Genomic DNA, 72,089 nt, shown 5'->3' on the forward strand with positions numbered 1-72,089 from the left:
AAGATAGTGTAAACTATGAATAGATATTTAAGAATGTCACATGACAACATAAACTCAAAACATTTTTCCAACTATATGCCTCTAGCCATGAATATGGGCAGGGACTAAGACATGTCCCTAGCTCACACTCAGTATGTAACATAGCAAAAGTCTGTGAAAATAATAACTAACTCAATAATTAGTCCCCGATAAATGAGGACTCACCACAAACACCGCTGGATAGGAAAACTTAACTATCCACATAGATGAGTATGATCTTGAACCTTAACTCCTACATTATGAGACAATGTAGGAAAAAAGTATGCATTAGTACATTGGAATGTGCTAAGTATGAGGGCATGACATACATCGTAAATTATGGAATGCAATGGTCAAGTAAAATACATGATAAAATGAGGTAAGTAAAGTCGTGAGAAAATCATATTGACCAAAGCATTTAAAAAGTATAATTTAAAATCATAGAATACATAAGATATCATACATATGCGGGAGAGGAATCATAACCGACAATAATACCATATGAGCTATAACATAGAATACTTTTTTCTCCCCATACAATAAAGAAAAAGGGGAATCTATTTGTCAAGGTAGACTCTACATGCCTAAGTGGATCCACTAAATGGTTATGTGAACTGGGTACTCACCCCTAGTTCTTAGACTCGGGTACTCACCTTCAAGCCTGATATTTCGAGTACTCACTTATTAGAGATTTGGGTAATCACCTCTAATATCTTTGTTTCTATGGGGGCACATAGTTCAAGAGACATGAGGTTGCTACTACGGCTTTTAGTAGGGCCCCCACCTGAAGTCCACTCAGTGCTAAGTCAAATCCTAAAAAATAAATATGTAGCATTGAAATCATAAATGACATGTATCATAGTCATGATCATATGTTTGAAATTATAGAGTAACTCATTTTTATAACATACTTGTAATGTGAGAATTGTCCTTTCAACATTACAATCATATTTGCATAATTCATATCGTTAGGTCTTAGGTCACCACATAGGGACCTAAGCCACCTTACTTCAGAACTTGCATGAAATTCATACCTTGAACTTAGAGTAGAACTCAATTGCATAATTACTTAACTTTGAAAATCATGTAATTGACTTGAAAACATGCATGATCATAACCTCTATATCAGCCCATACATAATTCATATAGATAATATCCCTTGGAAGTATAATTTAAAATACTCTTAATTTACATCAGGAACCCTAGAGATCAAAATAGGAGAATTCATGAAAAAAACTCTTAAATTTAATGCAATAACCATCAATTTATCTCAAAATAGACTCATAATCTTACTTTGAATAATAATTCAAGCAATAGGAATAAAGATCATAAAATATCATACTTTAATTTGATAGAAAACCTTGAAAAATTGATTGGTCTTCATGGATGAAAGAATCCATGAATCAATACCCACATACCTTAAGTGAGAACACCAAATCATTTAGAAGAACTTGAGAGTTTTGATGGAGAGCTTGAGTGAATTTATTTGAAGTCTTCAATGGAGCCCTTGAGAGTCTTTTGTAGAAAGAGAAATATTTGAGTAGGTGAATTGTAGAAGAATGAATAGGCTTAGAGGTTTAGGTCAATTTTCAGAGTTGAATTAGGTCTTAAAAATGTCTAGGTTCATTACCCAATATTTATGGAAAAGTCTAAACTAACCTTGCTAAACACTAAATTCTGCCAGAAAACCCTCGCCAGGTCCATGACGTGGAGGCAAGCAAGTCTGTGATGCGGGCTTGTCGTGCACCTTACTGATTTGCGCAGTTTCTTTAAGAAATCTATCTTTGAATCTACGGGTCTTAAAAATCCACTGAGACTATTTTTTATAGGTTTTGACCCCCTAATCGATATTCTAAACTCGGATTTTCCAAAAAGATTAAGGATAATGCATTACATGAGTAGCTTATTCCCAAGGCATTCTTAAGGCACTTATGAGCATTTTGAGGGATATTATAATACCTCCCCCTTGGAAACATTCGCCCTCGAATAAGATCTAACTAATATAAGATGTACATGGAAAAAGGACTTAGAAACCCAACATGGACAAGAGGACACTTTGAAAAATGCATAGAACATGTAAACTTCATATATAATATAAGACATACTCCTTGAGAAAAATCATTTTCATAAATCATGCATGCATATGAATGACATATGGAACTGCAACGTAGGAGTTTAATCGATATAATCATGAATAACTTAGTACCTTTAGGCTTGAGTAAAAGGAAAGAGATACAGATAACGCCTCATCATATCTGATTATGCTTCCCATGTAGCACTCTCTACTTGTTGATTCCTCCATGAGACTTTGATGGATGCAAAGTCTTTATTTCTTAACCTCTTCACTTGGTGGTCTAAAATCTCAATCAGGACATCCTCATAAGTAAAATTCTCTTCAATACTTACATTCTCCACTGACACAATAGAATTTCGATCACCTACAAACTTTCTCAACATTGAGACATAAAATATCGGATGAACCAAAGACAACTCAAGTGGCCAGTCTAAGTCATATTCCATTTCTTCAATGTAACTTAGGATCCTACACCTCTATAGGAAAAATTATCCCAAGAGTACTACTCCTTACTACCATATTCAACAAACCTCGAGACCTAATAAAGAAACACCCAATACATCGTACATTCACCCCTATGTCCAACACTATATTCAAGCCTGGTTCTATAACCACTCTAATACAATCACTTGAAACCCTTAAGAAGAAGTCATCAATAGCCTATTAGAATCACTCACATATCTACAACAACACATTCAAGCCTACCATTCTAACCACTTTATGGCTCCTTTGAAGTCAACATCACTTAGTAATTGTTGTGTATACCTTAGCATCTCTATATCCTCATTGGTATTCACTCCTACCAAACATCACACCAATAAACTCTTACCTATCTATTGCACACAACGAGGTCTCATCTAGCTCTTTCTCTATGTCTATAACCTTAAATGAATCAAGCATACCACAATTATCATAATATGGAACACCTACTCTTCCCCTAATCTTCCCTAACTCATCCATTGAGAGCTATGAACTTTACTCACTATCATTTCTATTAGGCCATCTACATTGGGACACACAACCAACCTTGGTAATAAAATACTCCATCTCCCCTTTATGAGAGAACCTCGATCTTCTCATCAACCATCAATTTCTCATGAACTACCAATCATAATTTCAGACCATTTCAAACAAAATACCACACTCATTAGAATCACTCAATCTTACCCCCCCAAACAAGTCAATTGGTGAACATCTTTAACAAACTCTTTCTTGTCATCTTCCCCATGAACAACACTACAAACATGTCAAAATATGGCTTGAAAATATAATTTATCAAATCCATGAATATAGCGGGAGCATTAGTCAAACCAAACAACATTACTAAAAATTAAAAATGATCATACCTGATTCAAAAAGCCGTTTTGGGAATATCACACTCCCTTACCCGAAATTGATGATAACTGGAATGGAGCTCAATCTTAGAAAAATAGCTTACTCCTTGTAATTAATCAAACAGGTCATCTATCCTTGGAATTGGATATTTGTTCTTTATGGTGACCTTATTCAATTGCTGGTAGGCTATACACATTCGAAGTGACCCATCTTTCTTCCTAACAAATAACACGGGATCACCCTATGGTGAAATACCTGGTCTTATAAAACCCTTATCCAACAAATTCTTCAATTGTTCTTTCAACTCCTTATGTTCCGCCAGAGCCATACGGTAAGGAGAAATAAAAATAGGTTGGGTATCGGGAAGGAGATCTATGCCAAAGTAAATATCTTTTTCGGGAGAAATACCAGGAAAATCATTGGGAAACACATCGAAGAGCTCATTAACAATAGGAACCAACTCAAGAATAGGAGTTTTGGAATCGATGCCTCTAACTCGCACAATATGATAAATGCACCCTTTGGAAATGGTTGTCTTCTTGGAGACATCTTTCTGAAAATCGTAAAGAAAGACCTTTAGGGAAAGGATGTCTTACAGTAAACTCTATAGCACGACATACATCATGATAGAAGTGAGAATTCCTAAAATTCCTCAAAGCCTCCTACTTATAAGTATGGCGTGCTTCACATACATGAATAAGACTCTACTAGATGTGGTATGTTGGACACCCTAGGACACTTGAAAAATCTTGATCTCTGATACCAATTTTTTCATGAACCGACCTAGGGCCTAGTCATAACACGATGATTGAAACTTCGAAGGTCTCAAACCAAGCCTCTTGTATATATCATAAGAATATATAAGGTAAGCAAAGGTGGAAACATCATACGAGAGTGTAAATTAGGAATATAAATTTAAGAATATCATAATATGGGCGGGGGCTAAGACATGTCCCTAGCTCACCCTCAATATGGATGGGGGCTAAGACATATCCCTAGCTCATCCTCAATATGAAACATAGCAAAAGTCTGTGAAAATAATAATTAACTCGGTAACTGGTCCCTGATAAATGAGGACTCATCACAAACACCGCTGGATAGAAAAGCTTAATTAGCCACGTAGATGAGTATGATCTTCAACCTCAACCCCTACATTATGAGAAAATATAGGCAAAATGTATGCATTAGTACGTTGGAATATAGTAAGTATGAGGGCGTGACATGCAACGTAAATCATTGAATGCAATGGTCAAGTAAAACACATGATAAGATGAGGTAAGTAAAGTTATGAGAAAATCATATTGACCAAAGTATTTAAAAAGCATAATTTAAAATAATAGCATATATAAAAGATCATACATATGTGGGATAAGAACCATAACCGACAATAAGACCATGCGAGCTATAATATGGAATCCCGTTGTCTCCTAATATAACAATAAAAAGGGGGAATCTACTTGCCAAGGTAGACTCTACATGCCTAAGTAGATCCACTAAGCGGTTATGTGAACTGGGTACTCACCCCTAGTTTTTAGATTTGGGAACTTACCTTCAAGCCTTGATATTTCGGGTACTCACCTCTTATAGATTTAGGTATTCATCTGTAATCCCTTCATTCTTACGGTGGAACGTAGTTCAAGAGATATGAGGTTGCTATAAGGCTTTTGGTAGGGAACCACCTTAAGTCCACTCGGTGCTAAGTCAAATCACAGGGAATACATATATAGCATAAAAATCATCAATGACATATATCATAGTCATGATCATAGGTTTGAAATCAGTAGAGTAGCTCATTTTCATAACATACTTGTAATGTGAGAATTATCCTTTGATCATTACAATCATATTTGCATAACTCATATTGTTAGGTCTTAGATCACCACATAGGGCCCTAAGTCACCTTACTTCATAACTTGTATAAAATTCATACCTTGAACTTAGAGTAGAACTCAATTGCATAATCAATTAACTTTGAAAATCATGTAATTTACTTGAAAACATGCATGATCATAAGCTTTATATCAATCCATACATAATTCATATAGATAATATCCCTTGAAAGTATAATTTAAAATACTCATAATTTACATCATGAATTCTAAATATCAAAATAGAAGAATTCATGGAAAAATACTTCAATTTAATGCAATAACCATCAATTTATATCAAAATATAGACTCATGATCATACTTTGAATCATAATTCATGCAATACGAATAGAGATTATAAAACTCATAAATTACCATACTTTAATTTGATATAAAACTTTGAGAGATTGATTGGGCTTCATGGATGAAAGAATCTATGAAACAATACCCACATACCTTAAGTGAGAACACCAGATAATTTGGAAGAACTTGAGAGTTTTAATGGAGAGCTTGAGTGAATTTACTTGAAATCTTCAATTGAGCCCTTGAGAGTCTTTTGTAGAGAGAGAAATATTTGAGTAGGTGAATTATAAAAGAATGAATAGAGTTAGAGGTTTATGTCAATTTATAAAGTTGAATTAGATCCTAAAAATGTCTAGGTTCATTAGCCAACAATTATGGAAGAGTCTAAAGTGCCCTTGCTAAAAACTAAATTTAGCCTGAAAACCCTCGCCAGGTCCGCGATGCGGAGGAAAGAAAGTCCGCAACGCCGACTTGTCGCGCACCTTACTAGTTTGTGCAGTTTTTTTGAGAAATCTATCTTTCAATCTATAGGACCTAAAAATCCACCAAGACTATTTTCCGTAGGTTTTGACCTCCTGATCAATATTCCAATCTCGGATTTTCCAAAAAGATTAAGGATAATGCATTACATGAGCGATCTATTCTCAAGGCATTCTTAAGGAACTTATGGTCATTGTAAGGGATATTACAGTAGCTCCCACTCAGGAGCTATCAGGATAGGGGCTTTAATCAGCTTCTTCTTCAGGAGTTCAAAGGCCTGCTAATATTTATCATCAAAAATAAATTTTACCTCCTTTTCTAACAAGCTGCACATGGGTCTAGCGATCTTTGAAAAATCTTTAATGAATCACTGATAGAATCCTGCATGACCTAGAAAACTATGGACACCTTTCACTGAAAACGGTGGTGAAAGCTTCTCAATCACTTCAATTTGAACTTTGTCTACCTCCAAACCATCATTCGAAACCTTGTGTCCCAACACAATACCCTCATTTATCAAGAAAAGACATTTCTCTAAATTTAAGATGAGATTTGTTTCTTCACACCTTTCTAGTACTTTTTCTAGATTTTTCAAGCAAAGATCAAAAGACTCTCCAAAGACTGAAAAGTCATCTATAAAAGTATCTACAAACTCTTCCACCATATCGTGAAATTTAGCAATCATGCACCTCTAAAAAGTGGCAAGAGCATTGCAAAGACCAAATGGAATACGCTTAAATACATATGTCCTAGACGGGCATATGAATATTGTCTTTTCCTGGTCCTCCGGAACAATGGTAATCTGGTTGTAACCCAAATACCCTTCCAAGAAACAATAGTACTCTTGGCTTACTAGCCTTTCAAGCATTTGGTCAATAAATGGTATAGGGTAGTGATCTTTCCTTGTGGCATCATTTAATTTTTGTAGTCAATGCATATATGCCAACCAATTAGTGTTTTTATAGGGATTAACTCATTCTTCTCATTAGTCACTACAGTCATTCCCCCCTTCTTTGGTACATACTGAACTGGTCTTACCCACTTACTATCAGAGATTGGGTATATTATGCCTGCATCTAGCCTCTTAATTATCTCTTTCTTCACCACCTCTTTCATAATAGGGTTCAACCGGCATTGTGGTTGAGCACTAGCCTTATTTCCTTTTTGTATGAAAATTCTATGCATGCACAAAGTAAGGCTGATACCATGTAGATCAGGCATTTTCCATCCAATTTCTTTCTTGTGCCTTTTTAATACCTCAAGTGCTGTTGTGACCTGCATCTCAGACAAAGTAGATAAAAGAATTACAGGTCAGGTATTATTCACTCCAAGAAAAGAATACCTGAGATGTGCTGGAAATTACTTCAGCTCCAAGTTAGGATCCTCTTCGAGAGATGGCTTGGGTGAAGGACCCGATTCTCTATTTAGAGGTTCCACATGCTGACATTTGGCATATCAATCACACTAGCTAACTCTTTAGCTTCCATGTCCTTTTTAATATCTTGACCCACCACGTCTCTTTCCAAAGGATCTTTTACTAAGATGCATTAAGCTGAGACTTCCTCATCGATGATAGTTATAGCAGACTGCTCTTCATAGACTGCAGGCAACTTTAGTGCTTGATAAACAATGAACACCTCCACTTTGTCATGTGCTTTCATAGTCAGTCTACCTACAACCACATTAATAAGTACACCACCTGTAGCTAATAAAGGATGCCCCAAGATAAAAAAAACATTTGGGTCAGGCTCAAAATCTAATACAACAAAATAAATAGGAAAGATGAGGGATCCCACTTGAACAAATGCATCCTCAATAATACCTTCAGGTCTAGCTACAGAACGATCAGCTAACTATAGCAAAATAGTGGTTGCTTTGAGTTCTCCCAGACCTGATTTTTTAAGCATAGATCTAGGCATCAAGTTTATACTAGCACTTAGATCACAGACACCTCTTTCATTACTGTACTTACTTATAGTTACCTTTACCGTTAAACTATATGGATCTTTTTGTTTAGATGGAAGTTTAATTTTTGTTCAAGATTCTTGAACTATACTCTTCATTGAGTGTCACTATTTCAAAATCAGCTAACTTTCTCTTGTTGGCCACAATATCTTTGACAAACTTGGCATATTTTGGAATGCCCTGCAACACATCAATCAAAGGTAAGTAAATTTGTACCTGTTTAAGAATGTCTATGAATTTTTCAAAACATTCATCTTTTTTCTTCTTTTTAAATTTGTGGAAATGGGGGAGGTGGTTTTATTTTCTACTCTTTCTGCATCTGTGGTCGGCTAGATTCACGAGCTTCAATCTCCACAGCTTTACCTTTGCCTTCCTACCTTTGCTCTGTTGTGCTAGCTCAACTAATGCTTGTCCACTTCGTGTGCTCACAGTTTGTACCTACTTGGAGTTTGGATCAGTGTTACCTGGTAAACCACCTTGCGGCTAAGAATTTTGAGCACTTACTAGCTGTCCCACCTGTTTTTCTAAATTTTGAGTAGTGATTTGGTATTGACGAACATCTGCAGCTAGCTTAGAATAATCATTCATGAGTTTTTTATGCATGTCTTCCACACTCATGTTTCATGCACTACTTGATTATAGGTTACTCTGGTCTTACTGGTTATAGTGTTGGCCTCCTCTTTGTAGTCTATATGGGTCATGGCCTTAATTGTTGTGCTGTCGGCCACTTTCTTATGGTCTGAATTATGTTTTCCCTTGGTGTTGGTTTTGCTTATTTCCACCCCATGGGAAATTCGGATAGTTACACCAATTTGGGTTGTAAGTATTTCCATAGTTCTGATTACCTCCAGCCTTAGGTGCATTACCCATAAAATTCACAGACTCAAGATTTGCTCCATAGTATTCTGCCACATGTTCACTACTACCACACACCTCACACCACATGTGTTGTTACTGAACCATATTTACCAAAGCTTATTGGTTTCCTTTTGCTAAAGTGCTGAAATACGTTATCATCATGTTTTGTATTGCTGCAATTTGTGCAGTCAATGCTGTCACCGCATCAACTTCCAACATGCCTGCTTGTTTTTGAACCAAAAGTTTTAAATTTTTGCTGTTCCATTCAAGATTTCCCTGAGATATGTGATTAAGCAATGTATATAGCTCATTATAGTTTTTCTTCAATGCCTGTCCACCTGCTACAGAGTCAAGAAAAATTTTCTTGTTGGGTTCCAACCTTTCTATGAAGAAATGGACCAACACCTCATTAGCTTTATGATGGTATGGCCAACTAATGAGTAGAGATTCAAATCTATCCCAAGATTGGTACAAATTTTCTCTAGATTTTTTTTAAAGCTTAAAATTTCAGCCCTCAACTTACCCGTCTTCCCCCAAAGGGAAGAACCTGATAAGAAACTTGCAAGCAAAATCATTCCATGAAGTATTTGAATTTGGTGGGTCAGACTTCAACCACCTCTTAGCTTCCCCCAACAAAGAAAAGGGAAATAATGTTAACCTCATATAGTTAGGAGATATCCCATTAGGCGTATCAGTGTCACCCATCAGAATGCAACAACTGCACCATGTTCTATTTCAGTTCAAATCTTCCTATAATAGGTGGTTTTTGAATGCTAGAGGTGACATTCACTGTGAGTGGAACTGCCACACCACGTACTGTTCTGGATGCCATCTCCACCAGGATATCTACATGAATTTCATTAGTATCACCCAGATTTACTTGTAGTATGAGGTATAGAGTATCTGCTCTCCTTCTTTGCTGATGCAGATATATTTCAGGCTCGGCTAGTGGCTCTACAATGTTCTCACTTCTGCCTAGAGTACCTTTTTGAGTTTATCTGCCAGAAATAAAGGCTAAGAACAAACTGTTAACACCAACACAAATATTAAAGAAACTTGGCAAAGAAAACTATTGTTAAATTAGACAATGTCCTAGGCAACATCATCAAAATATTGTTGCGTACAAATGCACACGCAAGTGTACGTGGTCTCAAAAGTAATATAGTGACTCTTTTTAAGAGCCGGATATCGAACCCACAAGGAAATGCAATTAGGTGTTAGTTAGATTTTTAATAAATCAAATTATTCATGTGTGTTTTTAAAGAGTTGAGTTCATTTATATCTACAAAATAATTATACAAAAATGATATGAGAAGCTGATTTAATGATATTAGAGAAATTTTATCAAATTAAAGAAGAGTCCCAAGGTTGTAGCATTTATAGATTTCCAGTTTAACATCCTTTACTTTAGTATCCAATGGATTTTCGATTACTGATTTATAGAGTTGATTTTATAATTATGATCTTCCGACCTCTAATTGCTTACTCTTATTGACAGCTTAACTACATCGTTGAGTGGGGATAAATATGAACCAACAAAAATGCATTTATCCTATCATCCTGTTTAGTAACCAAACATGGTGTATAGATATGTGTCACGGTCATTCTATATACGAATTATTCTTGACAATTCTAGGACAAACATGCTCCGTATATTCTAGTATTCTATCCCCTTTCCGTCTTTCGAATTCCTGGTGGACAACAAATTTATTCTAATGATGATCAAGAATTAAAACAATCAAAACAACAACATAAGAGTAATAACATGCAAAACTCATTTTCAACCAAAGCAAACAAGATTTAAACCTTCATCTTATGAATACAACCCAAGAACAAGGGAATTTAGCCATTCATAGTGTCTAACATATTTACATAAATCATTAATAACATAAAAACTTGAATTCAAATGAGAGGAAAGAAGAAAATATCACCAAAAGTAGCTCTTCCTTCATCTTCTTCAACTCCTAATCGGATAATTTGATCTACGTTTTTAATAAATTATGTAAAGGTGCTATTTATAGCATAAAAATGCAGAATTAAAGTAGGCACACTAAAGTCCACGATGCAGACTTGGTTCATTTTAGTGTAGTTTTTCATTTTCTATGTCAGTACAAATTTTTGCTATCCAAAACCAGGTCCTCGACGCGGACCTGGCGCGCACCATAATGTAAAGTCAAATAAATTCCACATGTTGAAATTTAATCACTGAAGCTCAAGTTCGCGATCCGGACATACTTCATTATAGTGCATTTTTTCATAGTTTGCTCCCAACTTCTCCTTTGAGCTCCACTTTCAATCCAATCATCCTTTGAATTTCCATTCTTTCTCAATTAACCCTGAAAGTGTCAAATCATGTTGGTTGGTTACAATAATACACAAATATGCAAAAATATGAACTAAACTCTAGGAATTTTCTCTCAACTTAACTAATGAATTATGGGTTTTATGTGCTATTGGCACATAAAGTACCCAATATCACTTGTACACTTCTTGTTTTATTATTAGAACTTTCACTACTTTTGTTCAAATTCTTGAACTTTAGATCAAGCTGAACATTGTTACATATCAGGACCATGATTTGCTCTTTTAGATCTGTCATTTGAGATACTAGAGCAAGTTTTTCATTTTGAAAAATATCAATAGTGTTATTCATCCTGTCCTTCTCACTTATCAACTCGGTGACTGAGTCAATCAACATTGTTGCTAAGCTTCTTAATTTTTTAGCAGAGTAAATGTGAAAATATTATCTAAGATCAACAAGTGTTACTCATGTTTCATCATCAGCATCACTTTCTTCATCATCTGAATATGCCATAAATGCAAATAATGAGTCAAAGATTTGTTCATCATCTTTTAAGGCCACCATGGAGGCATCTTCTCGATGAGTGGACTCCTCAGAGTTGCTTGAGGAGTTTCCCCAAATAGCAAGAGCCCTTTTTATGACTTAATCACCTTCAACCTTCATTCTTTTCTTATCAGGTATCAGGTCCCTTCTTTTTTCAGCTCCATTATTGATATATTCCTTGTAGTCTACCTTATATATTGGACAATCTCTGATGAAGTGTCCTGGCTTGCCACATTTATGACACAGGTATGTGGCATTGGCATGTCAACTGGAATTACCTTTCTTGAAGAAACCTCCATTCCTTCTTACAATCTTATGAAATTCCATAGTCAAATATGTCATTTCTTCATCCTCAGCTGAGATTTTGTTTGAAGCAACTTTAAAGAAAGATTTTTCTCCTACTTTGTCTCCTTCTTCAGACCATCCTGAGCTCAATTTAGTTCATGTGTTTGGATACTTCCAATCAATGCATCCATTGTAAGAACCTTCAGGCCCTTTGCTTCAGTTATTGCATCTACCTTACCAGCTCATGACTTTGAAAGAATCCTCAAAATCTTCCTCACTTGTTTGCTAGGATGAACAGGCTCACCAAGACTTCGAATCTCATTGGTGATGGAAGAGAACCCAGTGTGCATATCATAGATATACTCTCCTTCTTTCATTGTGAAATTTTCATATTAAGTAGTCTGAATATCCACTTTTGATTCTTTCACCTACTCAGTTCCCTCATGAATAGTCGTGAAACAGACCCAGATCTCTTTTGTGGACTCACACATAGAGATTATGTTATACTCTTCAGCTTCAATGCCATATACCAGCCATTTTTTAGCCTTATAGTTCTTCGCAATCTTCTCCCTATCAGCCTCAGTATACTACCTACGAGTTTTAGGAATGATCCTTGTAACTTCTCCTTCTTTCTCTTCAATAGTGGGAACATAGGTACCATCAAGAAAAATATTCCAAAGCTCACTGTCTTCAGGCATGACAAAGTCATGCATACGAGTTTTCCACCAGTTGTAGAATTGACCATTGAATCAAAAAGGTTTGGTTGACGACTGACCTTCTTCCAAATTTAGTGGAGAAGTCATTCTTACAGGAACTTCTCTTGGTGTTAACCAGATAGAGAAAACCTACTCTGATACCAATTGTTAGAATGAATGCTTCCACCAGAATAATAAGGACAGGGTCCCTTATGATAAATTAGTGTAGTGTAACATTCCTCAAAATGCTCAAAAGTGCCTTAAGAATTCCTTCGAAATAGGCCGCTCATGTAATGCATTATTCTTAATATTTTTGGCAAATCCAAGTCTAAAATATCAATTAGGAGGTTAAAACCTGCATGAAAATAATGTCAGTGGATTTTTAAGACAGTATATCGAAAGACAGATTTTTCAAGAATGTATGTGACACAAACTTGCTCCCGTTTAGTGCAAATTTTTTTATGCGTCAAAATCTTGCCAAAAAAAACTCATTCGCTCAAAATTTGCATATCAGGGAACACCTCCGCGTCACAGACCTGGGCGACGGTTTTATTCGAATTTAGTTTTTTAGTAAAGGCACTTTAGACTTTTCTCCAATTGTTAGTTAATGAACCTAGATATTTTTAAGAACTAATTAAGTTTTATAAAATAATCTAAACTTCTAATTCTATTCATTTTTCTACAATTTACCTACTCAAATATTTCTCTCTCTATAAAAGACTCTCAAGGACTCTATTGAAGACTTCAAGTAAATTCACTCAAAACTCTTAAGGTCTTCCAAATTATTTGTTTTTCTCACTTAAGATGTGGGTATTGATTCATAGATTCTTTCATCCATGAAGTCCAATCAATTTCTCAAGTTTTTTTATCAAATTAAAGTATGGTATTTTATGGGTATTATGATCTCTAGTCTAATTGCATGAATTATGATTCAAATTATGATTATGAGTCTATTTTGATATAAATTGATGGTTATTTTATTGAATTGAAGAGTTTTTCCATGAATTCTCCTATATTGATCTCTAGGGTTCATGATGTAAATTATGGGTATTTTCAATTATACTTCCTAAGGATATCATCTTTATGAATTATGTATGGGATGATAGAAAGTATATGATTATGCATGTTTCCAAGTAAATTTCATAATTTCCAAGTCAATTGATTATGCAATTGAGTTTTACTCTAAGTTCAAAGTATGAATTTCATGCAAGTTATGAAGCAAAGTGACTTAGGGTCCTATGTGGTGACCTAGGACCTAACTATATGAATTATGCAAATATGATTGTAATGATGAAAGGAAAATTCTCATATTATAAGTATGTTATGAAAATGAGCTACTCTATGATTTCAAACCTTTGATCATGACTATGATATTTGTAATTATGATTTCTATGCTATGTATGTATTCCATGGGATTTAATTTTGCACCAAGTGGACTTGAGGCGGGGGCCCTACCAAAAGCCGTAGTAGCAACCTCATGTCTCTTAAACTATGTGCCATCATAGGTTGCATTCATGTTCTAGCTATTTGATCCACATACAACATATGTATGCCACTCCTAGCGGGTTAGAGTCTACCTTGGCAAATAGATTCTCCTTTTCTTCATTGTATCCCTTGATTTATGTTGCATGTCATGCCCTCATACTTAGTACACTCCAACATACTAATGCATATTTTTTCCTACATTGTCTCATAATGTAAAGGCTGAGATTGAAGATCATATTGGTCCATGTGGCTAGTTAAGTTTTTGTATCCAGTGGTGTTTGTTGTGAGTCTTTATTTGTTGGGGACTAGTCATATAGTTGGTTATTCTTTTTAAGGAATTTTGTTATTTTACATATTAAGGGTGATCTAGGGACATTTCTTATCCCCCTCACATGCTTATGAGTAGAGGCATCTGATTGGACAAATATTTCAATTCTATGTTGTCATGTGATATTCTTCATTTACTATTCATGGTTTAGACTCTCTTATGATGTTTCTGCTTTTACTTTACCTTATGTATATTTATGATATGTGCAAGAGGCTTGGTTGAAGCCCCTTTGGGGTTTCGATCACCGTATTATGACTAGGCCCTAGGTCAGGTCATGACAAACTTGGTATTAGAGCACAAGGTTCAAGTATCCTAGGAAGTCCAATATGCCACGTCAAGTAGAGTCTTATTCATGTTTGTGAATCGCGTCACATCTATGAATAAGAGGCTATGAGATGTTTTAGGAATTCTCACTTATTTTATGATCTATGTCATGCTATAGAGTTTACCATAAGATATTTTTTCCATAATGGTTTTTCTTTGAAATTTTTAGAAGAATGGCTCCAAGAAGACCACTATTTCCAAGAGGAAATAATTCTAATGATGCCAAAGCTCCCCGACTCTTCAAGCCAATCCTCTTCTACTGGACCAAGTGATTAATATGGAGTTCTGAACTGTCATTACCATGCTAGGCCAAGTGGTGACCAACCAAGGAATTGTGGCTCCTTTTAATGTTCCTACTCTGGCCTCAAGAGTGAGGGACTTTTCATGAATAAATCCTCTGGAGTTTCATGGCTCAAAAGTTGATGAGGATCCTCAAAAGTTCATTGATGAGGTCTACAAGATAGTGAGAATTATGGGGTGACTTTGGAAGAAAAAGCGGAGTTGGCGACTTACCAACTTAAAGGTGTTTCCTAAGTTTGGTACACTCAATGGAAGTTGGAGAGGGTGGATGAAAGTCCTATTAAATGGGAAGCTTTCAAAATTTCTTCCTTGATCACTTTTTCCCTATTGATTAAGGGAGGCTAAAGTATTAGAGTTCATGAATCTTCAACAAGGGAATATGGGGATAAGGGACTATACCCTCAAGTTTACTAAGCTATCCAAGTATGCTCCTTCATTGGTTTCTGACCCACGTGCCTGAATGAGTCAATTCATATCGGGGTGTCTGACTTGGTTGCTAACGAATGTTGTACCACTATGCTTGTTAAGAAGATGGATATATCTTGGCTCATGACTTTTGTGAAAGTGGGTTCTCTAATGCTAGGAACAGTGGTAGTAGTGGACGCTCTTAACAAGGCCAAAGCTTGGGAAAGAAGTTTGCTAAGGATAGGATGCCATACCCTAAAGCTCAAGGAAGAGGATATGTGAATGCTAGTAACCCTTCTTTTCCTAAGTGTGCAAAGTATGGAAAGAATCATGGAGGAAGGTGTTTGATAGGAACGGATGCTTGTTATGAATATGGCAAAATGGGCCATAAGAAATCTGAGTGCCCTCATATTGCCAACAATGGTGTAGAAGGTCATCCTCTAAGAGGCCAAGAGCAACAAGGAGCCCAAGCTCAACCCAAAGATGGCCAACGTAACAACCGATTCTATGCTATTCAATCTAGGCAAGATATTGATGAGACTCCCGATGTGGTCGCAGGTATGTTACGAATCTTTAACTTTGATCTTTATGTATTGCTTGATCCAGGTACCAACTTGTCTTTTGTTACTACTTACATTGCTATGAGATTTGATGTGAGCCTCAAAGTGTTAATAGAACTTTTTTTGATTTATACTCCCGTTGGTGATTCAGTATTAGCCAAGAGAGCTTATAGAAATTATCCCATATGGGTCTTGCACATAGTTATTCCATGTGATCTTGTTGAAATTGACATGAATGACTTTGATATCATTCTTGGTATGGATTGATTACATGCCTTTTATGCATCTATATGTTGTAGGACTTGTGTGGTTAAGTTTTACTTTCTTAATTAGCATATTCTTGAATGGAAGGGTAATAATTCTATGGTTAAGGGTCGATTCATCTCATGTATTAATGCCCAAAAAATGATTTCCAAGAGGTGCATTCATCATATTGTGCGATCTAGGGAAATGGATTCCAAAACTCCTACTCTTGAGTCGGTCCCTATAGTTAATGAGTTTTTTGATGCGTTTCCCAATGATTTGCTCGATATTCCTCCCGAAAGGGTAGATCTCCTTTCCAATACCCAACTTATTTCTATTCCTCCTTACCATATGGCTCCACCGGAACTTAAGGAGTTAAAAGAACAATTGAAGGATTTATTGGATAAGGGTTTTATAAGATCGAGTATTTCACCATGAAGTGCTCCCGTGATATTTATTAGGAAAAAAAGATAGGTCATTCTGAATGTGTATAGACTACTGGAAATTGAATAAGGTCACCATAAAAAACAAGTATTCAATTCCAAGAATAGATGACTTGTTTGATCAATTACAAGGATTAGGCTACTTCTCTAAGATATACCTCTATTTTGGTTACTATCAATTGAGGGTAAGGGAGGGCCATATTCTCAAAATGGCTTTTCAGACAAGGAATGGTCATTTTGAATTTGTAGTAATGTCAATTGGTTTGACTAAATCTCCCATTATATTCATGGAATTGATGAATTATATTTTCAAGCCATACTTGGACATGTTTGTAGTGGTGTTCATTGATGACATCTTGATTTATTCTCGAAATGAGGAAGATCATTTGGGTCACTTGAGGATTGTTTTGCAAATATTGAGAGAGAAGAAATTATTTGCTAAATTTAATAAATGCATGTTTTATCTAAGAGAAGTTGCATTTCTTTGCCATGCAGTGTCCGATGATGGGATTAAAGTAGACCTAAAGAAAATAGAGGCGGTTAAGAATTGACCTAGACCATTATCTCCTTTGGATATTAAAAGTTTTTTGTGCTTAGCCGGATATTACAGAAGGTTTTTTGAATGGTTTTCATCTACAGCATTGCCTTTAACTAAGTTGACACAAAAGAAGGCAAAATTTCAATGGTCGGATGAATGTGAGAAAAGTTTTCAAATATTAAAGGATCGTCTCACATCGGCTCCTATTTTGACATTGCCCAAAGTTTGGATGGGTTTGTTGTTTATTGTGAATCTTCATGTGTTGGTCTAGGTTGTGTCTTGATACAACATTGTAAGATTATAGCCTATGCCTCTAGGCAACTTAAAGTGCATAAAAGGAACTATTCAACCCATGATCTTGAACTTGTGGCGTTTGTGTTTGCTTTGAAAATTTGGCGCCATTATCTTTATGGGGTTCATGTTGATGTGTTCACCAACCACAAAAGCTTGCAATATGTGTTTAACCAAAGGAACTTGAACCTTATACAAAGGAGGTGTCTTGAACTCTTAAAAGACTATGATATGAGCGTATTATACCACTCGGGTGAGGCAAATATTGTAGCTGATGCTCTTAGTCAGTTATCTGTGGATAGTGTTGCACATGTTGAGGAACATAAGAGGGAATTGGTTAAAGAGGTCCATAGATTGGAATATTTAGGTGTGCATTTGGTTGATTCCAATGATGAAGGCGTTCTTATACATAATGGTTCAGAATCATCTCTTATGGCGGATGTCAAGGTCAAACAAGACAATGATTCGATTTTTGTTGAATTAAAGAAGTAGGTTGTCGAAAAATCCATTGAGGCTTTCTCCCTAGGGGGAGATGGGATACTACGTTACCTAGGTCATTTGTACATTCCAAATATTGATGGATTAAGAGAGTTGATATTGAATGAGGCCTATAGTTCTCGGTATGCAATTCATCTGGGATCCACCAAGATGTATTGTGATTTGAGGGAAGTGTAATGGTGGAATGGCATGAAGAAGGACATATCGAAGTTCATGGCTAAGTGTCCAAATCGTCAACAAGTGAAAGTTGAACATCAAAGGCCGGGAGGTCTAGCTCAAGAAATCAGAATCCCTACTTAGAATTGGGAAGATGTGAAGTTGGACTATGTCATGGGTTTGCCTCGTACTAGAAGACAACATGATTCTATTTGGGTCATTATAGAACGGATGACCAAATCGGCATATTTTCTACTGCTCAAAGACATCTTATGGTGCCGAAGATTATGCTAAGCTGTACATTCGAGAAATTATAAAACTTTATGGTGTTCCTTTGTCGATTATATTGGATAGAGGTACCCAATTCACTTCACATTTTTGGAAGTCATTTCAGAAAGTTCTTAGTACTAGAGTCAAGCTAAGTACCGCTTTCCATCCACAAACTGATGGAAAAGCCGAAAGAACAATTAAAACCTTGGAGGATATGTTAAGAGAATGTGTTATTGATCTTAAAGGAAGTTTGGATGAGCATTTTCCATTGATTGAGTTTTCCTACAATAATAGTTATCACTCTAGCATCCAAATGGCTCCTTTTGAAGCCTTGTATGGGAGAAGATGTAGGTCCACGGTGGGGTGGTTTGAAGTGGGTGAGATGGCATTGATTGGTCTATATTTGGTATTTGATGCAATGGAGAAAATAAGTCTCATAAGAGAAAGATTGAAAATGGCTCAAAGTCATCAAAAGTCCTATTCGGACACTAGTAGGAGAGAGATTTAATTTGATGTGGATGATATGGTATATTTAAAAATTTCACCTATGAAAGGGGTAATGCAGTTTGATAAGAAAGTGAAGTTGAGTCCTAGATATGTAGGACCCTATAGAATATTGAAGCGCATTGGCAAATTGGCATATGAGTTAGACTTGCCACTTAAGTTAGCTTTGCTTCATCCGGTATTTCATGTGTGAATATTGAGGAAGTTTGTGGGTGATCCAAATTTTTTTGTGTCAATGGATAATGTGAGTATTGAATAGAATTTGAGTTATAAGGAGGTGAAAATTGAGATTTTAGACCGGCAAGTGAAGAGGTTAAGAAATAAAGACGTTGCGTCCGTCAAAGTGCTATAGAGGAATCAACAAGTATATAGGGATACGTGGGAAGCAGAATCGAACATGATGAAGCATTATCTGTATCTCTTTCCTTCCACAGAATCCTAAAGGTACTAAGTTGTTCATGATCAAATTGATTAAACTCCTATGTTTTAGTTCCATATGTCATTCATATGCATGCATGATTCATGAAAATGATTTTCTCTCAAAGACTATGTCTTATGTTAAGTATGAAGTTTACATGCTCTATGCATTTTTCAAAGTGTCTTCATGTTCATGTTGGGTTGCTAGTCCTTTTTCCATATCCTCCATATATTAGTTAAATCTCATTTGAGGACGAATGTTCTCAAGCGTGAGATATTATAACATTCCTCAAAATGCTCACAAGTGCATTAAGAATGCCTTGGGAATAGGCCGCTCACTAATGCATTATCCTTAATCTTTTTGGTAAAATTCGAGTCTGAAATATCGATCAGGGTGTCAAAACTTGCAGAAAAATATTTTTAGTGGATTTTTAGAACCCGTATATCAAAAGATAGATTTTTCCAGAAACTGCATAAAATAGTAAAGTGTGCGGCAAGTCCGCATCGCATAATTTCTCCTGTTTAGTGTAATTTTTTTGAGTCAAAATTTGGCCAAAATCTCATTTACTAAAAATTTCCTATCAGGGAACACCTTCGCATCGCAGACCTGGGCGATAGTTTTTGTCTGAATTTAGTTTTTTAGTAAGGGCATTTTAGACTTTTTCCAAATTATTAGCTAATGAACCTAGATGTTTTTAGGACCTAATTCAACTCTAAAAATTAACCTAAACCTCTAATTCTATTTATTCTTCTACAATTCACATACTCAAATATTTCTCTCTCTACAAAAGACTCCCAAGTTCTCCATTGAAGAGTTCAAGTAAATTCACTCAAAACTCTCAAGTTTTTCTAATTTATTTTATTTTCTCACTTAAGGTATATGGTTATTGATTCATGGATTCTTTCATCCATGAATCCCAATCAATTTCCCAAGTTTTCTATCAAATTAAAGTATGGTATTTTCTGGGTATTATGATATCTAGTCCAATTGCATGAATTATGATTCAAATTATGATTATGAATCTATTTTGATATAAATTGATGTTTATTGCACTGAATTGAAGAGTTTTTTTTCTTGAATTATCCTATATTGATCTTTAGGGTTCATGATGTAAATTATGGGTATTTTCAATTATACTTCCCAATGGTATCATCTTTATGAATTATATATGGGCTGATAGAAAGTATAAGATCATGCACGTTTCCAAGTGAATTTTATGATTTCCAAATCAATTGATTATACAATTGAGTTTTACTTTATGTTCAAGGTATGCATTTTATTCAAGTTATGAAGTAAGGTAACTTAGGCCCTTATGTGGTGACCTAGGACTTAACTATATGAATTATGCTAATATGATTGTAATGTTGAAAGGACAATTCTCACATTACAAGTATGTTATAAAAATGAGCTACTCTATGATTTCAAACCTATGATCATGACTATGATATATATATATAATTATAATTTATGTGCTATTATGTATTCCGTGGGATTTAATTTAGCACCGAGTGAACTTGAGGTGGGGGCCCTACCAAAATCCCTAGTAGCAACATCATGTCTCTTAAACTACGTACCACCGTAGGTTGCCTTCATGGACTAGCTATTGGATATTCATATGGCGTATGTATGACCCGCCTAGCGGAGTAGAGTCTACCTTAGCAAAGTAGATTCTGTCATGATCCGACCTAGGACCTAGTCATAACATGGCGATTGAGACCCCGAAGGTCTCCAACCAAGACTCTTGTACATATCATAAGCATTCATAAGGTAAAGCAAAAGCAGAAATATCATAAGAGAGTCTAAACCATGATTAGTAAATGAAGAATGTCACATGACAACATAGACTCGAAACATTTGTCCAACTAGATGCCTCTACTCATGAATATGGGCGGGGGATAAGACATGTACCTAGCTCACCCTGAATATAAAACATAGCAAAAGTCTTTGAAAACAATAACTAACTCGATAACTAGTCTCCGATAAATGAGAACTCACCACAACCGCTGGATAAAAAAGCTTAACTAGCCACATAGATGAGTATGATCATCAACCTCAACCCCTACATTATGATACAATATACGCAAAAAGTATGCATTAGTATATTGGAATGTACTAAGTATGTGGGCATGAAATGCAATGTAAATTATGAAATGCAATGGTCAAGCAAATCACATAGTAAGATGAGGTAAGTAAAGGCATGAAAAAATCATATTGACCAAAGTATTTAAAAAGAAAAATTTAAAATCATAGAATACCTAAGAGATCATACATATGTGGGATAGGAACCACAACCGACAATAAGACCATGCAAGCTATAAAATGGAATCCCGTTGTATCCCCATATAAGGAAGAAAAAGGAGAATCTACTTTCCAAGGTAGACTCTACCCCGCTAAGTGGGTCATGCATATGCTATATGTGGCTCCACTCGTAAGGCCATGAAGGAAATCCTATGGTGGCACGTAGTTATGAGACAAAAGACTTTATATAAGGACCTCGTATTTCGAGCCCCCACCTCAAGTCCACATTCGATGTTAAGATAAATCCCACATAATACATACATTTCATAAAAATCACAATTTCATTCATAGTTATTATCATAGGTTTGAAATCATGGAGTAGCTCATTTTCATAACATACTTGTAATGTGAGAATTTTCCTTTCATCATTACAATCATATTTGCATAATTCATATCATTTGGCCTTAGGTCACCACATAGGGCTCTAAGCCACCTTACTTCATAACTTGCATGAAAATCATCCATCAAAACATACTTATAATCCATGATCATAATTGAAATACATAATTATAATTCATACTTGGAAATTCATGATCATAGCTTATACTTGAAATTTAGGTAAGGCATGAATGCATGATCAATTGATTTGAAAATTATGTAATTGACTTGAAAACATGCATGATCATAAACTTTATATCAGCCCATACATAATTCATATAGATAATATCATTAGGAAATATAATTGAAAATACTCATAATTTTCATCATGAACCCTAGAGATCAAAATAGGAGAATTCACGGAAAAACTATTCAATTTAATGCAATAACCATCAATTTTATCAAAATAGACTCATGATCATACTTTGAATCAAAATTCATGCAATAGGAATAGAGATCATAAAACCCATAAAATACCAAACTTTAATTTGATAGAAAAACCTTAAAAAATTGATTAGACTTCATGGATGAAAGAATCCATGAATCAATACCCACATACCTTAAGTGAGAGCACCAAATAATTTGGAAGAACTTGAGAGTTTTGATAGAGAGCTTGAGTGAATTTACTTGAAGTCTTCAATGGAGTCCTTGAGAGTCTTTTGTAGGGAGAGAAATATTTTAGTAGGTGAATTGTAGAAGAATGAATAGAATTAGAGGTTTAGGTTAATTTTTAGAGTTGAATTAGGTCCTAAAAATGTCTAGGTTCATTAGCTAATAATTTGGAAAAAGTCTAAAATGCCCTTACTAAAAATACAACTCAGCCAAAAAACCCTTGCCAGGTCCGCGACATGAACTTGTCGTGGACCTTTCTATTTTGTGCAGTTTCTTGAAAAATCTATCTTTCGATCTACGGGTTCTAAAAATCCACTGAAACTATTTACCTGCAGGTTTTGACTCCCTGATCGATATTCCGTACTCAAATTTTTCAAAAAGATTAAGGATAAGGTGTTACATGAGCTTTCTAATCTCAAGGCATTCTTAAGGCACTTGTGAGCATTTTTGAGGGATGTTACAGATTCCCCTTTTCTTCATTGTATGGGGAGACAACGGGATTCCATTTTATAGCTCGCATGGTCTTATTGTCGGTTATGGTTCCTATCCCATATATGTATGATCTCTTATGTATGTCATGATTTAAATTATGCTTTTTAATTTCTTGGTTCATTATGATTTTCTCATGACCTTACTTATCTTATCTTATCATGTGTTTTACTTGACCATTGCATCCTATGATTTACATTTTATGTCATGCCCCCATACTTACTACATTCTAATGTACTAATACAGACTCTTTTCTACATTGTCTAATAATGTAGTGGCTGCGATTGAAGATCATATTCGTCTACATGGCTAGTTAGGCTTTCCTATCCGGCGGTGTTTGTGGTGAGTCCTCATTTATCGGGGACTCATTATTAAGTTGGTTATTGTTTTCAAGGACTTTTGTTATATTTCATATTAAGGGTGATCTAGGGACATGTCTTAGCCCCCGCCCATGCTCATGAGTAGAGGCATCTAGTTGGATAAATGTTTCGAGTCTATGTTGTCATGTGACATTCTACATTTACTATTCATGATTTAGACTCCCTTATGATGTTTCTGCTTTTACTTTACCTTATGTATGCTTATGATATATACAAGAGGCTTCGTTGGAGCCCCTTTGGGGTTTCGATCATCGTATTATGACTAGGCCCTAGGTTGATTTGTGAAAACTCCTTGCTCAATGGAGAAAAATCACGACCTGTTTCACGGGATTTTAGCTCAAATCTTCACTAGAACAACTAAGATAAAGATTCAGATTATAAGCTATTGTAATCTAGGAATTTTACTCACAATCCTTCTCCACTCCTTGTAACAACTCTGTTACAGACTTTTAAATAATAACTCTATTGTTTCCTAAATCACTATCCTCTTAGATGATTTAGAGTTCAGGTGGTCTCCATAACTAGCTCCAGTTATTTCGACAAAATGAATAAAGGAAATAACAAATGAGAACTGATTCCTTTGCATATTAGAAAGTAGACCTTACAAGATTACGAACAAGAAATTACAACTCTAAAATAACAACAAAACACTGATAACTCTAACTGATCCATGGTATTTTTCAAGAGCAAATTTTCAATATTTGAGAGCATGAGCTTTAATGGATATTCATTTTTTTGATTTTGAAAGAAAAATGAGAAAATGTTGTAAAGAATGTATATATCACTGATATACCATGTGTTGAACGATTTTTATTGATTAGATAACTGTCATGACCCAACCCCGTAGGCCGCGACTGGGGTCCAACTTGGACCTCCATATACATATCTATCAGTTGTGGTCAAGTCGAACTATAAACAACATAATACTATGCATCAGAACCCAATTGGGTGATAACATTTTCATAAACCTATAGCATCTTTCATTTGTATCACATCATGAAAGGGCATGAAAGCCGACAAGGCTTCCATAACATAATAATACATACCATATATCATATAAACCCAGCTAGACAACTGACATACACAATCCACACATACATAACTGCTGACCTCTAAAAATATTAACAACAACATATGGCGGGACAAGGCCTCCGCCGTAACCCTGGATATAAAAAAAAAATTATATACATCAGTGGCCAGTGCCAAAAACTAGGCTCCGATAAAATAGATCTTCTTCCAGTTGAGCTGAACGGAATCCTAAGCTGACAAACTCCCAAAACCTATATCTGTACCTACGGGCATAAAACGCAGCCCCTCGAAGAAAGGGGGTCAGTATGACATATGTACTGAGTATGTAAAACATAACATAATACAACTGGAAGCATATCTAAAATAAAGAAGCAGGGGATAAAATATCAAATCAGAAACTTGTACCTATACCCTGTGAATCATAAAAGCATGCATGCTCAAATTATACAATATAGCCGACCCTATCAGGAATTCGATGAATCATATCTGTAGGACCATCATAGGCCTGGTGCCATCACCACCTTTTTACAACACATCATCACATATATGCATACATACTCGGCCCTCTAGTAAGGGACTCTCTTACCCGTTGAACTTATTACTTTCCTCTTTTCAGTCTGAAATTCAGATTGTGACTGATTTTTTCATGTCATTGCATTATTATATCCTTGTATAGCGTACCCAGCCCTTTAGTAAGGGACTCGGTGGATAATGCATTGAACTGCGCATGTTTACGTACCCAGCCTAGGACTCAGTGATAGAAGGGTTACAATATGCACGAGTAGAGTAGTGAGTAACCATATGCAATTTAAAACATTATCAGAGACTTGACTGTATAAGAAGATTAAACTTTCATCTGAGGACCCGAGTAGTAGTGTAGTCATCTCGAGTGCCCTATAAATGCCATTAGGGGATATGCCCACTGTACTCTCGGGGACCCTATGCATGTACTAAATTAAGGCCAAATCACTTATGGGACCAGAAACTCTTGTTGTCATATAGTCTTTACAACTTGGATCCTGTATCTTTGTTACCTCTTTAACATATTGAAGTTTCCAGGGAAATAGTTCACTACTATAGGATATCGATATTCAGAAGTAAACAGGAGATCCTTAAGAATGAAATCACCCCAGAGCTCATATCATATTTAACTTACAACTAAGACATGCCAAAAGAAGAAAGAGAATAAGCTCTATATAATTTGTACCTCCCTTCATGTGGTCATCATATATATATTCCGTACCTGGCCCATCATGGGGATTGGTGAAAATCCATGACATCATAACCTCATTTTTATGCCAAATACATCTCAGGGGAAAGGAAAGGTAGCTTCCCATCCACTACTTTTTAACACGTAGAAGCCTTGATAGGCAATACTCAATTCTTGCAGGGGTTCCAATATCAAGCAGTGGATAGGGATTATGAGGCATACTTGGAGTTCTGGGAATGGAATTATCCCCCACATTTCACACGCAATTCACTTAAGGCTAAGACATGCCAAAAGTAAAGAGAGATAGCTTTACATACTTATGCCAAAAATATGCCAAGAGAAAGCTTCACATACCTCTTACGGGTTACTCTTTATCATGTTTGATTCGTAGTCCTTTGAATCTATTCAACATGGAAGCAATATAAATATCAACAACCCTTGACTTTTCAGCATCTTAAGTTGCACCCAAGTATTCATAGAACTTATTTACTTGCTCGTCTTCTTGACTAGTTCTTTAGTTAGTTAAGGCGTTACCGGAAATCGGGAAGCACCTCCTCTATAACATGCCCTATCCGAATTTCCAATTACATCCCTAATCACAACAGAAAATCAACAACAACATACTGCATCTCATATACACATTAAACATGGCAACATTACACAACGCAAGTTCCAAACAACTTGCTTAAAATTACGATACCAAAATAGGGTCGTTAATCTTTATTTCGTAAAACCTTTATCTATACAAAATGGGGGGTCGTGTGGCTGTGACCAGAAGAAACCACGCCATATTTAGACCATGTTTCATCCCTGCAACACCCTACCACACACCTGCAGCCGCGCACCACAAGCACAATAACTTACTTCAACTACAATTTAACTATAACGACTCCAATTTAAATTTCTTCTAACGTCAAGCATATTTATGGAATTTTCATATTTCCATCCACCTACACGACGTGTAATAACTTAATAACAATATCATAAACTCCAAGTTGAAAGAAAAGACCTTACCTTACCCAAAATTGGCCAAAACTCACCAAAACCCACTACGAAAACCTCTTGATGTGCTGAAATGGAGCGAACTATTTATGTCACTTCTTCGCTGCCCTAAATAGTGATTTTATGCTATTAAACACTATTATTTAACCATGTAATACTTTAAATAATTAATTCACGGAATGAAAGTCGGAGGCTTACCTTTTTGGGACCAAACCCGTAGCCCTCCTCTTTTTGTTCCTAGCGTTTTTCTCTTCCAGTTTCTAAGTGTAGGGCTGAAGAAATGACTCCTTAGTAATCATAATATATATATATACCTCCACTTTATCTATGAATACTTTAGATAATTAATTCACAGAGAAAAATTAAAACTCACCTTGGATTCTTGGATGTAGTAGATACTCTTTTTTTCTCTATCAAATTTTTCTAAGTTTTTCCTTGGCTAATGTTTAAGACTAGCTGAAAATGAGGCTTAGTAACTAATATATACACATATACACCTCCTTAGGAGGTGAAATGTGTCATCCCCTAAGGGTGACACGTGTCTAGCCCTTATTGGGCCACGTATCCATGCCATGCCTTCTAGCCTGCCACGTGACCTTGGTGGAGCCCACCCCCAAAAAGGTAGGTCACCTACTTGACCCCAAGCAGGTGGGTCACCTACTTCCATATGTCACTTTCCCAAGATGCCACGTGGCACCTCCTCTTGCTGCCACGTGTTGCTCGTCTCCCTCTTTGTGGGTTTGTAATCTCATCTTACTTTAAGAAACTGTGTACTCCTTGATACTTAATATAGACTTGCATTCAAGTAGCTTAACTTTGTAAAACTTCCGAGTTGATAGCTTCCGTAAGTAAGTCGAGTCCTACGACTCATTTCTTGGCTTCCAACTCCCTCAAATTCTTATAACCTATTTTCAACCTTCCCTACCATGGGGTATCACATTCTCCCTTCCATAGAGTTGTGTAATAGTGTAGTAGATTATCCGAATCACTTGATAACTTCTAAGAATCTTAAGAGACATTCCGAGCTCAAGAGTGTGGGGTGTAACAATAACTGGCCTTCTGCATAAGGACTCAGTCGTGTACACACAGACCTGCATATTTGTCAGGATCTGTTATGTACTATTTGTCTATTGTCACTATCAGTAAGAAGTCCTCAAAGGAATCAGGTCCTCTACCTGTTCCCTGAGTTTGTTAAATCATCAAAAACAACTTCAAGAGAATTATGAAATAAAGAACACAGAATAAAATATTGGTATCTTGGGCTAATATGTGTTCACCAAAATGACAAGGATGTTTAGGATTTATATATTTATTGATTTTAAACTTTATTTGATAAGCTTTTGTGGGTTTTAGAATCAGAAAGTTCTTATGTATTAACTATATGTAGAATAAATATTGTAAAATATATATTGCACATATAGTAGAATTGAAAGAAGGTTATCAATTATGAAAGATGATGTTAGAAGCAAGGGACAATGTTAATTAGGAAATTTGATGGGAACAAGATATGAGCATTCAAATGATTGGTTTGATAACAGGCCATCACAAAATCAAGGGCCCTGTATTATGTTTCCCCTCTGTAGTTTGCAGTTGACAAATCTATAGAAGATATTAAAGATCTTATGTTGCAAGGAAGATGAAATAATACAAAGCTATGACAAGGTATGCATGCAGATATTGTGGACCGAATTAAGCAGAAATTTATCAGTACAAAAGAGATAGAGGAGGGGGTTAAACCTTGGTGGATATTTACAAGTTCAACATATATTTTACAGTTAGCAGTCCTTTGGAGGTTCTAAGACAAGCTCAAGACAACATTATATTTCAAAACATGTGAATTAAATTATTCCCTTCTAATATTTCCTTATTTTTTGTAGGCTATGGATATAAAGACTTCTCAAAGATGAAGCACTAGAAAGAATAAGTTTTTGTAAGGTTTTCTAATGACCCTCTTCGTCATTTTCTCTTTATTGAATTATTTTTTGCATTTAGAGTTTTCCTATAGATACCCCAAGTTATTTATGACTTGTTAGAACTGACAGTTATTACGTCACCTGGTCGTTTGCTTGAGTTTTATGCGATTTTTCATATTTTGGAGCTTTTAAAACTTAAATGGTTGACTTCGATCAAAACTTCAGATAAACAGCCTCAGAATATTTTGATGGTTCAGTTAGCTTCAAAATACTAAGTTTGGTCTAGCAGGACCTTGGTTTTGGTCTCGAGATTTTCAGAGTCATTTTGAGAAACTTTGTGGTTTATGACAAAAATGGAGCCTTGGGACCCACTTTTTGCCGAGACAAACTCAGTTGATTTCAGAATGTCTAATTTGGTGGGTTAGCATAGTTTGTTTGTATGCACAGGATTCCCAACCAATCTCGAGCCTCCCTTAAGGCATTTTTCCAAATTCAACTTAAGCTGGTACAACCTTTGCTGGTGCCCCATACTTTTTTTCTCTGTGTTTACAAACCTTGAGACATGGTCGCAGAGACAAATGGATTTAGTCATTGCATTAGAGTGCCTTGAGCCAAATTCGCGAATGTCAATAATGTTGACCCTTCACATTCGTGTGTTGGCTCTACATTTGTGTAGAGTTGGGACCCTAACCCTTTGCATTCGTAGATGGGCTCCCGCATTCATGAAGAAGCACCAGGGTTGACCCGACTCCATTGGCCATTGCATTCGCTGATAGGGTCCCACATTCATGAAGGTTATTTAACTAGTATTTTAATTAAAAACCAGTCCTAGAAATTAGTTCATTTCCTAAATTACTGAATCAATAATTTGGTCTTTAAAGCTCTAATGAGCTTATTTTCATTATGTTGTGTCGGGTATTGTTGGAGCTATATGTTGGGATAATAGACACTATGTGGGGGACTCATTTTACAGGTAAATTCTCATCCCAAATGCCTTTTGTTCTCTCCTTAATGGTGAATTGTATTTCTTAATTTTGCATTAACTATTTTGGCTTGTTTCTGAGCTTGAATTGTGCCCTTTTTTGAGACACAAATTCCTTCAGCTTTTTGGAACCTTTTGATAGAGTCAATTTTGGAATTTTCGACGCAAGTTCCACAATATTATTTTTGACTCATTTTTGGATCCATCATCAATTATTATGATTTGGTTGTCAAAACATCCATTTTGATATTTTGATTAATTATTTGATAGAGTGGTAGTGATTGGAGGGGTTCAGAAGGGAAAAGATTCAGTATAGTTATTTTTGGAATGTGCATGATCAGCTATAAAGTAGTCTACAACTTACTGATCGTTAGACTGAGCTTGTGTTGGTGAATTCATGTTTATTTGATAGAATGCATACCTTAACCTAATTTTGAGTAGTGTTCCAAAAATTGAGCATGACTGTTTTGGTTGTGTTGATTGTATGTTTGTATTGATATTGGTAGCTTGTTCTTGGACATAGCCTAGGCGTAGGCTAGTGATTGCCTTATACTTTCAATTTGAAGTCGTTTTGCCTTAGAAATTCTCTAACGTCGCTTCAAATGGCTTAGTTTCCTGTTGACTGATATAGTAGAATTAGGTCTGATAGGTGAATCCTTATCTAGGCAAAAACTCAGCTCTTGTAACCTTTCATTCATAACTCCCCTTATGTTTTTGTCGTGGTATGCTTCTTTTGCAATTTCAAGTCTTGTTGGTTATATTAGATTGGGTTTTGGGTTTTGAGATGGAGTGGGTCACTGGCAACTCTGAAGGTGGTTATGCTCTATGGTACATTCCCACATGAAGATAAGCATATGATATGGAGACACTCGGAGTCTGTTAACTATAGTTTGAGGCTTTTTCACCTTTTTTAGCCACTATTTGAGCCCTGGCGCATTTATATTAGCCATGGTTCAAGGCCCAGGCATATTTATACTAACCACAATTTGAGGCCCTGACATACTTCCATCAGCCCCGATTTGAATTTGGGTATGCTTCTACTTCATTTGGTGCGAGTACTGGCGTGGTGGTTCTACTTGTTTCTTTGGGATGCCTATGCCATGGTTCAAGTATGGATCGGCTGCTGCAGTTTTGGAATACTTTGGTCCTAGCTAGCATATCTTTAGCTTTTCTGTGTACCCATTAGGTTTATAGGGATCCATTTGGGTTATTCACTGTCCAATTATGCATTAGTGTACCTTATGGGCTTGTAGGGATCCTGTTAGGTTGTAGATAGTTGCTTTACGTTATTGATTTGATTTTGTAAACTCTTAATCTAAATAGTTAGACTTTCCATTATTGCTTCATTTATCTAACCTCTACTTGTCGTTACTTACTCATTTTTCACATTGTATTTACTTTTCAAATCCTGACCTATGACACCTATTGAGTACCCATTATTTTGGTAACCATGGTACACTTTGCATCTATTTTCTTAATGTAGACTTGATCACCAACCGAAAGTGGTGGTTCAAGCCTCCTTAATGGATATCTTTAGAGATAGAAGGTGAGATGATGACATCATAGTTCGATTTATCTCCATCTGTATATATTTTTGACTTATCTTTTGTACTCGAGACAAGTCTATACTTTTTGGTCCAATTTTAGGAAATTTACTCTTATAGTATTTTTGTACTCTATTTATGTATATATTGATGTTATGTCTCATTTCCACTATGTTTATATATATTGCTCTTATTATTTCCATTGATTGTTGATTTTACCCAACATGCCCATTACTTGTCATTCAGAGATATGGGTTGGCTTACCTACTGGTGGGTTAAGGTAGGTGACATCATGTCTCAAATATTTGGATCATGAAAAAGTTGGTATCAGAGCCTCAGGTTCACCGATGTCGTTGATACAAAACTAATGTCTAATAGAGTCTTGTGGATCGATGTGGAGATGTATGTATCCTATCTTCGAGAGGCTATAAGATATCTTTATAAAGATTCCTTCTTTTTTCTTTATCATGTATTGATTGTCTTATTTCATTTCTTAAAAAAATACTTATTTCACTCTTTCGCAAAATGGCTCACACGCACAACTCAGCAGTCGGGGTGATGCTCCTACGCTAGCAGATAGAGTCCCATCTAGGGTAGAGCATGACTTTAAATCATGTGAGAGCTACAACGCATGATCAAGGTCAGGGCAGAGAGTCCACTCTCAATCCAGTAGTAGTACCTCCACCATCTCATATTCCTCCACAATCGATTGGGCACGGACCAGCCCAGCCATTACCTAGGCCAGCTATAGAACCAGATTTGCAGGCCACTATCGTGCAACTATTGGTAGTTCTAGGGGTATGTAGTAGGTCCCAACTCCAACTATATTGGTACAATAGGTTTTGCCGACGATAGCAAATCCTTAGGTTGAGGTGCCACTAGTACCCCTCGCTTCTTAGTCAGTCATCACAGTGAGAGCTATACCATTGGAGGAGCATAAGATGCCCGAGGGTTTTTTCTAGATTTACTCCCCCAAGGTTTTTTGGGGCTGTAGAGTAGGATGTCCACGAGTTTTTGATGACTTACAAAGAGAGCTTGAACACTTTGGGTTTGGTAGAGACAAGGGGAGAAGACTTTACTATATATAAGCTCGACAATTTAGCCAGATAGTGGTAGTGTTATTACATAGAGTATCGACCAACTGGGTCATCTCTCGTATCTTGGGTGGAGTTTTCAGAGGTTTTCTTTGCCAGGTTTATACCTAGGAATGTCAGAGATCGACTTCGAGATCAATTTGCAAGGTTAGAGCAGGGCTCCATGATTGTTTAAGTCTTTTTAAAATTAAATTAAAAAGGTTTCTTCATTTTTCCTTTAAAATTAAGATCCAGCTCCTTTCAAAAGTTGGTTTTTTCTTTAAAGTTGAAAAATATTTTTAAAACATCTTTTTTGACATAAAACACACACAACATTGCTTCTCATTTTGTCAATCAATCTCCCTCATCATTGATTGAATTTAAGACTCTGAATAAGGTATGTTAGGTGAACCCTCTAACTATTCTTACTTGTGAATATTTCGGTGGACAACTTATTATCTTGTTAATGAAGGAAAGTTTGAACCAATACTTAAGAAGGCCATATTCCTAGGGTATGCAATGGAGTAAATGGATACAAGTTTTGGTGTGTTTTATTTACTCAAATTTGTCGTTAGAAGAAACGTTACCTTTGATGAATCCTCTATCTTGATCCTTGTAAAGTTTTTGTAAAGTTATCAAGAAATAAAAATAGTGAGCAGATGGAGCTACCGATGGAACTTACCAAGGAAAAGGATCAAGAGACTCAAGTTGATGAGTCAAATGATGCAGATCTTGAAGAACTTGCCATCAATGAACCATACACAATTGCGAAGGGAAGAGACAAAAGGTATATACTAAAACCAAAACATTTTATAGAGAAAGGAAATATGATTGCATATGCGTTCATAACTGTAGAAGAAGAGATTAAGAATCTCGAGCCCTCCTCGTATGCTAAAGCAACTTCTTGCAAAAATGCTACACAATGATGGTTAGCCATGATGAAAGAGATAGTCTCTTCACAAAAATGAGATCTGGGTCTTAGTTGAAAGGCTAAAGGGAAAAAGGACAGTTGAATGCAAATGGATCTACATGAAGAAAGAGAGTATTCCAAAAGTGGAAAATGTTAGGTTCAAGGAGAGATTGATTGCAAAGGGTTTTAGCCAGAAAGAGGAAATTGACTATAATTAGATATTCTCTTAAGTATTAAAATATACCTCAATCGTGTTCTACAAGCATTGGTTGCATAATTTGATTTGGAGATTCAATAGCTTGATGTCACCGCCTTCGTATATGGTGATCTAGAAGAGGCAATCTATATGGATCAGTCTGAAGGTTTCCTGGCTGAGGGAAAAGAAGATCATCTATGTCAATCAAAAAAGTATTTATCTAGTTTGAAGCAATCCCCTAGACTGTGGTACAAGAGATTTAATGCATTCATGACTACACATGGATTCTTGAGGAATGCATTTGATAGTTGTGTGTATCACAAGAGGATGTCTAGGAACTTTATGCTTTATTTATTATTATATGTTGATGATATGTTTATTATTGATAACACCATTACAGAGATAAATATTTTGAAGAGATTAAGAATCTCGAGCCCTCCTCTTATGTTGAAGCAACTTCTTGCAAGAATGTTGCACAATAATGGAAGAGATTGAGACTCTTCACAAAAATAAGATATGGGTTTTAGTTAAAAGTCTAAAGGGAAAAAGGACATTTGGATGCAAATGGATCTACACAAAGAAAGAGAGTATTCCAAAAGTGGAAAATGTTAGGTTCAAGGCAAGATTGATTGCTAAAGGTTTTAGCCAGAAAGAGGAAATTGACTACAATGAGATCAATCATGTGCTACTAGCATTGGTTACACAATTTCATTTGAAGCTTTAACAGCTTGATGTCACTACTTTCATACATGGTGATCTAGAAGAGGCAATCTATATGGATCAGTCTGAAGGTTTCTTAGTTGAGGGAAAAGAAGATCATGTATATCAACTGAAAAAGTCTTTGTATAGTTTGAACCAATCCCCTAGACAGTGGTACAAGAGGTTTAATGCATTCATGACTACACATGGATTCTTGAGGAATGCATTTGATAGTTGTGTGAATCACAAAAGGATGTATGGTAACTCTATGCTTTATTTATTATTGTATGTTGATGATACGCTTAGTGTTAATAACAACATCATAGAGATAAATATTTTAAAGAAATTGTTGAGCAATGAATTTGACATGAAGAATTTGGAAGATGCAAAAAAATCCTTATAGTGGAAATTTCAAGAGAAGAGGGTGTTGTACATCTTTCTCAGAAGAGGTACTTCAAAAAGGTTCTTGATAGCTTCAATATGAGTATGAGCAAGCCTATAAGTACACCAATAGCTTCTCATTTTAAGCTTTCAGAGTTACAAATATCACAGTCTAAGGATGGGGTGGAGCATATGTCAAATATTCCTTATGCTAGCGCAGTTTCTAGCATTATTATATGCTGGTGTGCACATGTCAATATATTGCTCAATTTGAAACTGTGTTAAGCAGGTACATGGCCAATTTAGGAAAAAATGGATATTGAGATATCTAAAAGGAGCTTCGTAAGTTGTCCTAACCTTTCGAAAAAGTGAAGGTATTTCATCTCTCAGTTAAATGAATTCTGACGACCAGAGGATCTTAATAGAAGGAGCTCCACAACTAGATACATCTTTACTTTTGTTGGCAGTGCCATTAGTTGGAAATCGATTTCACAGTCGATTGTCTCTTTGTCTACAACAGAGGCAAAATATATGGCAACAATGAAGCCAGGGAACATAACTATCTTATTGAAAGATTTGATTGCAGAATTGAGTTTGCTTCATCTAGAATCAACTCTAAGATGTGATAGTCAAAGTGATATTCATTTGATTAAAAATCAAAGATTTTATGAGCGCACCAAATACGTTGATGTCAGATTCCATTTCATTTGAGATTTCATTGAAGAGGAAGATATCAAGGTCGAGAAGGTTATCACCGACGACAACGCTACAGACACATTCCAAGATAGTCCCGCTTGCCAAGTTTTTACACCGTAAAGACTAGATGGGAGTATGCATCAACTGATGCAAGTCTGGGTGAACAACTCCAAGGTGGAGCTAGTGTGTTCAACAAATACTTGATTCTTCTTGTTTCTTAGAATGGAGATTTCCAGTAAGCATAAAAATTTTGGTTGGAATCATTCATACGCATGCTTGGAATGAAACAAAGGTGGAGATTGAAGAGTTGGTTTGATCTTTGTGGGGTCAAATCCAATGAAAGAAAATTCCATGTGTCAATTTACTTGTCTAGGAATTGAATTTGGAGAGTAAGCTAAAATTTGGGGAGGACAAATTTTGTACTTCTTTTTCCTTTTTTTCATTTTGTGCTTGGAGCCCAAGTTTGGCCACCTATAAAAGGATGACCATTCTTTATTACTGAAATCATCAATAAACTCGTAGTAAAATACATTTGAAGAGTAAAGAGTTGAAAGAGCAATTATCTTAGATGTATTTGGGATCTCTCCCCTTTCTCTATTACTATAAAAACAGTTGTTCTCTAATGGATATAGGATCATTCTAATTCGAACCATGTTAAATATTATTTTTCTTCCTTGTTATTTATTTTCATGGTTCTGTTAACAATCGTACCACTGTCATGATAAGAAATCAACTTCTTCAACACAAAGTAACTTTCAAATTCTCACATTTATTTGAAGGATATTTAGCTTGGAGTGATGGTAGCTGACATCAATGATTAACATTATTGGTTAGTGGTGACAACTAACAATTGTGATAAAAAAAATGATGGTGATGGCGACTAAAAGCAACAATGATTATTATAATAGTGCCCAATACTGAATACAACTAATAATTGTGATGATTGATGTTGATAGTAGTCGATAGTGATTAGCGGCATAACTCAGGGTAAAATTAAGTGGATGGAGTGGTAGTTAAATTAAGGCTGTTAAGTGGGCCGGATCGGGTCAGACCGGCCCACTAAAGAAAAGGGACACCAGGTTATCGAATTGGGCTGGGCAGGTACTATCCTTAATGGGTCGGGCCCAACAGTCAAAAAGGGGGAACAGCCTAGCCTATGACCCATTAAGGGTACAATGACAGGGCCTGCCAAGTCGAGTTTCGACCTGTTTTTCTTTTTTTTTTATCGACATTTATTTGTTCGAAATTTTGAGTCAATCGTCAATAGATTGTATCGTTATCTATTTAATTTAGAAGTAATTATAACAATTTATATATTTAAAATATTTAATAATATACTTACATCATATTATATATACTTACGAAGTATACCAAATATTCTCACAATATACTATCTATTATAACATTATACTTACATTATATTATATATGCTTAAAAGTATATCAAATATACTCACATATACTATCTATTAGAATAATATATTTATATTATATTATATCTTCTTGCAATATGTACCAAATATACTCACAATATACTATGTATTATAATAGACTCACAATATACTATTTATTGTACTAATATACATACATTATATCATATATACGTATAATATATGCCAAATATACTCACAACTTACTATTTATTATAATAATATACTTACAATATATACCAAATATACTCACAATATACTTTTTATTATAATAATAAACTTACATTATATTGAATATTGTATATACTTAAAATATATATCAAATATATTCACAATATACTGTCTATTATAATAATATACTTCCATTATATTAAATATTGTATATACTTACAAAGTATACCAAATATACTCACATTATACTCTCTATTATAATAATATACTTATATTATATTATATATACTTACAATATATGCCAAATATACTCACAACTTACTATCTATTATAATAATATACTTACATTATATTATATATATTTATAAAGTATATCAAATATACTCACAATATACTATCTATTATAGTGATATAGTTACATTATATACCAAATATACTCACAATATACTATCTATTATAGTGATATAGTTACATTATATAATATATATACTTACAATGTAAACCAAATATACTTACAATATACTATCTATTACAATAATATACTTACATTATATTGTATATACTTACAATATATACCAAATATATTCACAATATACTATCTATTATAATAATATACTTATATTATATTGTATATACTTACAATATATACCAAAATATACTCACAACTTTCTATCTATTATAGTAATATAGTTACATTATATTCTAAATACTTACAATATATACCAAATATACTCACCCAAATATACTCACAACTTACTCTCTATTATAATAATATACTTACATTATAATGTATATACTTACAATATATGTCAAATATACTCATAATATACTGTCTATTATAATGGTATACTTACATTATATTGAATATTTGCAACAACGAACGTGAATAAATGCTTTCTCATTAGACTATTTTAACAGATTTTTTATATCGACCCTACGCTACGGATGATAGAATTCCTCCTGGATGTGAAGGAAGGAGCAAAGCCTATTGATGCACTAGTTTGCTAACCTACTTGTCGGCTACCCTCACTCTGTGGCCAGAATAGGTCTCTAGACTTAAACCACTCGCTTTTAGAAGTAGAAGAAGGTGTCTAAACTAGTCAGACTTGCTTGAATCGATAGGCTTACTGGACTTCTTTGTCTATTCATTTTATGTTGTAGCAGACTCTTCCCCACACCTATTTCTTCTCGCGGCCCTGTAGTGGAGCTTGCCCAAAAAATTACCATGAACTCGATATTCATCCCTTACCACAATTCTCTCAAAAAAAGAAGTAGATAAATCTACCTAATAAAGGAAGCAGGGCTTAGTGTGAGTCACTAGTACGTGAGGGAGGAACCAAGCCTTCGCTCGATTATAATAATATACTTACATTATGTTGTATATACTTACAATATATACCAAATATATTCATAATATACTATCTATTATAATAATATGCTTACATTATATTGTATGTACTTACAATATATACCAAATAAACTCAGAACTTTCTATCCATTATAGTAATATAGTTATATTATATTCTAAATACTTACAATATATACCAAATATACTCACAACTTACTCTCTATTATAATAATATACTTATATTATAATGTATATACTTACAATATATACCAAATATACTCACAATATACTCACTATTATAATAATATACTTATATTATATTGAATATTTACAACTACGAACATGAATAAATGCTTTCTCATTAGACTATTTTAAGAGATTTTTTATGTCAATCCTACGCTACGGATGATAGAATTCCTCCTACATGTGAAGGCAGGAGCAAAGCCTATTGATGCAATAGTTTGCTAACCTACTTGTCGGCTACTCTCACTCTGTAGCCAAAATAGGTCTCTAGACTTAAACCACTCACTTTTAGAAGTCTGGAAGAAGGCACCTAAACTAGTCAGACTTGCTTGAATCGATAGGTTTACTGGACTTCTTGTCTATTCAATTTATTTTGTAGCAGACTCTTCTCCATGCCTATTTCTTCCCCCATCCCTATAGTGGAGCTTCCCCCCAAAAAAGTATGAACTCAATTTTCAGCCTTTACCATGATTCTCTTAAAAAAAAGGAGATGAATTTGCCTAATAAAGGAAGCAGGGCTTAGTGTGAGTCACTAGTACATGACGGAGAAACCAAGCTTTCGCTCGATTATAATAATATACTTACATTATAATGTATATACTTAAAATATATACCAAATATACTCTCTATTATAATGATATACTTATATTATATTGAATATTTGCAACTACTAACGTGAATAAATGCTTTCTCATTAGACTATTTTAACAGATTTTTTATGTCGACCCTACACTACGGATGATAGAATTCCTCCTAGATGTGAAGGCAGGAGCAAAGCCTATTGATGCACTAGTTTGCTAACCTACTTGTCGGCTATCCTCACTCTATAGCCAGAATAGGTCTCTAGACTTAAACCACTCGCTTTTAGAAGTCTGGAAGAAGGTGTCTAAACTAGTCAGTATTACTTGAATCGATAGGCTTACTGGACTTCTCTTTCTATTCAATTTATGTTGTAGTAGACTCTTCCCACGCCTATTTCTTCCCCTGTCCCTGTAGTGGAGCTTGCCCAAAAAAACCATAAATTCGATCTTCAGACCTTACCACAATTCTCTCAAAAAAAAAGAGATGAATCTGCCTAATAAAGGAAGCAGGGATTAGTGTGAGTCACTAATACATGAGGGAGGAACTAAGCCTTTGCTCGATTATAATAATATATTTATATTATAATGTATATACTTACAATATATACCAAATGTACTCACAATATACTTTCTATTATAATGATATACTTACATTATATTAAATATTTGCAACTACGAACGTGAATAAATGCTTTTTCATTAGACTATTTTAACCGATTGTTTATGTCGACCTTACGCTATGGATGATAGAATTCCTCCTGGATGTGAAGGTAGGAGAAAAGCCTATTGATGCATCAGTTTTCTAACCTACTTGTTGGCTACCCATACTCTATAGCCAGAATAGGTCTCTAGACTTAAACCACTCGCTTTCAGAAGTCTGGAAGGAGGCGCCTAAACTAGTCGAACTTGCTTGAATCGATATGCTTACTGGACTTCTTGTCTAGTCAATTTATTTTGTAGAAGACTCTTCCCCACCCCTATTTCTTCCCCCGGCCCTGTAGTGGAGCTTGCCTAAAAAAAGTATGAACTCGATCTTCAACCCTTACCATGATTCTCTCAAAAAAGGAAGGAGATGAATCTTCCTAATAAAGGAAGCAGGGCTTAGTGTGAGTCACTAGTACGTGTGGGAGGAACCAAGCCTTTGCTCGATTACTGAACTGCCAGTCTTAATTTCTTGAATCAGTCAGCAAATTAGTAAGTCCATCAATCTATAATGGAATATTCTCACTAGCCCGTAGACTAGTCCAGTAATGGGTGAGTAGAGTATGTTCTTTAGTGGGCACCACGCATCTAGTAAGAATAAGTAGCTCTTCCAACAATTCACACAAGCTTCTCATGAAAAGCACAACTATAACTAGCGAAGGGAGGTGATCAACTCAATTGAAAAAGAGGGATACTCGCATCTTTTCCAAGAAAGCCATGGGAGTCCACATTTGCGTGGGGCCGGTTATTTCTCTTTTATCCCTTGCCTTTCTTTTTTTCTCAGCCACTCTCTGTACTTAAGTAAGGGATCCCCTCTCTTAAAAAAATAATATGTTAATCATTACCGATACCAGGCGATCGGAGGAGGCCTTACCTCTTAGATAACCTAAGAAAGTTATTAAGCTATTGATGGATCCTCCTAAATGTAGCTACTTAAGGTCGAGTAGTAGACAAGTAAGGCCCACAATTCTAATAGGTTTTTACATGAGCTTTCCACAGCAAAGAATGTCTATAAGTCTCTCTTTCCTACTCTAAAACCAAGGAGTATACTTTTGAACTGGTGCACTATTAGATCAACCCCTTCCTTTCTCTTGGAACCAAAGCGGGAACTGGGAAGGCTGTCAGACAACTCTTTGAACTCTTACTTTTCTATCTCATGTGTAAGATATAGTGTATGACCTGCAACTGGGTACACTAGAATTTTTCCTTCATCTTTTAGGAATCAAGTCATTCAATGAATGAAAAGTGAAAAACTTATAGATAAAGTGTAGGTTGTTGGAGCCAAAGGGAATGAAAAGGAAGTCAGAAGCTTCATACCATACCTCGTGAGAGAAGTAATCAACTCATTTCATATGATGGTTCAAGCATTAAAAATCAGTGAGGTTTACTCTTCCTTTTCGATGCTTGTGAAACTACTATCAATGGTTTACTTCTTGGAAAGAGTCAATCGCCTTTTATGAAGTCTGGGCTTTCAAGATGGGAGTCAATTTTGAGTCCTTCTCTCAGTTAGGGAAGGTACATCATGCAAAGGGGTTGAGTCGAACACTCTACCACATAGTAGAGTGGATAGATAGGACTATGAAAAAAGGGGTCGTGATGATATCATTTATGTCTGTAAAGCTCCTCGTGGAGTAGATCCCCCATCCAACCAAGTCTTTGATTAGGGAATGGGAGAATACACACTACTGATGGTAGGCCAACTAGGCCGTGAGCACGGTGGGAACGGGCTTCCCAAGAAGCTAGCCTAGCCCGGGGTCAACATAGAATGAAGGGGATGTTCCTAATCTTGTGTTGTCTTTGCCAACTTATTGGGTTGTCGGCGGATAAAAGAGGATGTGGGGACTATACTTATAATATATACTAAATATATTCACAATATACTATCTATTATAATAATATACTTAAATTATATTGAATATTGTATATACTTACAAAGTATACCAAATAGACTCACAATATACTCTCTATTATAATAATATACTTATATTATATTGTATATACTTACAAACTATACCAAATATACTCATAAGATGCTATCTATTATAATAATATACTTACATTATATTATACATACTCACAAAGTATACCAAATATACTCACAATATACTAATTATTATAGTGATATAGTTATATTATATTTTATATATCTACTCACAATGTATACCAAATATTCTCATAATATACTATCTATTATTGTGATATAGTAACATTTTATTATATATATATACACTTACAATGTATACCAAATATACTTACAATATACTATCTATTATAATAATATGCTTACATTATATTGTATATACTTATAATAGATAACAAATATACTCACAACTTACTATCTGTAATGACCCTCAAGGTCATTTTTGCCCTTCTTCGGTCTTTTTATTGTTTAGAGCTTTCCTGTAGTGACTTCAAGACATTTATGACTTGCTAGCACTGACAGTTTGGTTGCCTGGTCGTTCATTTGGGTTTTATACTTGCTTTCCTATTTTGGAGCCCTTGAAGTTTGAATGGTTGACCGGTCAAAACTCTATGAAAATGACTTCAGAACAAAATGCTAATGGTTCCATCAGCTCCAGAATGGCCAAATTAGACTAGCAGCATGGTCGGCATGACTATCGAAGTAATCGGTGCGAGTTTGAAGCGATTTGGCATTTTAGCCTTTGAAATTATGCCTAAGGTTGACTTTGGTCCATATTCTTAGAAAACGTGCTCAGATTGAAATTTCATCAGTGCAGTTAGCTCTGAAATGTCAAATTTGGTCTCGAACAACCTTTCGTTCATATCCTGAGGCTTTCGATCTCATTTCGATCCCTTTTATGAAAATGGCAAAATATGATGCTTGGGTGTGGGACCCATATTTTATCAATATGAACTCAAATGGAAATTTGGACTACGCCATTAAGTACGAAACATCGAATTTAGTGGGGTAGCATAGTCTATTTATTTGCAGGAGATTCTAAACACCCGCCAGAGTGGGGGAAATTTCCAAAACCAGCTGATATGCATCAGGTGGTGCAGACCAATTTTGGTCTTCGCATTGGCGGACATGGGCCGCGTTTGCGGAAGCCTAAAATATTGACCTGCACGTTCGCATTGTCCCTGCCGCATTCGCGGTGGACTTTCGGCGTTCGAGAAAACTTGAAAGGTTAGCCTCCGCATTTGCAGACCGTTTCTCCACGTTTGCGGAGAGCAATTCACTGGTCTTTTAACTAAGACCAGTGATGCAAACATCCCCGACCCCCTTCCCTCTTTTATGATTTTGGGAGTTATAGAGCTTCAAATTGAGCGATTACAAGTGCTACGAGTTCATGTTGATCGTAGCTATGCATTGGCATATTCGGGGAAGCATGAAAGATGACATTTTGAGGTAAAATCTGCCTCGAATGGGCTGCCCAAGCTTAGTTAGGGCTTTAATGGAGTTTTAAATTATATGGCTAATTCGAGACGTTTTAAGCATCGATTTGTACCCCATTTTGGCGTACAATATCAATAGTATGTTTAAGACCTTTTCACAAAGTCATTTTTAGAATTTCTATTACGGGTCCCACAATCCCATTTTAAACCCAATTTTGGATCCATCTCTAAAAAATATAATTTTACTGTCAAAACATCTGTATTGACTAGGTGATCAATATTTTGATTGTGTAGAGACATTCAGAGTTATTTTTAGAGTGAAAAGCTATCGCGAAGTGGACTTGGAGTGCGCATATTCGGCTTCGAGGTAGGCTATGGTCTCCTTTCTTTTGATTGAGATTTATAAGGTATTGTGTAGTATAATTTACTTGTGGTTTGAAGTGTATGTGATGGATTAGACTTGATTCCTACATTTTTTGTTCTTTAAACCGGTGATCCTTAGGCTAGGTTGCCTTTATGAGATTTCCCATCTCATTAGAAAGCTTATTAATTATGCCTTAGTTTGGCCCTGTTTAGCCTATTTTAGGTGAATTATTTAATATTTATGTGGATGGAAGATTAGCACCTTAGAATTGGATTTGAGTTGATCCTTAGTTGATGTAGCCATTGTTGGACAAAAGTTATGAGACTTAGTATAAGCCTTGGTGTAGAGATTTCCACCCGGTTAGGATTTTGAATTACTATTGGGCCTCATTTCTGAACTTAGAGTTAGAATTCTCTATGATTTTCTTTTTGTCGATTGGCGGGGCTAGTTGTGTTTATACTCTCGAGATTGTGCTTTACATGGATTTGGGGTTATCGATTGACTGGCGGAGCACCTATTTCCTCCTTTCCTCCTCCTTGTTACCCAATTAGGGTTGAGTTCCTTGTTGATCCTTGTGTTGAGTTAGAAGAGTAGAGTTGAGATTTAGGCCTTGATTTGAGGTCGGTTGTATTTGTGAGCCCTGTTGTATGCTCTAGAGGGTAAGGTGCTTGTGGAGTCATTATCGTATGTGATTGTGCATGTTGTTTGGGTGTTAGTGATGACATCCACTGCATTGGACCATTGTTTTGTCATGGATGTAGTCGACCCCGGTGCATGCATTGGTTCTAGCATTGATTTGAGAAAGCTAGGTTGTAACCCAAACTATTTTATATTAATTTTATAATAGGAGGTCGTACTACCTTTTTTCTACTATTTCAGTGGACTGTGTCATTGAGGATGCATTCATTTTATCATACTAATTCGAGGCATCGAGGATGCGCACATTTTATCATACTAATTCGAGGCATTAAGCATGTGCTAATATATATACTGATTTGAGGCATCTCGAATGCGCTCATTTTATACTGATTTGAGGCATCGAGGATGTTCTCATTTTATGATATTGATTTGAGGAATCGAGGATGCGTTCATGTTATAGATTGAGATAAGACATGGATTGGGACCAGACGGTATATAGGGGCGTTCCTAAACCTCCCATGGCAATCCCATAGAGGTGCATGGGTCCTACTTCCTAGCTGGGACTGGAAGTAGGTGTATATATCTTGGTATGAGGTACTGGACATTGATGGTACTATTGGCTTTGCTGCATTACTTTCATGCATAGCTGCATTGTCTATCACCAGCATAAATGTTTGTACTTGTTGGTAGTATGGCATATCGTACGGGTTTAACTATTTGTAAGTAAACTTCTAGGGTACACAGGGGCTTAGGAGGTATTGTCTTACTATTTGCAAACTTGTGGCGGTATAAAGGGTGGTCTCTTGTTTGAATATAGTTACTGCCCTTGTTCTTACTTATCTATCTTTTGTACAGAGATTTAGTTGATACAGTCCTTTGGGCATTTATGTGATATATGTACTTACTTTTGTTAGTAGGTTGTCATTTAGTTGTCTCCCTTTCGTAGTGTGTTGTCATTTTTAGGTCTTGGGTACACCACCTGGTACGTCCTTTGTTTCATTGATTATTTCCTCTCTTCCCCCCTTTTTTTCCAGATGTTCTTATTGCAGGATTCCCTATTATTCTTATTAGTTACTGGTGATATACACTTCCTGCTTACATGTTCTTTATACTTTCTTTATCTTTGGAGCTCAGTCGATCGATACCTACTGAGTTCTACTTATTGGTACTCATACTACTTTTCTGCACCCTGCAGATCATAGTACGGGTCTTCACTACTAATTTGGATATCGTGCAGAGTAGCTCTTGGATTTTGGAGACTCAGGTGAGCTCTTGGCGTTCAGAGCTGCCTATGTCCTTCTATGATGGACTTGGACCAATTTTTATTTCATATTCGGAGACATTCTTTATTTCTATTATTATTATTGTATATGTATAAATCTTGTACTTCTTTATTTAGTCTAGTGGCTCGACTACTGACTGATTCCAGGTCTTGGGGGGTTATCTTGTTGTATTGTTATTATTCTTCTTTTCTCATTATTATTATTATTATTATTATTTGGTTCTTTTTTCTTCTGCTTGTGATGGTCCATTGCCTATAGTTTTGAACTGTAGGGTTAGGCTTACCTACTGGTGGGTTGATAATAGGTTCCATCATGAGTTAGTAATTGGGTCGTGATAGAGTGGTATCAAAGCTTAGGTTTGCTGGTATCGTCGGTATAAGAGCTAGTGCCTAGTAGAGTCTTGTGGATTGGTGCAGAGATGTCTATATCCTATCTTCGGAAGGCTATAGGGCATTTTAGGGAAACTCTATTTTTGATTCCTGATTGTGTGAAGTTTCTTTGATAAACCTCTAAATACTTTTTTGGAATTCATTCTTCCTTAGATGGATAACACGAGCTTTTTGATGGGCGTGGTTAGGGCATCAACACATACTACCCAGGCTTTGACAATATCTATGACCATCTCGGCTCTTTTGGATCTAATATTGGAGATTCAATGTCTCGATGAGTGTACACCATAGGCAGGTGTGGTTTTGGGTACATCGATTGGTCCTCCTCCTAGAGTTGGACTTATAGGTCCTTAGTAAGTTCTTCATCGGTCTCCGAGTATGTGATTAAGTTCCTAGATTGGGCAGGTCAGGCATTTTTAATGTTTCCTATAGAGTGAGACATGACTTAATGATTTATTGAGGGAATGATTTTTCCGCTCTACCTAGCATCACAGCACTTGAAGTAGTGGGGTCTACTTTTCCTTGGTGGTTAGTTATGTGAGGTCTATGGAGCATTCATGTATGAAGACTTACAAAGGTGGAAATAGGAGATTTCACCATCAGTGCAGCAGAGGTAGCAACCCGCTCTGAGGTAGGCATCATCTTAGTGAGGGTCAACCTCACTCTAGACCTACCAAGACCATGGAGGGAGAACCTCAGGTTCCAGGTATTCCTGTAATAGGTTATGGTACCTACGGTGGATAGAGTTCATCACAGACTTCTTAGGGTTTCCTATCTGGGCATTCAGGTTTTGAGGCACATACTAATTCAGCTTGTACATCTTAGCGGGCTGCATTTGGTAGAAAGTTCTATATGTGTGCTAAGTCTAGGCATTTAGTTAGAGAGTGTCCTACAGTCACACATCGCAAGCGATAAGCTCGGTAGGATCGAATTCGTAGGGGCCAGGGACAGTCAGTTAGAGGTGGTGCCATGGGTGATGCAGTTAGTGGTACATATGTTCTATTCAGGGCCAGACACATTCCATTCCATGCTTCTTCAGGTCAGATAGAGGACGAGTCTCCAGATATCAATCAAATTTGCATAAATTTTATTTCTAGGACCTTCCTTGCTTATAGTGCTTGGGTGTTGGGGTCTTTATACCCATCGGTGATTATTTGGCTTATTAGATTCATCTTGCTATTCTAATTACCCTACTTGGACTTATTTGAGCGTTCTTACTTTGTCTGATTACTTGCCTATTATTTTGTATGACAGCTTTATTTGAAATTATGTGTATGTATTTATCTTCCCTAGGTGATTTCTTTTAGTAATGGATCATATTGGTTTTACCGTTATGTTGCAGTAGTTGTAGAGTTATAACTTGTGGATATTGAGCTTAGTTGATTTCCTGGGTGGATTTTTGTTTAGCCATTTTAGAGTTTTCTTCGGTTGATCATTTCCCCTTCCTAGTTTGCCCCCCCTCCTTTAGCGTGCTTAGCTGGTGTGTCTATAATTTTGACCCTTGTGGTCTATTATAGATCTCATTCATAATTCTTTCTTTATTCGATTCATGTTCTTAGTTCCTAAGATGATGACGTTAAGGTTTGCCCTTAAGATTTAGTTGGATTATCTCTTCATGTTAAGTTTGATGGCTAAGTTATTGGTTCAGCTGGTTGTGAGATGTCTATGTTAGAGTTGGGAAGGTTGGAAAGGGATTTGTCCTTGGTTATTCTAAGTAGGGGTGATGTTTCAGCTTGAAGTGTTATGTAAAGAAGGTTTTATTAGGATTCATGGAAGAGATAGAGTAATACAGTTGTGATCAACCAATGATTAGCGAAAAAGAGTGATTGTAGAGCGAGAGCATTCATATTAATGAGTCGTGATTTATTAGAATTTCCTTGATGTGTCGTTGTGACTTGTAGAGTTTTGGGTTGTTGGACAATACATTTTGGAAATTTCAATCACAGGTTTGTTATACCTTACAACTAGGGCTACCTTCAGTTACGGTGATTTGATGTTGTACCTTGGTTCTGCCAGTAAACTACAATGGGTGTGTTGATGGTTCAAAGAGTCATATTGTTAAATTGGGTCTTCTGTGATGGTATGCTTTGACTAATTCAGACTTTCGCTTCCAGGGGTGAATGGAATTTCTCTTAGAGATATTAGACTCAGAATAAAGTCAAAGTAATTCGTGGGATCATCTCTTGGTTTCTTATTAAAGGTACGAGGTTCGCGTGTGTCATTATGGTTAGCTATGAGTTTTCCTTGTGGTGTACCTTGCCATGGTTTATCTTCATTTAAGTCACTTTTGGTGGGTTGATCTATGTACTCGTTACTACCAGCTTAGCTTTCCTTGAGTTTGAGTGGTTAGCTCAGACTTGCACTGGCAGGTTGACTTGTGGTATTTGCTGCGATGGTTCGGTTCCATTGGGTCATTTTTGTAGGTTTAGTATGCTAACAAACTACTTATTAGGTCAGTTTCGCTCCTGGATTGATGGTTTACTCAAATTTACACTCGGGGAGTGGTACATGGAATCATAGCATCAAATTTGATTGCATTTGGATTGGATTCTAATATTGGTTCGGTTTCTAGAAATTCCATAGGTAGTAGAGTGACATTAGAGTTGGTCTCAGTACAACTTTTCTTTCCACCCATGGATTTGGTTGTCAAACTAAAATAAAGTTAATGGTTTGGGGAGTCATTGGATTTGAACATTGAGTTTGTGCCCTCGACTGAGTCATTTATTTTGAGTTCTTTCCACTCATTGATGTTTAGGTGGTGCTCTCATATCCTTCGTGGTTATTGGGAAAATGTTCAGATGGTGTTGGGAGTTGTTACTCTGGTTTAGATTGGGTAAGATGCCCATGATTACTAGAGAGTCTTTAGTTTGAAGTATAAAGCAAAGAATTCAACTTGGGAGTTATTTAATGTATCCTCTTATCTATCGGTGAACTAATTCTGAAGGTTCTGTGTGGTTTTGGTTTATCTCAAATGAATCTTTTGTGTTTGGTTGAGTTTGTCCTTGTTGAGTTGAAGTTAGTATCAAAAGAAAAAAATTAGAAGTGGGTTTGAATATAAATGAGAGAAGTGATCTTGACAGTTTTCCCTTGGCTTGAGTTTTGGGTTGGCGGTTCCCGACCCGAGAAGGTACCTGTAGGTTTGGTGGAGCTTGCGGGCCTAGCTTTCTGGTCTTTTCGTGCCGTTGGGTTCTTTTCTATTCTTTGTCTTTTGAGGATGAAATTCCTTTTAGTAGTAGATGTTGTAATGACCTTCAAGTGTTTAGAGCTTTTCTGTAGCGACCCCAAGCCATTTATGACTTGCGGGCACTGACAATTCGGTTGCCTGATCGTTTGTTTGGATTTTATGCTCATTTTACCATTTTGGAGCCCTTAGAGTTTAAATGGTTGACTTCAGTCAAAACTCTATAAAAATGACCTCAGAATGAAATTTTGATGGTTCCATCAACTCCGAAATAGCCAAATTAGGCTAGTAGCATGGTCGACAGGAGTATCGAGGCAATCGGTGAGAGTTTGAGGTCATTTGGCATTTTAGCCTTTGAAATTTGGCTTAAGGTTGACTTTGGTCCACATTCTTAGAAAACGTGCTCAGATTAAAATTTCCCCGACATGGTTAGCTCTGAAATATTGAGTTTGGTCTCAAAGACCTTTCGTTCGTGTCTCGAGGCTTCTGGTCTCACTTCAAGTCCTATTATGGAAATGGCAAAAACTTATGCTTGGGTGTGGGACCCACATTTTGTCGATATGACCTCGGATGGAAATTAAGACTGTGCCATTGAATTTGGAACATCAAATTTGGTAGGGTAGCATAGTCCATTTATGTGCACGGGATTTTGAACAAATTCTGAGCACCCCATCGGAGTTGGGAAAATTTCCAAAACCAGTTGATATGCATCAGCTGGTGCAGACCAATTTTATTCTTCGCATTCGCGGGCATGGGTCTGCGTTCACGGAAGCCTAAGTCATTGACCTCTATTTTTACGGAGCCTGACGACTTATCCCTTCGTATTCACAAAGCCTTGGGAGGTTAGCCTCCGCATTTGTGGACCCTTTCTCTGCGTTCACGGAGAGCAATTCACTGATCTTTTAATTAAGCCCAGTGACACGAACATCCCCGACCCCCTTCCCTCTTTTGCTATTTTTGGGAGCAATAGAGCTCCAAATTGAGCGATTCTAAGAGCTACGAGTTTGTGTTGATTGTGGCTACGTGTTTTCATATTTAGGGAAATGTGCAAGGAGATGTTTTAAGGTAAACTCCGCCCCAAAGGGGTTGCCTAAGCTTAGTTAGGGCTTTAATGGAGTTTTAAATTGTTGGGTTGATTTGGGATGTTTTAAGCATCAATTTATGCCCCATTTTGGGGTACAAGCTCAATAGTGTGTTTAAGACCTTTTCACGGATTCGTTTTCAGGATTCCCATTGTGAGTCCCACAATCCCATTTTAGACCCAATTTTGGGTCCATCTTCAAAAAATAAAATTTTGATTTCAAAACATCCATATTGATGAGGTGATCAACATTTTGATGGGGCGGAGGCATTCAGAGTTGTTTTTGGAGCAAAAAGCTACCAAAACGTGAATGTGGAGCGCGCATGTTCGGCTTCGAGGTAGGCTACAGTCTCCTTTCTTTTGATTGAACTATATAAGGTATTGTGTAGTATGAGGTTACCTAGATTTTTGGTTCTTTGTCCCAGTGTGATCCTTAGGCTAGGTTGCCTTTATGAGATTTCCTGTCTAGTTGGAAAGCTTATTAATTATGCCTTCGTTTGGCCCTGTTTAGACTATTTTAGGTGAATTGTTTGATGTTTATATGGATGTCGGATTAGCGCCTTAGAATTGGATTCGAGTTGATCCTTAGTTGATATAGCCGTTGTTGGCCAGAAGTTATGAGACTTAGTATCCTTCGCTATTATAGTACCTGTCTTGAAGCCTTAGTGTAGAGATTTTCGCCTAATTAGGATTGTGAATTACAGTTGGGCCTCATTTCTAAACTTAGAGTTAGAATCCTCTGTGCTTTCCTTTTTGCCGATTGGCGGGGCTAGTTGTGTTTATACTCTCGAGATTATGCTTTGGATGGATTTGGGGTTATTGATTGACTGGCGGAGAACCGATTTCCTCCTTTTCTCATCCTTGTTACCCAGTTAGGGTTGAGTTCCCTGTTGGGCCTTGTGTTGAGTTAGAGGAGTAGAGTTGAGCTTTAGGCCTTGATTTGAGGTCAGTTGTATTTGTGAGCCTTGTTGTATGCTCTAGAGGGTATGGTGCTTTGTGGAGTCAATATTGTATGTGATTGTGCGTGTTGTTTAGTTGCTGGTGATGACATGCATTGCATTGGATCATTGTTTTCTCACAGATGTAGTCAACCCCGGTTTATGCATTGGTTCTAGCAGTGATTTGAGAAAGCTGGGTTGTAACCCTAACTATTTTATACTGATTTTCAAATGGGGGGTCCTACTACTTTTCACTACTATTTTAGTGGACTAGAGGCATCGAGAATGCGCTCATTTTATCATACTAATTCGAGGCATCGAGGATGCGCTCATTTTATCATATTGATTTGAGGCATCGAGGATGCGCTCATTTTTATACTGATTCGAGGCATTTAGGATGCGCTCATTTTATACTGATTCAAGGCATCAAGGATGTGCGTATTTTATGTTATTAATTCGAGGCATCGAGGATGTGTTCATGTTACAGATTGAGATAAGACCTGGATCGGGACCAGACGGTATATAGGGGCATTCCTAAGCCTCTCATGGCGATCCCATATAGGTGCATGGCTCCTACTTCCTGGCTGGGACTAGAAGTAGGTGTATATATCTTGGTATGAGGTGCTGGGCATCTATGTTACTATTGGTTTTGCTGCATTACTTCCATGCATAGATGCATTATCTATCACCAACATAGATGTTTGTACCTATCGGCAGTATGGGATGATGTACAGGTTTACCTATTTGTGAGTGAATTTCCTGGGTACACAGGGGCTCGGGAGGTATTGTCTTACTATTTGTAAACTTGTGTCGATATAATGGGTGGTATCTTGTTTGAAGGAAGTTACTTCCCTTGTTCTTACATATCTATCTTTTTTGCAGGGATTTTGTTGATACGGTCCTTTGGGCCTTTATGTGTTAGCTGTGCTTACTTCTATTAGTAGGTTATCATTTAGTTGTCTCCCCTTCGTAGTGTGTTGTCGTGTTTAGGTCTTGGGCTGGCGCCACCAGGTACGTCCTTTGTTTCCTTCATTGTTTCCTATCTTCCCCCTTTTCTTCCAGATGTTCTTATTGCAGGATTCCCTATTATTCTTGTTAGTTACTAGTGATATACACTCCCTACTTACATGTTCTTTATATTTGTTTTATCTTTGGAGCTTAGTCGGTCGATGTCTATTGAGTGCCACTTGTTGGTACTCATACTACACTTCTTCACCATGCAGATCATAGTACGGGTTTTCACTACTGATTTGGATATCATGCGGAGCAGCTCTTGAATTTTGGAGACTTGGGTGAGCTCTTGGCGTTCAAAGTTGCCTATCTCCTTTTATGATGAACTTGGACCAGTCTTTATTTCGTATTCGGAGATAGTCTATATTCCTATTATTATTATTGTATATGTATAAAGGTTGTACTTTCTTATTTGGTCTAGTAGCTCGACTACCAACTGATACCAGGTCTTGGGGGTTATATTGTTGTATTGTTATTATTCTTGTTTTTATTATTATTATTATTATTAGTATTATTATTATTATTCTTTTCTCATTATTATTATTATTATTATTCTTTTCTCATTATTATTATTATTATTATTATTATTATCATCATTATTATTATTATCATTATCATCATTATTATCATTATCATCATTGTTATTATCATCATCATTATTATTATCATCATCATTATATTATCATCATCATTATTATTATCATCATCATTATATTATCATCATCATTATAATTATCATCATCATTATTATTATCATCATTATTATTATCATTATTATTATTATTATTATTATTATCATTATTATTATCATTGTTATCATAATTATTATTATCATCATCATCATCATCATTATTATAATCATTATTATCATCATGATTATCATTATTATTATTATTATTATCATCATGATTATCAACATTATTATCATCATCATGATTATCATTATTATTATTATTATTATTATTATTATTATTATTATTATTATTATTATTATTATTATTATTATTATTATTATTATTATTACACTTTTGTACCGTGCAGATCATAGTACTAATTTTCACTACTGATTTGGATATCATGCGAAGCAGCTCTTAAAGTTTAGAGACTTGGGTGAGCTCTTGGCGTTCAGAGTTGCCTATCTCCATCTATGATGGACTTGTACAAGTCTTTATTTCGTATTTGGAGACAGTCTGTATTTCTATTATTATTGTTGTATATCTATAAACGTTGTACTTTCTTATTTGGTCTAATAGCTCGACTATCGACTGATACCAGGTCTTGGTGGTTATATTGTTGTATTGTTATTATTCTTCTTTTCTCATTAATATTATTATTATTATTATTATTATTATTATTATTATTCTTTTTCCATTATTATTATTATTATTATTATTATCATTATCATTATCAATATTATTATTATTATTATTATCATTATCATCATTGTTATTATCACCATTATTGTTATTATCATCATCATTATTATTATCATCATCATTATATTATCATCATCATTATAATTAACATCATCATTATTATTATCATTATTATTATTATCATCATTATTATTATTATTATTATTATTATTATTATTATTATTATTATTATTATCATTATTATTATTATCATCATTATTATTATTATCATCATTATTATTATTATCATTATCATTATTATTATCATCATCATTATTAACATGATTATTGTAATGACCCATTAGGTCGTTTTGAGAACTAAAACTTTTTATTTTATAAGAGACTCACTCCGTAAAATTTTAATAGGTATTTAGAATATTCGATAACTATGATTATTTAGTTGAGGATAAATTTAAATAACTAATTTAGTTAGTGGGCTAAGTTGATAATTTAACTAATACTCTATACCAATTATTAAAATAAAAGGATAGGGTTTATGAATATTAATACATAAAAGGAAAAAAAAGAGATAACCTCTGAAAAGCAGTTCTCTGAAAGGGCATAACCAAAGCGGCGACGAAAGAACAAGCAGGTACCAAACTTCCTTTCAATTGAATAATGCATTACAAATTTGCAAATCATGTCATCATTAGTTCTTGGATGAATTTAAAGGGAATTCCAATTGAAATTCCAAGTGTTGCAGTATGAGTTTAAGTAATGATGCCAACGATTAAGGCTAATAAACAACAATTAGGTAATGATTACCATATGATTAAGAAGTGTAAGGGATCGTTACAAATAATATTCTGCAATGTATTTGCATATGTCATCCACTGTTTCACCTTTAAATATTCTTATTATTATATTATAATTTAAGTTTTGACATATTGAGATAGGTAATTAAATATTAGGTTTATTATATTATATGAATACCATCAAATTTATGATATTGGAGGAATTAAAACTTAACCCTAGGCTTGAGATTTTAAAAAATTGATTATAGAATTGAGTGAGTTGTTGGGTCTAGGTTAAATATATAAATAATATTGGTGTCTACAGATTAGTTTACTTATAAATATTATATATTTGATAGATTGGAAACAGTCTGAGACATTGAAGAAAGAAATGACATTGGCGAATTAGCTTGCATTACTTCGGTTCTTCGGTTGAGGTAGGTTATGGTTTTTATTCTATATCATAGATAGACTCTTAATAGTGATTGATATTCATTGAGTAATGTGTGAAGTTTACTATGCATTTAATTATTGTGGTTTGGATGGTTGATATGTTGTTGTGATTGGTCTGAAATCCCGAGGCCATGAAATCCATAATCTTGAATTTTTCCTATCAAAAATGGTGTCTTGAATAAATAAGGTTTGATGAAATATTATTAATAAAGTGGAATGTAATCATGAAAAATGATAAATTAATTATATTTAGATCGGATGTCACAATCCGGCACGGTAATATTAAAGGAAAATAAATTAAAATGACTTAATACTACCCAATCTCCAATAACTCATTTTTCAAAAGAGTATGATGTGGAGGCTTGAGTCCTCATGTGTGATCTTGATATTATTGACTGGTTATATAATTGTTTATTGGTTGCCACTTGTTAAGTGTTATTGTTGATTTCCCGCTACTACTTTATGCATATTGATTTCTATTTTGAGTCGGCCGATGATATCTACTCAGTACATGTTGTCCTATACTGACCCCTACTTGTATCTTTTCTTGTTTTATTTTGTGGAGTGGAGCGAGTGTTCCACCGACTTCGACTCGACCTCAGCTCTAGTCAGTCCCAAGATCATCGGATTTCAGGATGAGCTATCATTCTAGCTCGTGATGGATTCTCTCGGTTATGGCATGGTGTCTTTAGTTTTCGAACACATTTTGTTATTTGTTTATTCTTGTGTTTGATATTTCCAGACTTAGTTTTAGAATTTAGATGTCCTTCATGTGATAACTTTCAGGTTTTGGGAGAAAGGTATTCAATTGAACTTTCGCGTTATCGTCATATTTATTAGTTGGGGTTTGTATCGTTGGTTCTCCCATCTAGGAGGTTAAGTGTGGGTGCCACTCAGGGCCTATTTTTTGTCGTGACAAACTTGGTATCAGAGCCTTAGGTTCAGTGATCTCATCACATAAGGACAGGTCTAGTAGAGTCTTGCGGAATGATATGGGGACGCCTTAACTCTTCTTCAAGAGGCTACGGGGCTTTAGAAAAACTTTATTCCTTCTTTATTTTGTGCTATTACTTGAATCTAATTGGTATCTAGGTGATAAAAATTAGTATCTGACCTTTTTCACTTTACTTTTGTAGATGGTTAGAACTAGAGCAACAAAAGCACCTGAGCCAGCCGTTGGGGCTGTAGGCAAAGGAAGAGTAACAATAAGAGGTCGTGGTAGAGGTCGCGGGAGGAAGCCCACCAGGGGCAGGTTCCAGACAGATGGGCCATCCAGGAAGAGAGCAGTGACCCCCCACCGACTGATGAGGTAGTTAGAGATGATGTTGAGGTGGAGGAGGAGCAGGTTCATGAGAGAGAAGCACCACCCCAGCCTACTCCAGAGATAATCCACCAGGTTCTCACCTATCTCAGTGGGTTATCCGATCAGGGACAAGCTCCCCCAGCATCTCATATGCTAGGAATTCAACATGTATCTGTTGTGGCTCCCCTCATGACTACTTTCTTAGAAACAAGCATGTTTCCTCGATTGACTAGAGTGTCTGTAATGACTAGTGACCACCATAATCTCTTTGTTAAGTTCTTGAAGTTGAAACCCCCAGTCTTTAGGGGTACTGAATCTGAGGATGCCTATGATTTCCTTGTTGATTGTCATGAGGTGCTTCATAAAATGGATATAGTAGAGTGATTTGGTGTTAAGTTTGTGACATACTAGTTTCAGGGAGATGCCAAAATATGGTGGTGGTCTCATGTTAAGTGCCGACCAACAGAGGCACCACCTATGACCTGGGCAGCCTTTTTTGACTGTTTTATGGAGAAGTATATTCCCCAGACCTTGAAGGACAGGAGGAGAGACGAGTTCCTGAATGTAGAGCAGGGGAGGATGTTTGTTGCTGCCTATAAGACCAAGTTTTGTTCCTTAGCTAGATATGCTACTCAGTTTTGCTTCAGTCCAAAAGAGCGGATTCGCTGCTTTATGAAGGTATTGAGGTCAGATTTACGGATTCCAGCTTTACAGGTGGCTGCTTCAGCAAAATCGTTTAGGAAGTGGTTGATTTTGTGATAGAGGTGGAGGGGGTAAAGCCAGATAACTTCGCTAAAGAGATAACGTTCAAGAAGTTTTGTAAGAGAGGTGAGTTTAGTGGTACTTACTCCATAGGACAGAGTTCGGGAGATTATTCGACCCGTCCTATTCAGTCTTTATTGCAGGTTTCAGATGGAGGTCCATTAAAGACTAGTCAGCCCTTTTTCTAATTTTGGGGGTTATCTTCAGTCTTCTTCATCTTCACAAAGACCCACTCTTGACCTTAAGACTTGTTACGGATGTGGTGAGCCTAGACATATCAGAAAATATTATCCAAGGCAGAGTCATACTTGGCATGATCAGGGTTATAGAGCCCTAGTAGTTAGAAGTGGAGGTGACGGCTATGGTAGGGGCCGTTATTCTAGAGGACGTGGTGGCCAAGGTCGTGGTGGTCGCCAGTTCAGCTGGGGTGGCAGGCAAGTTGAAACTACTGGAGCACAGTCCAGCAAGGGAAATGATCAGATGGGCGACAGAGCCCATTGTTATGCTTTCCCTGAGAGGTTAGAGGCGGAGGCATCCGATGCTGTTATCACATGTACTCTTCTGGTCTACGATAGCTTGGTTTTCGTACTGTTTGATACTGTATCCACATTTTCTTATGTATCTTCCGCATTTGCTGATGGAATCAATTTATATTGTGACTACTTGATATGCCTATTCGTGTTTCTACTCTTGTCGGTGAATCTATGCTAGTTGAGAAAGTTTATAGGTCTTGCCTTGTGACTTTTGTAGGGAGCAAAACTTCTACGGATTTAATTATTCTGGAGATGGTTGACTTTGATGTAATCTTGGGTATGACTTGGCTCTCACTAAATTTTGCTATTTTAGATTGCAATACTAAGACTATGACATTAGCTAAGCCTGGGATGGATCAGTTAGTGTGGGAGGGTGACTATATTCTCTCCCCAGTTTGGATTATCTTTTTTCTTCATGCTAAGAGGTTGGTGAGTAAGGGTTGTTTAACCTTCCTAGCACATCTTAAGGATGGTAGTTCTAAAGTGCCATCGATTGAGTCTTTTTCGATAGTGCATGAATTTATGGATGTTTTCCCCGCAGACTTACCTGGTATGCCACCAGATAGGGATATAGATTTTTATATCGACCTAGAACCCGACACTCGCCCTATTTCCATTCTACCTTATAGAATGGCCCCGGCTGAGTTGAGGGAGTTGAAGGCCCAACTTTAAGAGTTATTGGGTAAAGGTTTTATTAGACCGAGTGCCTCTTCTTGGGGTGCTCCAGTTTTATTTGTGAAGAAGAAGGATGGTAGCCTTCGTATGTGCATAGACTACAGGCAGCTGAATAAGGTGACTATTAAAAATAGGTATCCCCTTCCTCGCATTGATGACTTATTTGATCAGTTGGACGGTGCTTGTGTTTTCTCAAAAATTGATTTGAGGTCCGATTACCATCAGTTGAAAATACGGACAGCAGATGTATCGAAGACTATATTTCAAACCAGATATGGACACTATGAATTCTTGGTAATGTCTTTTGGGCTTACAAATGCGCCTGCTACTTTCATGAGCCTGATGAATGGAATCTTTAAGCCATATTTGGACCTCTTTGTTATTGTCTTTATTGATGATATATTGATCTACTCAAAGAGCAGAGAAGAACATGAAGAGCATCTGAGGATTGTTTTGGGATTGTTAAGGGAGAAAAGGCTATATGCCAAATTCTCCAAGTGTGAGTTCTGGATTGATTCAGTGTCCTTCTTAAGGCACGTGGTTTCTAAGGGTGGAGTGATAGTGGATCCCCAGAAGATTGAAGCAGTGAAGAGTTGGGAAAGGCTCACTAATGTCTCAGAAGTAAGGAGCTTTGTTGGTTTGGCTAGCTACTACCGCCGGTTCATCAAGGGATTTGCTTCCCAACTGACCAATCTGACCAAGCAGAAAGTTCTATTTGTGTGGTCGGACGAGTATGAAGAGAGCTTTCTGAAACTCAAGACCTTATTGACTGTTACACCCCGCACTCTTGGGCTCGGAACGTCTTCTTAAGTTCCTTAGACACTATCATGTGAGCCGTATAAGCTACGACACTATCAAACAACTCTAAGGAAAGAAGATTGTGATACCTCGCGAGAAGGGAGGTTGGAGATAGAGTCATAAGAATCCGGAAAGAGTTGGAGGCTAAGAAATGAGTCGTAGGACTCGATTTACCTACGTAAGACACTAAGTTAAGAGTCTTATACACTTAAGTTGCTTAAGGATATATCAAGCTTACGTAGTACGGATTACATAGGCTCTTAAAGTGAGACGAAATTACGAACCCGCGAGGAAGGGAAAAAGACGACGCGTGGCAGCCAATGGAAAAGCGACACGTGGCAGCACCTCAAGCAAGCAGGTGATGCACCTACTTAGGGTCAAGTAGGTGATGCAGCTGCTTGGGGTAGGTGGACCCCGCTGCCACGTGGCAGCCCCTAATTGGCAGCATGACACGGTGGCCAATCATGGCTTGACACGTGTCATCCTTAGGGGATGACACGTGTCACCCCTTGGGACCACCCATATAAATGATATATATCTCAAACTTCAGCTTTTTCACCAACATCACCAGCAGCAACGTGAACAAACAAAAACCCTAAGAGCTAAGGAGAAAATTGCGACGGCTTGGGAGAAAAATAAGGTAAGTCCCAATTTCATTCCGTAAATTAATTATATAGCGTATACCATGATGATATGGAAGTATTAGTAGTATAAAATTAGAGTTTGGTGCAGCAAAAAACGGACAGCAAGCTGCCACGATGTTACAGCACGCTGAAAAAAAGTTCCGAGGTGCAATTTTGGCGAGTTCTAGCCAATTTCGGGAAAGGTAAGTTCTTCCCCTCTAATTTGAAGTTTATGATGTTAAATTATGGTGTATTACACACCTTAGGGGCTGCTGTAATTTGGGTAAAAGGTTTTAAAAGTTCAGCGTTCGGAATAAACGAATTTGGAATCGCTATAGTTAAGTCGTTGTCGAAATAAGGTGTTGTATGCGTAGGGGCTGCTGCTGGTTATATTGTGGCGTGTTGCAGGGTCTAAAAGTTCTATAAATGATCTGGGGGAGCTGCTGGTTGTATCTACATGACCCTCCGATTTTGCAATTAAAGAATTCGCGAAAGAAAGATTAAAAACTCTACTTTTGGTATCTTAGTTTCGAGTTAATTATCGGGGGTTTATATTGTGTAATTTTGGTCATAATATGTATATGTATGGGTTGGTGGTTGCATTGTTGGTTGGCTGTAGGTGCTAAGTACATGGTTGGGAATTCGTATAGGGCACATTATAGGGGAGGTGCTGCCCGATTTTCGTTAACATCCTAACTAGTTAAGGAACTAGCCAAGAAGGCGAGCGAAGGGATGAATGTTATGAATACTCGTGGGTAGTCTAAGTTGCTGAAAAGTCCAAGGTTGTTAATACTTACATTACTTCCATGTTAAATAGGTTTCGAGGACAACGATGTGGACGTGATTAAGAGAAGTCCATACAAGGTATGTGAAGCTTTCCTTTGGTGTGTTTTTGGAATAGATATGTAGAACTATTCTTCCTTTCTTTTGGCATGTCTTAGATATAAGTTATGAATGATATGTATACAATATTTGGGATTCAATCCATTCGTAAATCCCTGAGTATGAGTCGAGACTCTTGTTTACTTCTTGGTATTAGAACTTCTGCAATAGCTGAGTCATTGCCTTTTTGTCTTCTATGTGATGAAAACTAGTACATGTAAAGCCTATTTCTTCTTTCCTTTGGAATGGATTAACTTTAAGTGAAATGGTATATGATATAGGTTTAGAGGTAATTCCATTTAGGAACTCTGATTGTAACTCGTGACTTGTAGTCACTCCTGAACATTAAGAGTCTGAAAGTAGTCAAACTACTATTCTCGAGCCTGCTATATAATAAATAGAAAGTAGAGGTACCAGCTTCTCTTTTTAGAGGCTCTGAAATGATAAATGCCGTTGATTGCATGAGTTGAGTCTTTGACTAGATAAATTGTGTTTCTGATTGCATAGACTATATTTCTGATTGCATGAATTATGTGGCATTATTTTGATGCATGTTTGTGATCCCTGAAGCCCCAACTGATATAAGCCCTAATGACATCTAAAGGGATACCTCGGATAATTACTCCCCCAGTCTTCAGGTGACGGTTCACTTGACTGTTTCATCGAGTCTTAGATAATGACTTAGTTGCATATGGTTTCTCACTACTCTACTCGTGCATACTGTAACCCATCCTTCCTCGAGTCCCACGATGGGCCGGGATATGTTATCGTGCACAGTGTTACTGCTTCTTTCACCGCGTCCCGGGCCGGATATGTATAGTTCCACGCATGAGGAGACGATGCCGTACGTGAGGTGTGATATATGTTATATGTTATGACGATACGATTATTCACCGAGTCTCGGGCCGGCTGTAATATGATAGTATATGTGGTGAAATAAGGAAGGAACACCGAGTCCCTCCTTAGAGGGTCGGGTACATATGTATATTATGATGGTACGCTATAGACGTACACCACTCCATTTACCGAGTCCCTCACTAAAGGGCCGGATACTTTATGTAGGCATGCATATGAGATTAAAGCAATACATTGTGACCCTGAGCCCCGCAGTGAACCAGGTATAATACAATGATATACATGATAAGATGATACCGTATACGATGGTATGATACCGTATACGATGATATGATGAAATGAAATGCATTATGATACGATGATATGTGATTATGAAGTAATGATGATGACACCGAGTTCACTAGAGGGCCGGGCACAGTATAGGATGGTGTATAGGATCACGTGTCCTAAGGTGCAGGTAAAGTAATTTGTTAATTGTTATACTTATCCCCTGCATCCCTATTTCAGTTATGATCTCAGTTATGATGTGTTATGCTTTACATACTCATTACATATATCGTACTGACCCCCCTTTTCTCGGGGGGGCTGCATTTCATGCCCGCAGGTACAGATGTTTATTCTGGAGATCCATCAGCATAGGAGTTCCTCTCAGCTGTGTTGGAAGTGCTTCACTTTTCTGGAGCCTAAATTTTGATCCTGGTCACTTAATGTATATATTTGTACATTCAGGGGTACGGCGGGGGTCTTGTCCCGCCATATGTTGTTGTTACTATTCTTAGAGGTCTATACACATATGTATATGTGGGTTATTTGTGAGTTAGATTCGATGTTGCCTATTCGATATGTTGTGAATGTTTTTGTTATAGCAGCCTTGTCGGCTCGCGTGCCCTTTCATGATATGATACAAATGAAAGAGGCTATATGTACATGAAAAAGTTTTAAACTATTGGGGTTTTTGTATATAGTATCACATCACACACGGTTCAACTTAAGTGTAGTTGATAAATACGCATAAGAGGGTCCAGGTCGGACCCCAGTTGCAGCCTACGGGGTTGGGTCGTGACATTGACTACTGCACCAATTCTTGCCCTGCGAGTAGAAGGTAAGAATTTCGTTGTTTATTGTGATGCATCATATTTTGGTATAGGTGCAGTGTTAATGCAGGAGAAGAATGTAATTGCCTATGCTTCAAGGCAATTAAAGGTACATGAATATAATTACCCCACTCACGATTTAGAGTTGGCTGCGGTTGTATTTGCATTAAAGCACTGGAGACATTATCTATATGGGGTAAAGTGTGAAGTGAATACAGATCATCGCAGCTTACAACAAGTGTTCACTTAAAGAGGCTTGAATTTGAGGCAGAGGAGGTAGATGGAATTGCTAAAGGACTATGATATCACTATTCTTTATCACCTGAGAAAAGCTAATGTAGTGGCCGATGCCTTGAGCAGAAAAATAGGGAGCATGGGAAGTTTAGCTCATTTGCAGGTTTCCAGACGTCCATTGGCTATAGAGGTTCAAACTCTGGCTAATGACCTTATAAGGCTGGAAGTAACTAATAAAGGAGGATTCTTGGCCTGTGTGGAGGCAAGATCTTCTCTCCTTGACAAGATTAAAGAAAAGTAGTTTGATGATGAGAAGCTGAGTCGGATTCGTGATATGGTCTTGAAGGGAGAGGCCAAAGAGGCTGTGATCGATGAGGAAGGCTTTTTGAGGATTAAGGGGCGAGTGTGTATGCCCTGTATTGATAATTTAATTCAGACTATTCTTGTAGAGGCTCACAGTTCAAGGTACTCTATACATCCTGGTGCAACTAAGATGTATCGCGATCTGAGACAGCATTATTGGTGGAGCAGAATGAAGCGTGACATTGTTGATTCTTTTGCCCATTGTCCAAATTGTCAACAGGTAAAATATGAGCACCAAAGGCCTGGAGGGACACTTCAAAGAATGCTCATTCCTGAATGGAAGTGGGAAAGGATTGTAATGGATTTTGTGGTCGGCCTTTCAAAGACCTTAGGTAAGTTTGATTCGATATGTGTGATTGTTGATAGGTTAATTAAGTCTACTCACTTCATTCCAGTCAAGGTGACTTATGATGCTAAGAAGTTATCCAAACTCTATATCCGCGAGGTTGTCCGATTAGATGGAGTTTCGGTTTCTATCATATCAGATAGAGGTACGCAATTTACTTCTAACTTTTGGAGGACCTTGCATGCTGAGTTAGATAATAGATTGGATCTTAGTACTGCATTTCACCCTCAGACTGCATTCAAGTTCTGGAGGATATGCTTCGTGTATGCGCGATCGATTTTGGTGGTCATTGGGATCAATTCCTACCTTTGGCAGAGTTTTTGTACAATAATAGCTATCACTCAAGTATTGATATAGCTCCGTTTGAGGTATTGTATAGGAGGAGATGTAGGTCTCATATTGGCTGGTTTGATGCTTTTGAGGTGAGAACTTAGGGAACTGATATTTTGAGGGAATTATTAGAGAAGGTGAAATTCATTCAGGAGAAGCTTCTAGCAGCTCAGAGCAGGTAGAAAGAGTATGCAGACCGAAGGGTCAGGGACATGGAGTTTATAGAGGGAGAGCAAGTGTTGTTGAAGGTTTCACTCATGAAGGGTGTGGTGAGATTCGGTAAGAGGTAAACTCAGTCCGAGGTATATTGGGCCGTTTGAAGTTCTTAAGCGTGTTGGAGAGGTGGCCTATGAATTGGCTTTACCTCTAGGTTTGTCTGGAGTGCACCAGTGTTTCATGTGTCTATGCTAAAGAGATATAATAGGGATGGAAACTATATTATTCGTTGGGATTTAGTTTGCTTGATGAGAATCTATCTTATGAGGAGGAGCCTGTAGCTACTCTTGATAGGGAGGTCCGCAAGTTGAGGTCAAGGGAGATTGCATCTGTGAAGGTTTAATGGAAGAATCGTCCAGTTGAGGAGTCAACCTGGGAGACTGAGGCAGATATGCGTGGAAGATATCCACATCTGTTCGTCGAGTCAGGTACCCTTTTCAACCCTCGCTCTTCTTTTGACCTTTCGGGGATGAACGGGGGGTAAATTGGTATCTATTGTAACGACCCATTAGGTCATTTTGAGAACTAAAACTTTTTATTTTATAAAAGACTCACTCCGTAAAATTTTAATAGGTATTTGGAATATTCGATAACTATGATTATTTAGTTGAGGGTAAATTTAAATAACTAATTTAGTAAGTGGGCTAAGTTGATAATTTAACTAATACTCTATACCAATTATTAAAATAAAAGGATAGGGTTTATGAATATTAATACATAAAAGGAAAAAAAAGAGATAACCTCTGAAAAGCAGTTCTCTGAAAGGGCATAACCAAAGCGGCGTCGAAAGAACGAGCAGGTACCAAACTTCTTTTCAATTGAATAATGCATTACAAATTTGCAAATCATGTCATCATTAGTGCTTGGATGAATTTAAAGGAAATTCCAATTGAAATTCAAAGTGTTGCAGTATGAGTTTAAGTAATGATACCAACGATTAAGGCTAATAAACAACAATTAGGTAATGATTACCATATGATTAAGAAGTGTAAGGGATTGTTACATATAATATTCTGCAATGTATTTGCATATGCCTGCCACTGTTTCACCTTTAAATATTCTTATTATTATATTATAATTTAAGTTTTGACATATTGAGATAGGTAATTAAATATTAGGTATATTAGATTATATGAATACCATCAAATTTATGATATTGGAGGAATTAAGACTTAACCCTAGGCTTGAGATTTTAAGAAATTGATTATAGAATTGGGTGAGTTGTTGGGTCTAGGTTAAATATATAAATAATATTGGTGTCTACAGATTAGTTTACTTATAAATATTATATATTTGATAGATTGAAAACAGTTTGAGGCATAAAAGAAAGAAAGGACATTGGCGAATTAGCTTGCTTTACTTCGGTTCTTCGGTTGAGGTAGGTTATGGTTTTTATTTTATATCATAGATAGACTCTTAATAGTGATTGATATTCATTGAGTAATGTGTGAAGTTTACTATGCATTTAGTTGTTGTGGTTTGGATGGTTGATATGTTGTTGTGATTGGTCTGAAATCCCGAGGCCATGAAATCCATAATCTTGAATTTTTCCTATCAAAAATGGTGTCTTGAATAAAGAAGGCTTGATGAAATATTGTTAATGAAGTGGAATATAATCATGAAGAATGATAAATTAATTATATTTGGATCTGGTGTCACGTTCCGATACGTTATATTTAGATCGGGTGTCACGTTCTGGCACGGTAATATTAAAGGAAAATAAATTAAAATAACTTAATACTATCCAATCTCTAATAACTCATTTTTCAAAAGAGTGTGATATGGAGGCTTGAGTCCTCATGTGTGATCTTGATATTATTGACTGGTTAGGTAATTGTTCATTGGTTGCCACCTTTTAAGTGTTATTGTTGATTTCTCGCTACTACTTTATGCATATTGATTTCTATTTTGAGTCGGCCGATGATAGCTACTCAGTACATGTTGTCATATACTAACCCCTATTTGTATCTTTTCTTATTTTATTTTGTGGAGTGCAGCGAGTGTTCCATCGACTTCGACTCGACGTCACCTCTAGTCAGTCCCAAGATCATCAAATTTCAGGGTGAGCCATCCTTCTAGCTCGTGATGGATTCTCTCAGTTATGGCATGTTGTCTTTAGTTTTCGAACACATTTTGTTATTTATTTATTCTGGTGTTTGATATTTCCAGACTTAATTTTAGAATCTAGATGTCCTTCATGTGATGACTTTCAGGTTTTGGGAGAAAGGTATTTAATTGAACTTTCGCGTTATCGTCATATTTGTTAGTTGGAGTTTGTATCGTTGGTTCTTCCATCTAGGAGGTTTAGTGTGGGTGTCACTCATGGCCCATTTTGGGCCGTGACAATTATCATCATTATTATTATCATCATTATTATCATCATCATGATTATCATTATTATTATCATCATCATGATTATCATTATTATTATCATCATTATTATCATTATTATTATTATTATTATTATCATTATCATTATTACTATTATTATTATTATTACTATTATTACTATTAGTATTATTGTTATTATTATTACTACTACTATTACTATTATTATTATTAATACTATTACTATTAGTATTATTATTATTATTATTACTATTACTATTATTACTATTACTATTATTAGTATTACTATTATTATTAGTATTACTGTTATTACTATTACTATTATTACTAGTATTATTATTACTATTATTATTATTACAATTACTATTATTATTATTACTATTACTATTATTACTATTACTAGTATTACTATTATTACTATTACGATTATTATTATTATTACTATTACTATTATTATTTTTATTGTTACTATTATTATTATTACTATTACTATTATTACTATTACTATTATTACTATTATTATTATTATTACTATAACTACTATTATTATTATTACTATGCTAATATGATTATTGTTGGTTTTACTGGTCAATTAAAAGGTTGGTGGGATAATTTTTTGAACCAAGAACATAGAACTACGATTATGAATACAACTATAGTACATACTGTAGCCGGCCAATTAGCCTATGCCACCACTGATGTTAGTACTTCTGAAGAAACCCAAGTAAGGGCTAATGATGTTTATACTTTAGTTACAACTATGGTTGAACATTTTTGTGGTCGTTGGACTGATGAAGCAGAAACGATTAGAACTACCCTACAGAATTTACGCTGTAGGCAATTGTCTGATTTTAGATGGTATAAAGATGTTTTCTTGAGTAGAGTTATGGAATTGCATGATTGTAGCTATGAACATTGGAAATCTAAATTTATTGATGGATTGCCTTCTATTTTTGCTTAACGTGTTAGAAAAACTCTTCGTGGGACTGAAACAAAGATTCCTTATGAAAAGCTTACTTATGGTAAGATTATAAGTGTTTGTACCCAAGAAGGTTTAAATATTTGCAATGATATTAAAATGAATTATCACATAAAGAAAAATAGATTAAATGAAAAACAACAATTGGGTGAATTTTGTGATCAATTTGCTTTTGATATGCCTGCTACTGCTCGGAAGAAAAAAGTTTATCCTTCTAAAGAAAAGTTTTACAAAAAATCTCGCAAAGTTAAGCGTCGTAAATTATCTAAATCTAATTTAAAAGAGCTTCCTAAAAAATATAGGAAAATGTATAAGCGTAAAGTAGGAAAAAAGGATTATAAGAAAAATGTTAAATGCCATAAGTGTGGTAGATATGGTCATTATGCTAATGAATGCAAAACTCAGGAAAAGATTAAAGCATTAGATTTGGATGATAAATTAAAAGATTCTTTGTGCAAAATTCTTTTATATTCTGATAATGAGGGTTCTCCTTCTGGTGTTAATAAAACTAGTTCAGATTCTTCTTCCTCTTCTACTGAAGACCAAGTAAAAGTTTTACAAAATGAAGATTTATATTCAGATTCTGATAGAACTTTCTCTGATGATGATTGTGAACCCTGTCAAAAGGGTATGTCTTGTGAAAAAGATGAGAGTTTGTATAATTTGTTATCCAATTTTCAGGATTTAAATTTAAGTGTTATAGATGATGATAAGATTTTTGATATTTTGAAAATTGTCAAGGATAAAGATTTAAGAAATAAAAAATTTGATACTATTTTTGATGAAGGTACGAGTAGAAGTAAAATAGATGAAAAGCCTGTTGATATTATCAGACAATCTGCATATTATTCTATGGCGGATTTAAAACAAATTTTAAACCAAAGAAATTTCTTTTCAAAAGAGGCCACTACTTCTGATTTAAGACAAAAAATTAGTATTTTAAAAGAAGAAGTTATTCAATTAAAAGCCCAAAACAAAAGTATGGATAAAAGAATTTCTAGTCTTGAAGATTCTAAAACTTTTGATTTACTTTTACAGGCTAACAAATCTGATGAAAATAGTAAACAAATTATGCTAGAACCTAATTTACAAGATACTAATGAAGATTTTCTAAAAGTTATCAAGTTTGATGCAAATAGTGAATTTTTACAGAAACTTAGTATTATTACTTCACAAAAATTTTATATTAATATCACATTGCAAATAGATTATAACTTTAGAAAAGAATTTATTGCTTTATTTGATAGTGATGCAGATGTTAATTGCGTACAAGAAGGGATTATTCCTTCTAGATATTTTCATAAGACTACTCATTGTTTAAGATCTGCTAATGGTAGTAGGATGAAATTACGTTATAAATTACCTGAAGCATTTCTGTGTAATAATGGTATTTGTTTACCTCAAAGTTTCATGATTGTTGAAGATATTTCTTGCCCTATTATCTTAGGAGTGCCTTTTATGAATGCTATTTTTCCATTAAAATATTGGGATAATAATAAATTAATTGGGACTTACAAGAATAAAGATTTTCAATTAATTTTATTACTAAGCCTTTTACAAAGACTATTAACCAGATTGTTGATAAAATGGTTTTAAAAAATCAGCAAATCGATTTTATTAAACAAGAAATTTTTCTATTAGTACTAGATGTTATTTTGAAAAATCCTAAATTACAGGAAAAAATAGACTTGTTAAAAACCCAGTTTATTTCAAATATATGTGGTGACCATCCTAGTACTTTTTGGAATAGAAAAAAACATGTTGTTACTTTACCTTATGAAGATTCCTTTGATGAATTAAATATTTCAACAAAGGCTAGGCCTTGTCAAATGAATTCTGATTATTTAGAACTTTGTAAAACTAAAATTGATAATTTATTGAAAAAGAATTTAATTAGACATTCTAATTCTGCATGGTCATGTACTGCTTTTTATGTTAATAAGCATGTTGAACAAGAAAGAGGTGTTCCCAGATTAGTTATTAATTATAAACCCCTTAACAAAGTTTTAAAATGGATTAGGTATCCCATTCCTAATAAAAAAGATTTATTAGACAGGTTACATGATGCTATTATTTTTTCCAAATTTGATTTAAAATCAGGTTATTGGCAGATACAGATTTCTGAGTCTGACAAATATAAGACTGCTTTTAATGTACCTATGGGTCAATTTGAATGGAATGTTATGCCTTTTGGATTAAAGAATGCTCCTTCTGAATTTCAAAAAATTATGAATAATATTTTTATTCCTTATACTAATTTTATTATTGTTTACATTGATGATATTCTGGTATTTTCTAAAAATATCGAATCACATTTTAGACATTTAGAATTATTTCAAAAAATTGTTATTCAGAATGGGTTGGTAATTTCTCAACCAAAAATGTTTATTTTCCAAACAGATGTTAGATTTTTAGGACATAATATTGAAAAAGATAAGATTAGTCCGATCAATAGAAGTATTGAATTTGCTTCTAAATTTCCTGATGTTTTAACTGATAAAACCCAGTTACAGAGATTTTTAAGAAGTTTAAACTATATTTCTCCTTTTGTTAAAAATTTGGCTACAGATACTGCTATTCTGTATAATAGATTAAAAAAGGATCCTAAAGCTTGGGGTGATTTACATACTACTGCTGTTAAAAATATTAAATTGAAGGTTAGAGAATTGCCTTGCTTGACTTTGGCAAATCCAAATTGGATGAAAACAGTTGAAACAGATGCATCAGATATTAGTTATGGTGGTATTTTAACCCAGCATTCTCTTGCTGATAAAAAAGATTTTATTATTCAATTTTATTCTGGTAAATGGAATACTAGTCAAAAGAATTATGCTACTGTGGCAAAAGAGATTTTAGCTATTGTTAAATGTGTGTTAAAATTTCAGACTAATCTATATAATCAAAAATTTATTATTAAAACAGACTGTCAGGCTGCTAAATTTATGTTTAACAAAGACTGTAAGCATAATATTTCAAAACAGATGTTTGCTAGGTGGCAAGCTTTATTAGCTCCTTTTGATTTTGACATTGAATATAAAAAGGGTATTGAAAATAGTTTGCCTGATTTTCTTACAAGAAAATATTTGAATTAATTATTTTTATGAACAGGATGCACCCTAATTGGTCCGGGTCCTCAAATCGAGGAAGAGCCCGAGGTGTTCAAAACCAGAATAGATTTCAGTCTTTGGGCCAGATTCCAGGCTCTAGCAGATTAATTGGAGGAATTTCTACTCCAGGAGCGTCGTCTTCAACAGCCGGCAATGCCGGTATTCGACCCTCCTTTGAAGATTATCAAAACTACTTAAATTTTATCAATGCCAGCAATGCTGGAACTACTGGGGGTAACAATGTTACCATTCAACCCACCTCAGTTGAGGATCTTACAAATGAAGATTCCTTTGCCTCAATTATTGGCAAAAATGATAAAGAGATTTTCTGCACCAATCCTAAAAAGAAATTGATTTTACATGTTGACCCAAAAGATTTTCAATGGAAGACTAATCCATGGGTCGTGATGAAACGTTATTTAAGTAATGCATTATTTCCAATGCAAACTTACAAGACAAGATTACATTATGAAATGATTTTAACTACTACAGGGTCTGTGGAAATTACCCACAACAATACAGGAGGGCCCAATAAATCATATTTTACATATTTTAAAATTATTATCAAAAAATTAATTTTACCAGAAGAATGGGGATTAAGTACCCTAAAAGATTCCCAGTACACTCATCCTATTGTCAAAACTAGTGTCAATTTTAATTATTGGGACTATGTCGATGCTTTTACCAAAACTCTGTATTATGAGAATGATGATCACAAACATTCTTGGTTCATAAAGATTTGTCCTCAGATTTTCAAAGCCACCGTAATTTCTACCTGGTTTATTAAATGGTGGTCTTTTTTCGGACCTTCTAATTCCATTTTACCCACATTCTTTTTAAATCAATACACTTTATGGCTTGAAGCAACCCCAAAGATTTCTGAACTGGAACGAGAAGATCGACTTTTTCCAGGAACACCATTAATGAATTTTTTTATGGAATTTTCTATACCATGGATCTTCAAATAGACTATTGAAATTACTTCGGATTCAGAAAGTATGCCTTGTATTTGTAGATTATTTCATACTAAATTTTGGTCAAAATTGGTACAAAAGGACCAGAATGGAAAGCTTTATGGACAAGATTTGATAAATGAAATTGGTGAAGCCATTATTAAATACGGTAGATTTGACAGAATCAAGATTCCAGAAGAAGAAAGTCATTTCGCCAAAATGACTAAAAAATTACAGATTAAAAAAGGAGGATTGTTGTCACAAGAAGAACTTGTTGCTGCTTACATGGAACAAGTTAAAAGGGATATTCAACAATAATTTGGACAGATGATGATTCCATGCCAGAAAGTTCTGGAAAAGATAATTTTTTTAATGATGCTCAAAGTTTACACAGCACAGCCTCCAGTGAAATCCCCGAGATAATTAAAAAGGCTGAAGAAGAGATTATGCAGTACAAAAATAAAAAGAAAATTTAAACGGATTGCACAAGAAAGCAACAGAAGACAGATTTGATGGCATGAACAGTAGATTTCACTGTTCAAACAGTAAATTCACTATTCAAACGTTGAAAAATGGATGATTACTGTAGATTTTACTATTTGATACTGTGTACTTTTTGACTTTTTGCACATTTTACTGTGCAATTTTTAGATTATAAATGAATGCATTCTGCATTCATTTCGTTTCAAGTTTTTGCTCCCCCTTCTCTCTACTCTCTTACTACCTTCTACTAGTATAAGTTTGTAATAGTTTGAAGTTTGTACTATTGTGAAATAAATAAACAAAGAGTGAAGTTTGGCTACAACCCCAGGAAACTGGTGGCGTTATAGGTACCCTTCTTTTACTTTATTTTATTTAATTTTGTATAACTTAGACCCATGATGGGCTAAATCTTTAAGTGTTAAATAATAACTAATATAGGTTGTTAGAATACCAAATGGCAACGGCTCTAAAATAAGAGCTTTTCTTTAATGAGTTACGATTTTGGTCAGGTTAAAGTTAAAACAATTTTATAGTAAACTAAGCTTAAACCATGGCGTTGGTAAGCCTAAAAGGGGTGTTCCCGACATGGTTAGTGATGAATTAA

Source organism: Solanum dulcamara, chromosome 7, assembly GCF_947179165.1.
Source record: "Solanum dulcamara chromosome 7, daSolDulc1.2, whole genome shotgun sequence".
NCBI classification, from domain to species: domain Eukaryota; kingdom Viridiplantae; phylum Streptophyta; class Magnoliopsida; order Solanales; family Solanaceae; genus Solanum; species Solanum dulcamara.